Below are 65,739 nucleotides of genomic sequence, written 5' to 3' on the forward strand. Positions count from 1 at the left end.
TTCTTCACAAACGACTCAAGACTTCAAACAGGCTTTGAATACAGACTCGATAATGATTATTAATACCCAAAAACGCAGGGGTCTTTACAAACAACCGCAAATGTAAAAGAACTAAATCAAACTGAGGCTAATCATCCATGAAAACATCCATTAATCCGCACATCCACAACAATTTAATGATTAAACAGTGTAGAAATGCACACACCAAGAACGTATTTGTAATTCGTTGCAACAATGAAATTGGAGTATCAGAACCTGGCTTTAATACCAATTGAAGGATCTCTTAACGAAGAGTTTCATGAGCGCCGTCGGATCTCTCCAATTTGACCGTGACCGAAATATACCAAATACATTCGAACATACAGATATGCAAATATACAGTAATTAACGGCATGCTTTGAACACTAAAATGTAAGGGAAAGAGTTCTCATACTAGTTGAAGACGCTCTTCAAGCTATGGAACTCAACGCAGCGGAAGACCTCTACCTGATCAACAAACGCTCAGCAGATGCGTCGGCTATAGCAGCACGAACAACCGCAAACAAACGAACGCAGCAGAGACGACACCACCAGAAAAGAGCCCTAGGTATTCTCGGAATGAGAACCAAAGCGTGGTCTTTGGTGAGTTTGGTAGAGGTAGGAGGAAGAACTGATCGTGTAGACGATAAGCAAATGGGAGAGAATGAGAAGCTATCGCATAGCTAGATGCTTATCGCTTCTACCAATCGACATGGGTTAATTCCACATCAATTTCATAACACAACTTCAGCACAAGGAACTGATAAGGTAGAAGAAACTACACGATCGTGTAGGTTTTACTGAACGATCGTTTAGGAAAAGGTAGGCGACCGTTTAGCAAACACGGCACACTATACGATCATTTAGGAAATCTAATCGATCGTTTAGGAACTAGTGTGCAATCGTTTAAGCGCTAGGTAGGCGATCATTTAGGCGCGAAATATGCGATCGTTTAGGCGCTGAGCAACTATCGTATAACCTCTCGACTTTAAGCGATCGTTTACGTTTCCGCACCAACGCAAAACCTTCCGATCTTTTTCCGAACTTTTCAAAATGAAACCAAATTTCATTTTTATTCTTCGGTTACAATAACTGATGCTGTTTTCCCACTAACGCACGTCCGAGAGAGATTTTAGATTAATTATCACATAATTAACCAATTAAATTATTAATAAATATAATCATATTATATTTTTACCCTATAGTTTGATATCACATATCTACTATAGTAATTTCTCGTCTACTTGATATAAATCATATTTATATCTAATTTCCTCCAAAATAATTTATCTCATACATTTTGCCAATTATATCATATATAATTAACCAGTCCAATTATATCATATATAATCGAACTTCCTCTTGTCAATTTGAACATTTCAAATTAATCCAAACACTGATTCTCGACTTTATCCAAGCTACCCAGGGGACCTAATGGACCTGTGGCTCGAAACTTCAACGGTCCATGAATAGCTGACTAAACTCTTTAGCCACGAGATCCACTATTCGTTAACTGTCAGGCATTCCACTAAAGACCAACAATTGAACTCTTCTTACCACAGATATATTTCTGTGTCCATCGGATATAACTAATCATGAGTACGATGACCCTTCACAGATGCTCGTAAGTACAGCTAGGCCAAATTACCGTTTTGCCCTTGTAGTTACATCTCACTTCTTAAGTACCACTGATTTCTCTAATGAATAATACAACATTGTCCAACTATGTATGTACACCTCTCGGGCCAAGAGAGGGTGTATGGCGCCACATCGTTCAAGTCCTAGAATTAGTCCTTAAAGAAGCTATCTATCTACTTACCCATGCATCGGGGAAGGAGTGAATTCCATCTTATGTAGCTGAGTTTCCAACTCCTAAATCAGACGAATCCCCAAAATGGTAGGTTTGAATCGGCGACCTGGCCACTCGCACCCATACAAATCAAAGGACCACCCTCGATGGCAGGAGTTCCTAACTCATTCAGGATTGAGGTCATGTTACCTATAGTCATCCTAGTGAAGTGAAATCTCTGTCATGTACGGTGTTATATAACGAGACGTTAACACTTCGTGGTCAGGTCTTACAAACTCTTTGTATAGGACACCCCCGCTCGCATGTCCCCAACACTAATGATCAGGATCAGACCATTTGTGACAAGTCACAACATTTGTGACCAGGATAAAGTTTCCCTCCTACTACAGACCATTTTGGTTATCACTCAAGACACGATCCACTTGTATATCACCACATACATGCTTGAGTTACATACAGATAACCAGAGATTTTAAGTTTATTGGTTTATAGTAAAGCAAATAAAACATGCAACTAAGAAAAATACAAGATGTGAAGTAAAATATCATATATTATACAACACAAGCGTTCGTACAAACTACAAGACACGAGACTTTAAGGCATCAACCCCAACACTTTAGTGGAATGCCTGGCAGTTAACGGATGGTGAATCTCGTGGCTAAAGAGTTTAGTCAGCTATTCACGTACCATTGGAGCTTCGAGCCATAGGTCTATAAGGTCCCCTTGGTAGCGTGGATTCAAGTTGAGAGTCAGTTTTTGGGTCAATTTGAAATGTTCAAATTAACAAGAGGGAGTTCGATTATATATGATATAATTGAACTGGTTAATTATATATGATATGATTGACTATATGTATAAGATACATTAATTGGAGGAAATTAGATATAAATATGATTTATATCTAGTGGAGGAGAAAACACTATGGTTGATATATGATATTAAACTATAGGTTAATAAATATAATATGATTATATTTAATAATTTTTAATTGGACAATTATGAGATAATTAACCACCGTTTTCTCCTAATCGTGTGTTAATAGAAAGTTCCATTTGGTTTCATAACTGAAGAATAAAATGAAAATTGGTTTCTACTAAAAAAATTATTTTTTTCTCTTATTAATCTTAGGAAGAAATGGTTTCTTAAATAGAAGAAATACTCAATTACAAATAAAGAAAGAATAAAATAATTACAAATAAAGAAAGAATAAAATACAGCAAATATAATATAATAAGTACAATATAAAATTTCATAATAAAGAAAATAATCAACACTCCCCCTAAAACTGGTTTGAAGATATCATTCATAGCCAGCTTGTCAATCAACTTGTTGAATTGCCACTTTGGAAGACCTTTGGTTAACACATCTGCGAGTTGCTCTGCTGTCGGGAGAAAGGGAATGCATATTATTCCTACATCAATCTTTTCTTTTATGAAGTATTTATCAACTTCAATATGTTTGGTCCTATCATAAAGGACTGGATTGTGGGCAATGGAAATTGCTGACTTGTTATCACAATAGATGCGTATGGGCATTATCTGAGAGAAACTCAATTCTTTCAATAGTCTTCTTATCCATATGCCTCACAAATACCATGGGTTAATGTCCTAAATTCTGCAGCAGCACTACTTCTTGCAACCACACTTTGTTTTTTACTTCGCTAAGTAACCAGATTTCCTCCAACAAAAGAGCAATACCCTGAAGTAAATCTTCTATCAGTTGTGCTTCCTGCCCAATCAGCATCAGTGTAAACCTCAATATTTAGGTGGTCATGCTTCATGAATAATATACCTTTTCCTGAAGTACCTTTCAAATATCTCAAAATTCTATAAACTGCTTCAAAGTGAACTGACCCGGGAGCATGCACGAACTGACTTACTACACTAACTGCGAAAGCAATGTCAGGACATGTGTGAGAGAGGTATATGAGTCTCCCTACAAGCCTCTAGTACTTTTCCTTTTCTTTTACTTCTTTTTCAGTCAGAAACCTATTTCATTCAATAGGTCAAGAATATACTTCCTCTAGTTGACAAGAATGTCATTTTTAGATCTGGTAAACTCTATTCCTTGGAAATACTTTAAGGTTCCCAGGTCCTTGATTTGAAAATCATTAGCAAGGTTTTTCTTCAAGATATTCAGTCTTGTCTCATCATTACCTGTAAGAATGATATCATCAACATACACTATAAAAACGACCAACTTACCACTTCCAGTATGTTTATAGAACATAGTATGATCAGCTTGACTTTGACTGAATCCATAGCTTGTGACTGCCTTTCTAAACTGTTCAAACCATGCTCTGGGAGATTGTTTAAGCCCATATAATGATGTCTTTAACTTGCATACTTTGTTAATCCCAAGATCCACCTCAAAACCAGGTGGCAAGTCCATAAAAATCTCTTCTTCAAGATCCCCATTGAGAAAGGCATTCTTCACATCAAGTTGATAAAGAGGCCAATTAAAATTAACTGCCACAGACAACAAGATTCTAATAGAATTAATTTTAGCTACTGGAGCAAATGTTTCTTGATAATCAATGCCATAGGTCTGAGTGAACCCCTTGGTAACCAATCTGGCCTTGTACCTTTCAATACTACCATCAGCTTTACATTTTACAGTGAACACCCATTTGCATCCCACCGTCTTCTTATCTTTTGGTAGTTTGACTATGTCCCATGTGCAATTTTGTTTCAGTGCATTGAACTCTTCCATCACTGCTAATTTCCAATTCAAATCATTTAAGACTTCCTATATATTCCTTGGAACAAATAGGTTGGTTATTTTGGATGTAAAGGCTTTATGACAGTCGAACAATCTATGATAAGAAAGATAGTTTTCAATGGGATATTTGGTGTATCTACGAGTACCTTTCCTATGGGCAATTGGAATATCAAGATCAGAGACATCAGGTAAAGAATTAGAAGGAAATGAAGAACTAGGAGAAATAGAAGTAGAGTGTCTAATACCTGGATCTTTAGGATCATTTATCGGAGTATTTGATTGGTCCTGTGATACGTCAATTGTCTGATCTCGGACTCTTTGAGTCAAGTTTCTTCTAGTATAAACCTAAAGTTCAGGATTTCAACTTGTAGAGTCATTTTGTAGTATTTTTCCCCCTGAAGAAGAACTCTTCATACTTGGTATCGAAGGACTAGAGCTCATAATTGCAGGACCACAATTGTTTGGGAGAGATAAAGTATCCCAAAAATTATCTTCAAGCTTAGATATCTCCCCCTAAAGAAAATTTGGGCCAAAAAAAGATTGATTTTCCAAAAAAGACACATCCATACTCTTAAAATACTTGTAGGTCAAAGGATCAAAACATTTATAAGCTTTCTTATGAGAAACATAGCCTACAAAAATGTATTTAGTGGCTCGAGGATCAAGCTTAGTTCGAGAAAGAGGAGAAGTATGGACATAAACAGTACACCCAAACTATTTAATTGGTAAACCAGAAAACAACCAATTATTAGGAAAAAAACTCATTGAAGTGATTAAGAGGAGTTTTAAAATTTAAAACCTTAAACGGCATTCGATTGGTCAGATATGTAGTTGTAAGAATGGCATCACCCCACAAATATTTTGGAACATTCATAGAGAACATAAGGGCACGAGTAACTTCAAGTAAGTGTCTATTCTTTCGCTCAGCAATGTCATTCTTTTGAGGCGTGTCACAGCACGTAGCTTGATGAAAAATGTCATTTTCTTGCAAAAAAAAAAAAAAAAGGTTAATTGTTCATTAAAATATTCATGTCATTATCAGAGTAAAGAATTCGAATTTTAGTTTGAAACTGAGTCTCTATCATATTATAAAACCGAACAAATACCTCTTTTACTTCTGACTTTTTTGTTAACAAATAAAGCCAAGTTAAACAAGTGTGGTCATCTATAAAGGTAACAAACCAACGCTTACCACTATGAGTAGATGGACCCCAAACATCAATATGAATTAAGGAAAAAGGTGATGAAGCCTTGTACGGTTTAGACAAATAAGTGGATCGATGATATTTGGCAAAAATGTAACTTTCACATTGAAAAACTAAACAATCAAGTCCTTTAAATAAATTGGGAAACGGATACTTTAAATAAAAGAAATTTGGATGCCCTAATCTACGATGCCAAAGCATGATAGTTTCTTTAACAGAAGGAGAACAAACACTACTCAAGCCCTGAAATTTTTTATGACTAGCAGAAACTTCATCAAAGTAATAGAGACCATCAATCATTCTAGCACGTCCAATCGTCCCCCTCGATTCCTGATCCTGAAACATATAATGAGTTTCACAAAAGATAACATGAAAGTTAGCATACTTAGAGAGTTTACTAATAGACCACAAGTTACAAGCTAATTTTGGAACATGAAGGACAGAACGTAATATAAGTTTTGTAGTCAAAGGAATAGTTCCTTTTCCTACAATAGAGGTGAAGCTGCCATCGACAATGCGAATTTTTTCATTACAATATACAGGAGAATATGATTCAAATAAACAAAAGAAAGGAATTGGTCATATGATCGGAAGCTCCAGAATCTATAATCCATGGAGATGAATTACTGCATGAGAATGTCTTAGGATAATTACCTATTTGAGTCAAGGAAACACATGAATTATTAGATGACAAATTGGTAGGTAGTAATTTTAGGGTTTGATTGATGAATTTTCTCTTGCAACATGGTAGTAATTAATAATGGGAAATAGTAAATCTACCAAACCAAGTAAGCCGAACCAAACCAGAATTGTTGAACCAACAATGAATAGTGAACCGAACTAGTGAACAACCCCAAATAGTGAACCAAACCAAGTAATGAGCCGATCCAGCTAAGTCGACTAAGCTAGAAAAAAAATCAGACTAGACCGATTGAAACAAAACCAAACCAATTTACATTGATTTTATATGGCTTCTACGAACACGAAACAACAGAACTCCACGATGTAAACTCATGAAGAGGAATGTTGAACAAAGAAGAGGGGGTTAGCCGATTCCATTGAGATTAAGAGGATTCCACCGATGGTTCCATTGGAACAATCACCATTCAATTCTAAGGTACGCAAGCTCTTCCTAAGGTGGGGTTGAAGCTACAACACTTAAAAAAAAAATCCAAAAGATATCGAAAATGTGATGGCGTCGTGCAACTATGGCTTGCCTCGTCGGTTTGTACTTGTTCAAGCCAGATCAAAATCCCCAACTTGAGAAGACAACCTGCGATCGGAAGTAAGGTATGCTATTTAAGACAGCAGCTAGGGTTTTGACAATGATAGGCTAGGATTCTGGCTATAGTGGCTAGGTTTTTAGGATTTTACACATCACTATGGTTTTCCAGCTCTGATACCATGCTAAAAAAACATTATTTTTTCTCTTATTAATCTTAGGAGGAAAGGGTTTCTTAAATAGAAGAAATACCCAATTACAAATAAGGAAAGAATAAAATAATTACAAATAAAGAAAGAATAAAATACAACAAATATAATACAATAAGTACAATATAAAATTTCATAATAAAGGAAATAATCAACAGTTTCATTTTGCAAAGACACAGTTAATAGCTCACGAAGTATTTTGCATTTGATCGCTTAGTAATTGAGATCCTATACGATAGCTCATCTTTTACTAGACGATTGCTTACACTCGCGCGCGCTACTTATTAGACGATCGTCCACCTTTTCCTAAACGATCGCTTAGCGCTCGAGCTTTACTAAACGATCGTATAGACGATCGCCTAGCTTTTCCTACACAATCGTGTATTTCACCTAAATAATCAAGCACCTTGTCTATGCGATAGACACTGCCTTCTCCCACTTTCTTGATCGTTGCATACGATCTCCTTTCCTTCTCTCCTCTACCAAATCCGAATAGAGCCCACTCTTTGGGTTCTCACTCCGAGAATACTAAGGGTTCCAAGTGGTGGTGTCGTCCCCATTCTTCATCTGTTTGTGTGAAGCCGTTCGTGGAAGACGATCGGAGTGGTGTTGAACGATAGCTTATTGTTCTAGCGATAGCGCAAAGAGACCGTTCGTGGAGAGAGCGAGATTTGCTGTGAAGAGAGTCTTCAACTAGTAAGTTCTCTGGTTCTCTTGTTTATTTATCTCTAAGCATGCCAGTAATTTAGTAGTGCGATGCATATATGTATGTGTGAATATAAATGTGGTAATTCTGTCACAATGTATTTGGAAAGATCCGCTTCCACTCATGGGTACTCTTGTATCAGAGTTCCTTCAGTTGGTATCAGAGACAGGTTTCTGATATTCTAAATTCATTGCTGCAAAGAATTGCATTTACATTCTCAGTGGGTAAAAGCATATCTACTCTCTATTTTAAGCGTTAATTCATTTGTGGATGTGTGGATTAATGGAGTTTATTGGATGAAACCTCGGTTTGTTAAATTCTTTTACATTTCGTGTTAAGTGTAAAGGCCCACGCGTTTTTTGACATTATTAATTTCTATCGTGTCTATATTCAAAGTTAGTTTGAGTCTTTGAGTCATTCGTGAAGAAGCTTCGTAGCAAGGGTTGTTGTACTTCGAGGATGAAGACGATCAAGCGTTGGTCGGGTCGTGTAGACGATGGGGTAGACGATCGCTGAGTATCGGATACCCGGGTGTCGTTTAACGCATGTGCACTAGATGATCATATAGATCAACAAGCTTCATCGCTTAGTTACTGACTATACGATCGCGGAGTAAATCGCGGAGTAAATCGTTTATCTTTCGCGTGTTAAGCGATCGTCTAAACGATCGTTTAGCATCCGTGCATTATCGTCTAGTGTGCTGGCGTTTACTAAACGATGGGAGCTTCGCCCAGCAGTTCAAGACCCAGTTCGCCTGTGAATCGGTATGCTCGGGGGAAAAATGTAATAGATAGAATTTTTCATTCCGGTTATTTTGAAGTAGTTCATCCCGGTCTATTAATCTGTGTTATTATACACGAGATGTATGTTTTCTTTATATGTCATATGGTATGCCATATAGAAAAATCCCACCTTAGGTTATGCATTAGTCATGCATCTTCTCTTCATTATAAATATTATAACCTAGAGAAGCATGATTTATATGACATAAGAGCATGCTCATGCATCAGATAATATAAGAGTTATATTTATGCATGCATAAAGCATTGACATGCATCATCTTTATATTATAAATGTTATAGTATAAGGGTGTATGGAAAGCATGTATGCTTGGTTGTTACTCGTATATAAAAGTTATGTATAGTAATGACCGGACATTGCATGAAGCATGACACATATGTTAAATTTATAAGCGTTATAAATACCTAGTTATGTAGCAATGTATGTTTTAGTTGTTTCTTTTATAAGAGTTATATAAAAAAGAAATTAGAACTAAAATCAATAAGAAAAATATGTATGTTAACTTAGGTTTAATTCATGGTTTTAAAATGTTTAAAACTTGGATGAGATAAACCTAAGATCACGGTTTAATATGATTAACAACCTTAGATTTTAATCTTTTAATCAGTTTAATAGGATTAAATTGACTAATAAAAGGTTAAAGTGTAGCAAATCTATCTATAAGGGACCTTTTGTCTAAGGCGGGTTCTATCTAGGCTGGGGTATTTAAGGTGACGGAAATGTAACACCCCTACCTGGGAACCTAACTGGAAAAGTGAATTAGATAGATTTGATGCATGCATGCAAGTTAAGAACAGTCCATTAAAAAGTTTAATGTGACTACTTGAACTTTTTTTATTTCAAAGACAAAAGTTGTTTTTAAGTGGAGTTAAAAGATGACTTAGACTAAAATCAGTGGCCGGATTGTCTAGATTAATGAACCCCTAGGTAAAACATTCAGTGGGAGATACTTGGGGCATTTGATGCTTCATTTAAACCTTTCGCGTTTCTCCTTTATTGTGCACACCATGAGATCTACCCTCGGCCTCGTGGAACCCTGGGAGTGTCCCCCTAAAAGATGGTCTTTGGGTAGGTCAATATCAAGGTGGATGGAGAGAATGTTCATAATAAGTAGGAGTAGGAAGTGTGACAGCATATCCTACGGTCTCTCTCGTTGGATTGAATAAAGTTTCTACGCATCGCCTCGAGGCACTATGGGAGTGTCCACCTATAGGATGGCAGTTTTGGGCGTTTCTTTATTTGATCTCCTATAAGAGGATAAGTAACTTAGTCTTTTGTCCTAATCTGCTTCTTCCCTACGGTGGGCTCATTAGGTCGAGCCTCTGGGCTGAAAACGAAGGATAACACTTACGCGGAATTGTTAAGGGTTAACAGTTCAGGACCGAATAAATGGTGGCTGTTAGGTTCAATTCCAAGAGTTGGTTCTGCCTAATTGAGAACTGTCTCTATCCACAGTAAGGGGACATCTGATCACCCCCACCAGTGATGTTTCCTGGCCTCGCTGGAGCATCATTGCAAAATAGAAGTCTTAATCACTTAGGGTACTTGAAAACTGTTTTGCTAAAACTAATTGGTTAAAATGTGGTTTAGCAAAGTCTTATAAAAGTTTTTTTTCGTATTTTCAGCAACGGTTTTAAAAAATGGCTACAGCCACAATCGCATTTCTTAGCGCTGAAAAACTTACTGGCGAAAAATATTCGAGTTGGAAACATATGATCACGTCGATACTCATCATCGAGGATTTGATGTTTGCCCTTACAGAGGTCTGTCATCCTATTCTAGCTCCAAACGTCGCTCGAAATGTTCGTGAGGCGTACGAGCGATGAACACGGGCAAACGAGAAGGCCTGAGCCTATATCTTGACCAGTCATAGTGATGTGTTGGCCAATAAACATAAGCCCATAGTCTCAGCGCGTGAGATCATGGAGTCCCTGCGAGGGATGTTCGGACAGCCGTCTGGACAGCTCAAGCACGAGGCTTTCAAATACATCTTCAACTCCAAAATGGAGGAAGGTACCTTTGTTCGTGAACATGTGCTTAACATGCTGGTCCACTTTAACGTGGTAGAGATGAATGGGTCTAGAATCGATGAGGGCAGTGGGGTTTGCATAATCTTGTATTCATTGCTGGAGACCTTTCTTCTCTTTGTTAGCAATGCGATTCTTAATAAAGTGGAATACACCCTTACAAACTCTTCTCAACAAATTGCAGACATACAAATATTTACTGAAAAGTAAGGAAAGGAAAAGGGGTGAGGCAAATGTTTTTTCATCTTCTAGGATATTCCATCGAGGTTCGACCTCAGGAACGAAGTCTACACCTTCTACTTCTAACTCTGAAAAGGGGAAGAAGAAGAAAGGTAGTAAGGGGAAAGGAAAAGCGCCTGCTAACCCGCCACCTGTAGCCCCAAGGAGGCGTCTGCCGCCATTGAAAAAGGAAAATGTTTCCACTGCAACTAGGACAGACACTGGAAGAGGAATTGTTCTCGCTGGCTAAAAGAAAGGAAGGCAACATAGGCTAAGGCCAAGGCGAACAAAGGTAAATATGATTTACTTGTCCTAGAAACTTGCTTAGTGGAGAATGATGATTCGACTTGTATCATTGATTTGGATGCCACTAATCATGTTTGTTCTTCTTTTTAGGGGATTAGATCCTTGCGACAACTGAAGGCTGGTAAGATAACAATGCGAGTAGGCACCGGGCACGTCGTCTCAGTTGTGGCAGTGGGAGGCATCCAGTTAACTTTACAAAATAGGTTTCTTGTATTAAAAGATGTTTTTATTGTTCTTGAGTTAAAAAGGAACCTTATTTCTGTAAAGTGTCTGTTACAATGTAAATACACTCTTTCTTTTAATGTGGATAAAGTGTTTATTCATAAGGATGGTGTTGAGATTTGTACAGCTAAACTAGAAAATAACTTGTATGTGCTAAGACCGTTAGCTTTAAGTTCCCTCCATAACATAGAGATGTTTAAATCTGTCGAACTCAATCTAAACGTCAACTAATTTCTCCAAAAGAAAACGCCCAACTTTGGCACCTTCGATTAGGGCACATCAATCTCAATAGGATTGAGAGATTGGTGAAGAATGGCCTTCTAAGTGAGTTAGAAGAAAATTCTTTAACGGTGTGCGAATCTTGCCTTAAGGGTAAGATGACTAAAAAAACCTTTTACTTGAAAAGGTTATCGAGCTAAAGAGCCTCTAGAGTTAGTACATTCTGAAATCTGTGGTCCTATGAATGTACGAGCCAGGGGAGGCTATGAGTATTTTATTAGTTTTATTAATGATTACTCTAGGTATGGGTATATTTATCTGATGCAACGAAAGTCTGAATCCTTTGAAATGTTCAAAAAGTTCAAGGCTGAAGTTGAAAATGCATTGGATAGATGGATTAAAATAGTTCGATCAGATCGAGGTGGAGAGTTTTTGGATTCGAGGTTCCAGGACTATTTGATAGAACTTGGAATTGTTTTCTAACTCTCAGTGTCGGGTACACCTCAGCAGAATGGTGTAGCGAAAAGGAGAAACAGAACCTTGTTGGACATGGTTCGTTCGATGATAAGTTACATTTCCTTACCAAACTCGTTTTGGGGTTTCACAATGGCCACTGCGATATACATACTCAACTGTATTCCTTCCAAGAGTGTTGCGAGTACACCTCTAGAGTTGTGGAACGGGCGTAAATCTAGTTTACGTCACTTCCACATTTGAGGTTGCTCAAGACATGTGCTTGAGGCTAATCCCAAGAAGTTGGAACCACGGTCGAGGTTGTGCCTTTTTGTAGGCTACCCAAAGGTACACGAGGGGTTACTTTTATGATCTATCAGAAAATAGGGTGTTTGTTTCCATGAACGTTACTTTCCTGGAGGAGGATCATATAAGGGAGCACAATCCACGTAGTAAAGTCATGTTACATAAGTTTTCCAACGAAACTACTGACACTTCAACAAGAGTTGTTGAAGGGTCTGCTTCATCAGCAAGAGTTGTTGATGATAGTTCATCTAGTAGGTTGGTTCCACCTCAAGAAATGAGGGAACCTCGACGCAGTGGGAGGGTTGCGAACCCGCCCGTTCGCTATTTGAGTTTCATGAAAATTTTGGCTATGGTAGTCGATGGCAACATTGAGGATCCGTTGTCTTATCAGAAGGCAATGAAAAATGTTGACCGGGATGAATGGGTCAAAGCCATGGATCTCAAGATGGAGTCGATGTACTTTAACTCAGTATGGGATCTTGTAGATCAGTTTGATGGGGTAAGACCTATAGGTTGTAAATGGATCTACAAGCGCAAACAGGGTGCTGATGGGAAGGTGCAAACCTTCAAGGCTCGACTTGTGGCAAAGGGTTATACCCAGGTGGAGGGTGTCGACTATGAGGAGACTTTCTCGCCTGTTTCCATGTTAAAGTCGATCTGTATCCTCCTGTCCATTGTCGCTTATTATAATTATGAGATCTAGCAAATGAACGTCAAGACGGCCTTTCTGAATGGCAATCTTGAGGAGACCATTTACATGGTGCAGCCCGAGGGATTCATTGTCCAAGGTCAAGAGCAAATAGTTTGCATACTGAATTGGTCCATTTATGGGCTGAAACAGGTGTCTCGATCTTGAAACATTCGATTTGATACTGCGATTAAATCGTACACCTTTGACCAAAATATTGATGAACCTTGTCTACAAGAAGATCGTCAACGGTTCAGTAGTTTTCTTAGTATTGTATGTAGACGATGTCTTACTCATTGGAAATGATGTAGGTCTACTGACTGTAGTTAAGAACTGGCTAGCGACCCAATTCCAAATGAAATATTTGGGAGAGGCTCAATTTGTTCTGGGTATACAGATTTTTCAAGATCGTAAGAACAAAGTGCTATCATTGTCTCAGGCATCGTACATTGACAAGATATTGCTCAAGTACTCGATGAAGAACTCCAAAATTGGCCTACTGTTGTTCAGGTATGGAGTCATTCTATCTAAGGACATGTGTTCTAAGACATCTCAAGAAGTTAAGGAGATGAGACGGGTCCTATATGTATCTGTCGTTGGCAGTTTGATATATAAGATGCTCTGTACTAGGCCAGACATCTACTATGTTGTGGTAATAATCAGTAGGTATCATTGTAACCCAGGCTAGGGTCATTGGACCGCAGTTAAGAACATCCCCAAGTATCTTCGGAGAACGAGGACTACATGCTCGTGTATGGATCTAGGGATTTGATCCTTACTGAATATACGGATTCTGACTCTCAGACTGATAAAGACTCTCGCAAGTCCATTTCAGGATCAGTTTTTACTCTTAACAAAGGAGTTGTAGTGTGACAAACACTAAGTAGGGGTGCATCGCCGACTCCACTATGGAGCCCGAGTACATGGCGGCTTGTAAAGATGCTAAGAAGGTCGTCTGGCTCAGGAAGTTCCTCACAGAGCTGAAAGTTGTTCCATATATGTCTAGGCCCATCACCCTCTATTGTGACAATAGTGGTGCTGTGGCGAACTCTAAAGAGCCCAGAGGCAAGAGTCACAGGCACGGCAAACACATAGAGTAAAAGTACCATTTGATCCGCGAGATAGTGCATTGAGGCTACGTGATCATTACGAAGATCGCTTCAGAGCACAACGTTACTGACCCGTTTACGAAGGCTATAGTGTTTGAGGGTCACCTTCAGAGCATGGGTCTATGAGACTGCTCGCGGTTGGACTAGGGCAAGTGGGAGATTTTCTTGTATTAGGCCTTAGTGCCCTAGTTTATTGTTTTGTACTAGTTTTTGTATACCTCACTCACTTTAGGACAAGTGGGAAATTGTTAGGGATGATGCCCTAAAGTCTCGTTTCCTGTAGTTTATAAACAGTTTGCACAAATGCTTGTGATGTATAATATATGATACTTTCTTCACTACCTGACTTTCACATTGGATGTTTTAATTTGCTTTACCACAAACCAATAAACTAAAATCCCTAGTTGTCATTATGTAACTTAAGCATGTATGTGGTGACATACAAGTGGATCATGTCTTAAGTGATAACCAAAATGGTCTGTAGTATATGAATATAGGAGGGAAACCTTATCCTGGTAATGCTACAGATGCGGCTCACTTTGTGGAATGGTTACAAGTGTTGTGACTGGTCACCGATGGCCTTATCCTGATCATTCGTGTGGGGACATGCGAGGGGGCATCCTATAGAAAGAGTTTGTATAAGACCTAACCACGAAGTGTTAACGTCTCGTTATATAACGACGTTCATATAGAGACTTCACTTCACTAGGATGACCATAGGTAACATGACCTTAATCCTGGGTGAGTTGGGAACTCCTGCCATTGAGGGCGGTCCTTTGATTTGCATGGGTGCGAGTAGCCAGTTCGCCAACTCAAACCTACGACTTTGGGGATTCATCTGATTTGGGAGTTGGGAACTCGGCTACACAAGATGGAATTACTCCTTCCCTAAAGTAGGGTAAGTAGATAGATTACTTTCTTAAGGGCTGATCCCGGGGCTTGAATGATACGGCGCCACACACCTTCTCATGGCCCGAGAGGTGTTCGCACATAGTACGACTATGTTGTATTGTTCATTAAAGGGGTCAGTGGTACTTAAGGAGTAAGATATAACTACAGGGGCAAAATAGTAAATTGGCCCAACTGTACTTACGAGCATCTGTGAAGGGTTATCGTACTGATGATTGGTTATATTCGATGGACACAGAAATATATCTGTGGTAAGGAGAGTTCAACTGTTGGTCTTTAGTAGAATGTCTAGCAGTTAACGGATGGTGGATCTCGTGGCTAAAAAGTTTAGTCAACTATTCACGTATCGTTGGAGCTTCGAGTCATAGGTCCATAAGGTCCCCTTGGTAGCTTGGATTCAAGTTGAAAGTCAGTTTTTGAGTCAATTTGAAATGTTCAAATTGACAAGAGAGAGTTTGATTATATATGATGTAATTGAACTGATTAATTATATATGATATGATTGACTATATGTATGAGATACATTAATTTGAAGAAATTGGATATAAATATGATTTATATCTAGTGGAGGAGAAAACACTATGGTTGATATATGATATTAATCTATAGGTTAACAAATATAATATGATTATATTTAATAATTTTAATTGGACAATTATGAGATAATTGGCCGCTGTTTTCTCCGTAACCGTGCGTTAGTGGAAAATTCCATTCGGTTCTCGTAACTGAAGAATAAAATGAAAATTGGTTTCATTTTGCAAAGACACGGTTAATAGATCATGGAGTGTTTTGCATTCGATCGCTTAGTAATTGAGAGTTTATATGATAGCTCATCTTTTACTAGACGATCGCTTACACCTGCGTACTGCTTACTAAACGATCGCCCAACTTTTCCTAAACAATCGCTTAACAACCGAGTTTTACGAAACGATCGTATAGACGATCGCCTAGCTTTTCCTACACGATCATGTACTTCACCTAAATGATCAAGCACCTTGTCTATGCGATAGACACTACCTTCTCCCACCTGCTTGATCATTGTATACGATCTTCTTTCCTCCTCCCCTCTACCAAATCCGAACAGAGCCCACTTTTTAGATTCTCACTCAGAGAATACTAAAGATTCTAAGTGGTGGTTTCGTCCCCATTCTTCGTCTGTTTGTATGAAGCCGTTCATGGTAGACGACCGGAGTGGTGCTAAACGATGGCTCGCTGTTCTAGCAATAGCACAAATAGTCCATTCATGGAGAGAGCGAGATTTGCTACTAAGAGTTATCATTGAAGAAGTGAGTGGAATTAGGTGATTTTTCACCCAATTTGAGCTTAGTGGATTTTTTTTCTAAAAAATGTTGAAAAAATCTACTAACTCACGCTTGAGTTAAAAAATGAATTTCTTTTTAAATAAAACAATTTCATTTAAAAGAATTAGTTTTTGTATAATTAATCTAAATAAAACTAATTTTAATTTTAATTAAACCTTTTAATTAAATTAAAAAAACCATTAATTTAATATCTTAATATTAAATTAATAAAACATCAATTCCACCAATATGATTCGATTTCATATTATTAATATTGAAATCATAATTTAAATATTAATTGATTCTCCAATTTTGTTCAAGTTTTGGTAAAATTATATTGAATACAATTGGTTGAAACCCTAAAAATTGAATTTGAACGTTTTAAATTCACAACCCTAATTTCATCCAAATATACTCGATTTGTTAATCCAATTTATGAGCTAGTAGAGGGATCTAATAGACCTACATGTCATGAGCTCCAACAATTTGTAATTAATTTGTTAAACTCCTTAAAACCGAATTAATCACTATTCGTTAACTATCAAGGCATACCACTATTGCTCGATAGTTGCACTCTCCTTATTGTAGATATATTTCTATCCATTTTAACCATAATTGGTAAGTCGATCCTTCACAGGACGTTTGTATTTAGTTAGATCAAAATTACCGTTTTATCCTTGTAAATGCATCTAGTTTCTTAAGCTCCCACTGACCATCTATTGAACAACTGATTTATAATACCATTTATGAATAATGTCCCTCTCTACCACGAGAGGACAAGACCCCGTTGTTCAATACCAGGAATTAACACTTAAGAGAACAACCTATCTGCTAACCCTAAGACGGGTAGGAGTGAATTACATCTTACAAGGCTATGTCCCCAGCTATCTATCTAGTCTTATCCCCAAAATGGGAGGTTTATTTAGCAGTGTCGTTAGACTGCTCTCACTTATGTAGATCAAAGGATAATCCCGAATAAACAGGAGTTTATAGTTAGCTCAGGATTAAGATCAAGTTACCCTAGGTTATTTTAGTATGAAATAGTCAGTTTTAATAGTAAACGGGCGTTATAAAGAAAAATGACTATTTCGAGGTCTAGTCTTTATGCAAACTCATTGCGTAGGATGCCCCCACTCTTATGTCTCTACATGAATAATTTTTTGATCACATCATTTGTATCAGTATACAACATGGGTCGCATCCAATAATGTTACCAAGATGAGATACCCAATTTCATCCATATACTTATAGACTATTTAGGCTATATACTATAACTTGATCCTATTTATGTCACTACATAAAGTTAAAGTAATACTATAGTCATGGATTTGTTTATTGGATTTTCTAATAAAATGCAATATCAACAACTTTATTGAATAAAAAAACTCAATAATATCTTATTGATAAATAAAATGTTTAACATGAATTACGAACTATGAGTTTTTTTTCATTCTCCAATCTCAAGTTGGCTATACCAATGTGTCATTGAAACCCATATTTGTTGTAGTGATATACTATTTCAATTATTTACATATTAATAATTAATATCAAATTTATTATGAGATAATTATTTAAGAAATTTATATGCTTTAAATGGAAAATAACTGTGCCCAATTTAAAATATTTTATCAAAGTTTAACCAAAACAAAACATATACAAAAATTGAAGCAATCCAAATTTCGTTGATATTAGATAATAGACACAAAAATAAAAAGACATGGAAGGAAAATTTTAAAATTTTTTAAATTTAGTTAGAAAAATGACAAATTTTTGGAAAAGCCTGTGATGTAAGTTGTGATTTTGAATGTAAAAACTGAACTTACATAAGTGGATAAAATAATCAAAATATTAAACTTTTAGTTCTTATATTTGTGGTTGATTTCAGTTTAATATTTAGATTTTGAAATGTTATAATTTTACTTTTAAGATTTGAATTTTGTTTCAATTTAACCTATAAATTTCAAGATTTACATTATTAATTTCAAGTTTCGCTAAAGACATAATTAATGTCTATTAATTAATTTAAAAGAATAAAGAAAATCATAATTAATTAAATTTTACTATTTTTAATTAATTTTAAATTTTATTTTAAAAATATTTTAAATTATTTAATAAGCAAAAACTTAAGTGAGTGTTTAGTAAAAAAATTGAAGTTAAAAAGTGTACAAATTTAGAGACAAAATTGAAAGAAAACTTAATCAGATAAAATTATAACCTTTTGAAATCTAAAAAATAAATTGAAATCAAAATTAAAACTTTTAAAACAAAAATAAATAAATAAGGTCCTGTTTGAAAACCATTTTGTTTTTATTTTTAATTTTTAAAAATTAAGCCTACAGATACTCATTTCACTTCTAGATATCTTATTTTGTTATCTACCTACTTTTTATAATGTTTTTAAAAATCAAGTCAAAATTTGTAAATTGAAAAAAATAATATTTTTGATTTTAAATTTTGATTAAGAATTTAATTCTTATATTTAATAAATATGCAAATCATACTAAAAAAGTGAGATAATATAAACTTAGTTTAAAAAAAGAAAATAGTTATCATTCTGAAATCTATAATCAAATAAACTAGACCTACAATCAATCTTCCTTTTTTTTAAGGCCAACATTAACTATTTTTCCTTTTTAATTATTATGAGCCAACTATTTGTTGAATCTAAAAAACCCTTGAATCCACCGAAACCTATAACCTAAAATTATAGAAATTTTTTTCTTGAAATGTAGCCACGTGAATTAATAATTTTTAATTATAAATAAATAGTTGACGTTATAGTTGAGAGTTAGTAATGATTAAATTGGTGGTGGGTGGAATGAGTGAAGAAATTATTATTTTTATTTTTGTATAAGGTTGAATTTGGACTCCTTCTAATTGTGTGTGCTTGTGATTATATATATGATATTTATCATTAGAAAAATCAACGTTGTTTTATTTTTCTTTTTTTAAAAAATTAAAAAATTATCTTAAATGACAAAATTGGTTAAGAGTATCACATTTTAGTTTTGGAGTGCAAGCTTTGGAAGTCGGTTTAAGAAGTTGATGTTTGGAGTACAAGCTTAAGAAGTTTGTGAATGAAGTACAAATTTTTAAATATTTTAGTTTTATTAATTTTTTTAATTTAATTAGTGATTTAGATCTTAGATTAGTTTAAATTTGTTATTTAATTATTTTAATATTGTTAAATTTAAAGTAAACTAAAAAAAATTAGAATAATATATTTTGAAATGGAGATTTGACTTAATTTGTTGTTTTAATAATTTGATATTTAGATTTTACTATGTTTTGAAATAAAATTTTATAGACTTTTGTCACTTTAACTAAGTTGAAAACTATCCCTCTTTTTAACATATAGTTTGAACTTTAATTTTTATTTGATCGCTAAATTGTTTTCAACATTTTAATCCTTTAAATTTAAAATGATTCTATGTCCTCGAGCTAGTTAAATTGACAAAGGAAAAAGAATGAAAATGTATTAAATTAAATTTGGGATTTCTACACATATAGTCTAAATAAACATACTTAACTATACAATTGCAGTCTTATGGGCTATTATTTTACACAAAAATTTGGTCCAATTTACTTTATTAGATCTACTTATTTTTCATTTTTTATAAATATATAATAATAATCATAATAATAGCAAAAAAAACCATGTAAGAAAAGTTTATTTGATATATGCAGCATTATATAGTTGGATTTGCTAGAATTAAATCATTGTACATTTTATAAGTGCATGAACAATACAATGTGTACAATATATCATCTTAGAACAATATATTCTATGTATATTACATTTTTCAATATATTTGTAAGTGCACTAAAAAATAAACCAAATATATGGGATATATATTTGTATTTTTCACTATATTGCCAATATATTTGACTTATACTTGAGATCGCAATAGATAGGTGATCTGTTTTGAACTAGGAAAAATAGAATAAATTAAATAAAATCTAATAAAATGAAGAATATATTAATTTTCAACAAAGAAGGGAAAGAAATTTAAAAAAAATTATATAATCTAATAATAATAATTTTAAAAAAAATCCAAAAGAAAAAAAGAATTAGAAGATAGAGAAAGTGCATTTTAAAAAAAAAAATTATTGTAATTGAACTAAGGATGTATTTGAAATGACTTAGAAAGAAAATGTATTTCGAAAATTCTCTTTTTTAGAATACTTTTGATAAAAACTCCTTGAAATAAAAACACAAATGTGTTTGACAACTCTTTCTTAAAAATATTTTTATATACAAGTTTGCTTGATTTGTTACACTAAAAATATTTTTATTAATATTTTTCAAGGTTAGCCGGTAGAGATTGGGGGTTGGTTGTCGGCGATCGTCAAAATTGGTGGCTATAAGTTTTTTGATGGAGTTGTCGGAAGTGATGGTCGAAGGTTGGCCCGAGGCGATTACCAGAGGTGGTGTTTGGAAGTTGGTCGATAAACTTACTAGATTAAATTAGACAAAAAGAAAAAGAGAAAAAAAATGGATAAACCATGAATTTGAATAGTGTTTATTATTCAAATTAAGGGAAAGAACGTAGGAAGCCCGAACTTCCTAAATCTTTGCCCAAAACAAAAGTTGGACTTAGGACGTCTAATCCATCCCAAATCAACTCTGGAAACAAATACCCAAATCTCTCCACTTTTCTCAATATTTTTTTAATAGAAAAAACTCTTTAGCATTATTCAACAATATTAATGCACGGTTAAACTCTTGTATGAGTGGCTCAAATCAACCACATCTTCATTTATAATGTGATATTTTATAGCAACAACAATAACACTAACAAGTTGTACTACAAAAATAATACTAATAAATATTAAATAATATTTTTTCTACCACAAAATTGCAATTCTTGGGGTGGAGTTCAACCTTCAACCTTCAACATTCACAAGTTTTTTTTGGTGCCCTTCACGATTGAGGTATATGTACAAATGTTGTATGAATAATATTAAAAAAAAAATAAAAAATATACCGAAAAGAATATGAGTTTAACAATTTCATGTTGTCTCCTTAAGACGATTTTATTCACTATAGTGTCTGAGTTTCATGAGTAATTATTTCACGTGATAGAACAAATTAACTTTCCTATGGAAGTAATACCCCGTCCACAAGATCCAATGAACTACACTTCGTGAAAATAAACCGAAATTGCACAAATTTATAAAAAAGGGAGAGAAATTTTATGAGAGAAAAAATGCTATGAAAAAAGTTGTAAAAACAATTTGAAGAATAGTCATATTTATAAATTATTTGTGGTCATTCGAATAGTTGTATCTTTTCTTCAAGTTGGTTATTTTCAAAATGACATATTCATTTATGAAATAGTGCAACTTTATACGAAATGTCACATACAATTTATTTCAACAACAAATTGGCATAGAAGATCATTTAAACAATAGAACCAAACCTCTCGAAGAATCAACGTCTAGTCTGCCACGCTTGAAGAACCAGTATCTCTAAGATCTAATTAGAAGATCACTTTTATGGGTTGATACTATTAAAAAAAAAAAAAAAAGTGCAAATTGCAAGAATCCATTTCTAAAGTATAATGGTTGTAACAATTGCACCCCTGATCTTTCGATTGTAAAAAATTAAACATCTAAACTTTTATATTCTTGCAATATAGCTCGTGGAGTTTCACCAAAGTGCACTTGACTTGATACCACACTAGTACGAGTACTCTCATACACTTCAGTTCCAATGACGCATCCAAATCATAGAAGTGGATCGAAGAAGCTCTCAAACTCGTATGCAAGTTTCTCGACTAATATAAATAAAATACGAAAGTACATAAATTTGTCAAAAACAGATTAGATATAAATTATAAATGTAGAGACCTATTGATTCTCTATTCAACCCGTTATGGAATACTTTTTATAAAATAAATAAATAAAGAACATTTGCATATTGAAAAATAGTGTTAAAAAGAAAATAAAAATAAATGGAAGTTTCGAACTCCGGCGGCGACGGCGAGATTTAAAGCAGATTTAGAGGGCTATTCTATTTTGACCATATTCCTTGTGTTGCTTAAACGACCCGTTCTCTTCTCGCGTGTCTGACTTCCAAGTTCCATCATCAACATCATCATCATCATTATTATTATTATTATTATTATTATTAGTTTGTGTTGCAAATTTACCTAATACGTTATTTAAAGAAAAAAGAAATCTTTATTTTATTTTTTATTTTTTATCTTTTACAATTGGGGTTGTCAATTCAATCCATCTCTACTTTGATTGTTTCTCCCTCTCAGTTAATTTGTTTAATCACCTCAAAATGTTGGATGAGCTTTTGCATAAATAATGTTGACTTTTTTTTTTTTTTTATGATGATTTTTTTTCTTCCTTTGATAGCCTTATATAATGATGGGTAGATTATTCAATGAGACAACATCAAGGCTACTCGACAATAGTTGTGATATGATGATTTCTATATTTTTTGGTATAAACTTTATTTGTTTAGGAGCAAAGATATATTAATAGGTAAACGAACAACATTTTAGAGATGTGACCCATAAAATAGTCTTAAGATCAAAATTGAAGCGTGTTATCATTGTAGAGTCAAATTTGAAACGAAAAATTAAGTACATACCAAAGTTTTCAACCGTTCGTAATTTGGTGAACTTTAAAGATGACGATATATATGGAAAAATTCTACTCGGGGATAAGTGAATTTGATCTCCATTCTCATGACATAGAAAACTATGTCAAACACTCTATCCTAATTTTTTAGGAATGTGTGATTTGACAAGAGTAGAAAACATGGAATATAGTGTTAGATTAATTCAAAAACTAGGTTGTCATAAAATAAAATCATGTGAATTTATTAGAATGGTTATTGAACAAAATGAAATTAACTAGCAAAAATGAATATAAAGGCTAAGGAGGAAGATTCAATAGATTGCAAAGTAGAGGGATTGAAAAGCATCAATGTATTACTAAAATTAACGATTATATTTAATGAAAGATATACATCTTAATTAATTTACACATGCTCTCAACAAGATGTTTGAATCTCTCTTTCCATTTTTTATTAAAAAAAATATATTTAAAGAATAAGAATCTAAAAAAATAATGCTTTTAACGGTATACATAGAAATCAACATAAAAGATAATACCAAAATATCTCGAGATTATTACCATTGACAAAATATTTATAACTTCAAATTGTCAATTTGAATGATCATTACACATACTTGATATTATAAATTGTTGGTGAATGTCATTTAGCCCCATTTTTTTAAGAACAAAAGTAGAGAACAAAAAAAAAATAAGACAAATTCAAGGACAGAACAAATCAGAACAGAGAACGGAATTCCCCAAATGAGGAATCTCTTCGAGTCATGTTACCGACCGAACAACATCTTCAAGCATGGACAACAGAATTAATCTTGTGATTAACCAATAGAAATCTCATAACAGAACTTCTTTGATAAAGATCCCGAAGAAAATCAAAGGAACACATGAATCTCATTCTTGTATCTATATTTTCCAATCAAAAGATGTCAAACAATTTGTACATCATTTTCAATCCAAAAAGAGAAGATACCAGCTTCAAGATAAACATGGAAAAATAAGAATAAAAAGAAGTCTTAAAAGCGATAACATTTTGAGAATAATAATCAATAGTCCTCATAGAGAATCATCTTCAACCCGAAACTCGGTACGATAACTTATCTTTTTTTTTTTTTTTTTACATATTTAGGTTAAACTCTAAAGTATCGATATTTACATATTTCCCTTCAAAGCTAAACCATTTGATAAATGTATCGTAATTATTGTAGTGATTTACTTAAATTTACTCATCTATAGACATGGAAAAAGAATATATATTTCTTTTGCTTGCATTTACCTTAACTTAGGTCTCACGTCGGAGTCAAATTTCACCTAATCTACCACCACATACGCAACCTTGTAATGTGTAAATTGTCTTCGTCCATTAATCTTATTATTTATTAATATCTCATAAAAAATAATACATAGACAAACACCTTTCAAACACCTTTATGTAATTGGACTCACGTATATTGAATATATACCATTTATCGAATTGATTATGCTAAGAATGAATCTAAATAGTAATTCTCACTTCCGCAATTTTGACACATCAACCTTACATATGATTTGACTTAGTTTTATTCAGTCAAAAACAACGGAGCTCAATTGATTTAGAGTTTGTACTCTAAATTAAGAGATACAAATTTGAATTATTCATTTCCATGTTGAAATAAGGAAAAAAATTATCAAAATTTTAGTCATCCTTCAAATATGTACCTCGTTGTTTAAATTGTAATATTCTAAAAAAAACTTAATGTATTTGATAAATATAAAAATGTGCATGTTTTCATTATATATTTTGTTTTTTTAGTGAAAAAAGATTTCATTGATATTTTGACTCAAAATGGCTTAAAATGAGTAAAATGAGCAAAGAAATATTTTTTTAACTGCTTTAAGTTAGTTTTAATTGTTTTGAACCAGTTTCATGAGCTTTTAGAGGGTTTTTTTTCAATCGTTTCTGGAGAAATGAACAGGGATGCATTCGCATTGAAGGTCTGATGCCCCTGCATCAAAAACCTTAATTTTGGGTCCGATTGTGTCTAGTTGTTCAAATCTACTGGGTTTTTTTTTTTTTTTGTTCACAATGATTTTTAGTTTTGAAACTACTTGGGGGATGGTCAAGACATGGATTTTGGTCATTCCTCACCTACCTTGACTTATATAAAGGGATGGAAGTCTCATGATGTTCAACAATCTCCGCTCCTTAGAAGAAATCCCAAAAGTTCCATTATGAAATTCTCCAAAAACAAGATTTCCTTCGAAGAGCTATAGTTTCTAGGCTTCTTCTACCTGTGAGAATGTATAAAGTGTGGATTCAATCTTGAAAAAGGTCGTTGGATATGTCTTAAAGAGACGTAGAGAGTGAGGCTTTAACTCAAGGAGTTTGTACTACTATTTTTCCAATAATTTATCATTTATTTATTTTGTTGTTCTTTTCTTTCTTTATATTTTATTCATTGAAGTTGACATTTGTAACTCATGGCTTTTGCATCAATGAAGTTCATTCATTTTTCCTTAGTTATTAACTAATTTTCTAAGAGATTCAGTCATGTGGATACCCTAAGACAATATGGCTTGATTGGTTAATGCGAATGCATCAAATCGCATTAGGTCTCTCTATTTTCATTGTTAAGTATGTTGTTGTCTTGTTAAGTTAAACCAATCATTTAATTTAGCATGTTCAAATGAGTCTTAATACTGAGAAGATTAAGCTAAAAATGGATTTCACAAAGGAATACGAGATTAAAAACCCAGACATAGGTTGTCTTATAACCTTAGACATAAGGTCCACCATAGGACTTAGGAATTGCATGATTTGATCTAAGTTTTAGCATTCTAAAGAAGTATAGGACTCGCTACTTAGGTTCCTAGAGAAACTTGTGAACAATCCTAAATAGGAGTAATTTCTGTTCATAGTTGGGTTGATATCAACTTGATGCAACTGTATCACCTAAGGCATAAAGTCTATGGGTTGAAATTGATTGTCAATCTATGTTGTCATCTATTATTTACTTTAACATTCAACACACAACCACAATCTCAATTATTTCCACCATTTTGCATTGTGAGGATTGGTTTAGAAAGAATTGAACTATACTAATCTATTGGGACACGATAATTGGAATGCTACCAAGTTATTACCGTTGACAATATATGCTTGCACTAAACCACTTTAAATTATATTTCTTAACACCCATACACATTTGGTTCATCATTATCCAACCGCGCAACTTAATTCTTCATATATTGTACAACATGAAATGAGAAATTGTTAGTTTGATTACATTTAGGGATTTTTTATGGCCAAATTTTATTTTCTTTTTTTTGAAAAAATGAAATTCGATTGGCTTTTTTAAAACAAACCTTTCTGATATTTTGTTGGCATTATCAAACTACTTTTTTTTTTTTGAATTATCTCTTCTTTTTTCCATTTTGTATTGTTTTAGTTCTAGTTATAGCTCTTGCTCTAGTTCTTGCTCACTTTCTAACACTTGTTTTGGTTATTGTTCATTATTTGCTCTTGCTCTCTACATACGATTCATTTGGTATATAAAAGAAACTTCGTTCGTTGTCATTGATTGTTGCAAACGAAATATCTTTTGTTATTTTTTCCTTGGGATCCTTAAATAGGGTTTGTTTTGTTTCAATAATGTGTAGAGTCAAAATTTGAACATGTAATTCTTTTGGTTGATATATTATAATGTATTAATTAATCGAATTATTTTATGTTGGCAATTTTGGTTTAAAAAGCTTTGTTGTCTGATAATTGAATTTTGGGTAGAAAATGAAGTTGCTTAGTTTGACGAGTTGTTAGGTATGAGAAGCTTGTTTAGTCGTGGGTCCCATAATTTTAAGAACTAATAAGTCATGAAATTGATGTTCTTTTTTGTCATGGGATGTATAATAAATTTATGAACTCATTGAACCAAGTAATAGTTGAGTTAACTACTCCACTTCCCTTAAACTCAATATGTGGTGTGTGAAGATTGAAATCTCTAACTTTATTTATCTTTGACAAAATTTAGGCTTGAATTGTGCTTACCCCGGCCTTATAACATGTTTTTTAGAAAAATTTGAAATAGGGATTTTAAAAATCAATTAGTTGATTTTTTTCAAAGGTTAAAAGGATGTCTTATTTCATTTTTTATATTTAGGGCAGGCTAGAAAATAATTTTGAAATGATTAAAAATCACTATTACCAATTTGAAAATTATTCTAAAACATATTTTTAATCATTTGAAACCAATTGAAATGACATAAGAAATGCATTAAAAAGTGTAAGATTAAAAATTAAGTTAATTTTAATTGATTGAAGTCGTGTTCTAGAGTGATTTCGAATCTTACAAAAAGTGGTTTGACTGTTTCAAAAATCACACCCAAAAATACACAGTGTGGTTACTCTAGTCCTATGTCTACCTATCTCTCTCTCTCTTTCCCAATATTTTTCTTTCATTTAATCTCTTGGTGTCTCTCTATCTAACAAATATTTTTCATTCTTCATTCTCAGGAAAAAAAAAATACTACCATCGTTCATTATTTGACACGTCTTTAAATGATTTATTAATTTATTATTCATTTATTTCGAAAACCCCACATAATTCTTAAAGTATACTTTTGTGGCAAGTAATAAATGGAGGTAATATGAAAAATTTCTCATACTATCATAGTACTAGAAATTTTTTCCAACTTCTCCCTAGCAAACCTTATTCTTCTTAATATTAATCTCTTTTAACTTTATTTTGATTCTTTATATTTAAAATACAAAATTACAATTGTCAAACAATAATTTACTTTATTTGCACATAAACATTTGTGTATTAGACAAACGCCAATTTAGTTCTATTTTTCTTCTCAAAAAAAAGAAAAGAAAAGAATGTTATCAAGCAAATCTTAATTTCATGTTTCTTAGAAAAAAAAAAATCAAAATAAGATATGGTTTTCGTTTTTGGGAAATGTAAGTAAAAAAGTAGAAAGCCAAGAGGCTAAAAGACAGAAAATATTATCAAATTGGGGTTTTACTGATTTTATACTTCATAGTATACTAACTCATACTCATCATTATTCCACTTAGTTTTGGTACCATCGACAATAATAGAAAAAAAATTAAGGCAAATTTCAATTTATATATCTGAACTTTAATAGTTGTATTGATTCAAATTCCAAACTAATAATTGTATCAAGGTAAACTCTGAATTTAAAAAAGAAAATTGGGCAATGATTTGTGACGGCTGGTAACAAAAAGAAAATTGAATTGACATGGTGAAGTTTTAGTACCCTTAAATTCCCAACACATCTCCAATTGTTTCTGAATAATAGAATTCTCTTTTAGTTCAATCTGGTCCATCTCCTGTATTAGCACGGAATCAAGCGGCTTTCGTCACTACCCTTGTAACTAAACCTTCCTTGATCACCAATTCCAATACATTCAATGACAGCCTTAGCCTTCGAGTATGAGGTGGTCACACCTCTAAATGATTATGAATTTATCCAAAAGGCAAGTTTTGTGGAAGGAACAATTAAGTTCTAATTTGGCCTCCTCCTCAGCCCTCCTTGACATATCGATATCCATGTAAATATCGATGTCTCAATTTTATGAAAATATCGATATTAAATATTGATAATGGGAAAATTTAAAACCAACAAAAACCTAGAAAATAGAAGGGAGAAGGAGAGAATAGAACATGGTGGGAGCCACAGGTCTATTAGTTTCCCTGGGTAGCTTTGATAAAGTCAAGAATCAGTGTTTGGGTCAGTTTGAAATGTTCAAATTTGGAATCAATTCTTTTAAAGATATCAATGAGGTTCTTTTAGATGAAGTTGGAGGGGGACTAAACTTCTGGGCGGGGACATCTGATGAAAATGGAAGTTGAAGGGACTAGATCAGATCAGGCTGCAACTTCTGCCCACTAATATTCCCCTAAAATAGCATCAGAAAGTAAACACCTAACCTTTCCATTATCGTTCTATTTAACCTTTTTACGCAACTCACATGCCCCTCACCTTACTATTTAATCACATCTTTTCTTTTTCTTTTTTCTTTTTTTTTTTTTTTGAAACAAAAAAATTGTTGAGTTATACACAAAAAAAAAATAATAATAAAATACGGATCAAACTAATTTAAATATTGCACAGAAAAAATCGAAGTATGAACTTCAAATAACAAGTGAATCAAAGAGCATACTGTCGTAAGCCTCTTTGTACATGTCCACCAAGCGGGATCCAATTCCCTTTCTGTAATATTCCCAGTCTATAGGCAGATCAAGAGAATGCATTGATGAGCATTCTTAAAAAGCATGTGCGAGCAATATTCTTTTGATAGTTTTGAAGTTTTTCTCAAGCATGAATTTAGCCTTCTATATAGTGACAACTTTGAAAGCTCCCCATTCATACTATTTTCCTCAACATTGAAGCTTGAATTTTCATAATTATGTTAACTTAGACCCTAAGTTTTCATAATTGTGTCAATTTACACATTTCTTTAGGTTTAGTTTGAAAATATCAGGCAAAACATTTATTTATTTTTTCAATCAAACTTATGTAAGTTTATAGGTTTGATTGATAAAATTACAAATCTTACACTATGTTTATTCAAATGACATGTAATGAAGGGTTTAAATTGGTACATTTTCGAAAGTTTAGGGTTTAAATTGATACATAACCCTTAAAGTTTAGAGTTTAATTTGTTACAATTATTAGTTTGAAGTTTAAATTAGTACAACCCACAAAGTTTAGGGTTTAAATTGATACAATTATTAGTTTAGGGTTTAAATTGATATAACCCTCAAAGTTTAGAGATATAAATTGATATTTGCCCAAAAATTTATATTTATTATCCTATAAAGTAAAAATAATAATAATAATAGATTAATTAATTTTTATACCCTCAAACCACAAATAGCATAGGAACTAAAACTCCAAACTAATAATTATGTAAAATTTAAACCTTGTATCTTTATACATAAATTAAGTTAATATAATCACGGAGATTTATAATATTAAATGTGTATTTTGAATGGATTTAAAAAATTTTAAAATTATTTTTATCATGTTAAAAGAACCTCTCACATTTTATAGACCCTTAAACTTGTTTTACTAGTTAATTAAGATCAAGCCCTCTTAATTATGAGTTAACGATGTGTATTAACATCAATGGGAAGAGTAAGTTAAGTATAGTGAATGATGCATCTGAAATGTAAGAGAAGGAAAATTTTCTAAGTGTTATGATTATATGTATTCAAGTTGTAACTTGGTCGAAGCGTAGAGAGTTGAGAATAGCAATGGTAAGCCGAAAATGGCAAAAAAAATATGTTAAGTGTGGAATGCAATGTTCTCAAGTGAAGCAGAAACAAGTTAACACCTAGAGAGAGGAGAGGGTTCCATGCGTTGGAATTGGTAGGCACCATGTAGCCAACTTGGTTGAATGATGTGGCCAGAGGCCCAATGAAGGGGCATTATGGCTAAGTATAGCAAGTGGTATGCGAGGTTAACTTTGTATACCATTGTTGAGGGCTAAGTTGATGAAGGATGCAACAGACGATCATGCGTTGAAGGGAAAAGTCTTGGATGGTCGCAAGGCCGTTCGATCAAGCTTAAGATGAGAAATTCAGCTTAATTAACAAGTAAGTAAGCCAGGTGGCAACCTTGTAGACGTCAATAAAGGGATGAGCTTGCCAGGTAGTAATTAATTAAGCAGACACTTCATGAAAACCCAAGTATAAAAATGCTTAACCAAGAAGAAGATTGTTTTGCCAAAAAAATTCTAATGCCTAAGTGAGGGAGTGTTATTGCCATTTGAAGACTATGGAAGTTGAAGAACTCTTGACTAACTAGAGGAGAATTTGATAGATTCCCGATCGATTCTAGAGGAAATGATACTCAAATTCTAAGGTAAGAAAAAGTTAAGATATTTATGAGCATTTTCTTTAAAAGAAGTTTAGTTAAATGAATGATGGAATTAAAGTTATGAAATCTGGAAGCTTGAATTTGGAATGGTGTTGTGGATGAATAAGCAGACAACTGCATACAAAGAACAAGCAAGCAGCTGACTCGGTGATGTTATACGCTAACACCTACAACATAGCTAATCCACAATGAGGGCAATCTGAGTACATTGCATAGTGGATGTACGTTGTATAGACTGAGAAGTGTTTCAGCGCTTACCAAGCACCTTGAAAAATGATTCCCAATTATTAGTCAAGTTAAAAGGTAGGATGACTAAGGATAGTTAATGTGTTAAGGATAGTTTTGATGCATCAAACTTAGTTATGATGCAATGATTATTAGTATGCAGTAAAAATAAGTTATGCGTTAAGCTCAAAAGGAAGCTAAGTATAATGACTAAGGGACCTTTCCTTTCTAGGACAAACGCAAATAAGAAAAGCGTACAACCCCCTAGATAAGTAGCTTAAGACAGTGAATGACAAGTTTTAATAAGTGTTTTCTAATGCAAGCTTTATGAATATTTCCCAACGCATAAGCATTTCATATGAAGTATTATATCATGATTTTCTCCAATGCATGCCTTAAAATGAATGTTGATCGCATGATCCATCTTTTTTAAATGATGAAGTTATTTAAGAGTTTATCATGTGTTTTCCAGTAAGTGTATGCCATGTTTTATTCCATGATGAAATTAATTAAGTATATTCCATGTTTTACAAGGTACTATGTGTTGATATGAAACCATGAGGTATGATATTATTTCAAATATACATATTCTGTATATGTTTTTAAATGTTTGTGCCTTCTACTCTATTGTTGGTACCGAAGGTATGGTAAGGTACCCAGACTTTAATGATGTTAGGGATCCTTGACACTGAAGGTATGGTAAGGTGGTCGTGACCCAATCCAGCTTTACGCACATATGACTATGTTATTGACATTGATGAGATCTAGCAATATGGCTCTCTCTCAATTAAGGTTATTAGGGATTAAGCAAAATGGCTCTCCCACCGGTTCAAACAGTAGAGTAGTGGAGTTTATCAAAATGATGTTAATGAGCTTTATTTCAAGGTTTCACATGATATAATTCACGATTTCAGTTTCATTTTCAAAACCTTGAGTATGATTTATTAAATGTTTTATTGATAAGCATGTTTATGTTATTTATGATTTAAAGTATGTTTTATTTAAGATAGTCACTCACTAGCTTTTCAGGTCACTCGTTTAAAATGTTTTCCTCTCCAGATGGCGGTTGACGTCTCGAGGCTTAGCAATTCTGCCAATCAGTCACTTCTCAGACCCTCAAGAAGATTGCAGATTAGGTGGCTCATAATGTTATGTTATTAGTTTTATGTCCCTGTCAAACGAGGGAGAAATAGTGGAGTTTGTGTTGTATACAAGTGTGGTTTATGAATTTGTTATCTATGTTGATGTTGATATTTTCGATTAACAGTAAATTATATGTTTTAAGCTGTTGTTAAGATTATAAGGTAAGTCTTAAAGAATTATAAACTGCTAATCAAGTTTAATAGATGCTAAGGATACAATTGTTGTCTTCACATATCTTCTTGGACTAAGAGGGTAATCTGGGAAGGAGTGTTATAAGTTGGTATTAGAGCATAAGATTTTGGGGAGTAAAGTCATGCATTAGAATAGGGGCATATGAATAATGTTATGAGCCTAATGATGTATAAGTGACAGATTGACTTGGCAAATGGCTGAAAGGGATCATGAGCCTACCAGAGATCCCGTAGCTCAAAGAGATCCAGAGTTAGTCAGAGGATCGATAGTGTAAGAAGCTACATCAGAGGGAGAGTCTAGTACCCTTCAAGTCAACGATCCTCAGATGAAGGATAGAGTCTTTGATAAAATTGCTCAGAGATTAGCCGCTAGTATAAGATCTTGAGAATAAGTATGATATTGAAAGAATAAAGCTCGAAGGTATCCCTAAATTTTAGGGGATCAATTTAAACTCTTAGTTTTTTCAAGTGCATTAATTTACACCCTCCATTACTATCATTTGAAAAAAAAAAAAAAAAACCATCGTGTGAAAATTATAATTGTATCAAATAAAGAAAAATTATTTTATGATCACAGCCTATCTATGATAGACAACGATGGACTACTATCACGGTCTATTGCAAATAGACAATAAAATTTTGTTATATTTATAAATATTTTGATTCATTTTCCTATATTTGAAAACTACCCCCAAATAAACCCCTAAAATTTCTGGTGATTCAAAAGTAATTGTATGAAAGATCTAAATTGATTGGTTTATGAAAATCTAGGAGTTTAATTAACTCAAATCATAAATTTCACATGATATCGGTTGAACGAAATTTAGATGACAGTTAAATTGATACATTTACCAACGTTTAGAGTTTAAATCGATACAGTTGTTAGTTCATGGTTTTAATTGATGTAGCCCAAACGTCTGGAGTATATATTGATATTTGCCCTATTATAAATCATATTAATGATGATGAATATTGTTGAATTCTAGTGTCCAAAAAACTCAAATAACTTTTAATTATATATATTTTTAATTTGTAGTTAATCAATATTGATAAAGTATCTAAGAAAAATGATTGAACCCTTATGTGAAATTTGAGCTATTAAAATTTTAAAAACATGGATGAAAATATATCTAAATTTGGATGAAACATATTATTTATCATGAAACTAGTACATTTCTAAAAATAAAAGGCAGATAATAAATATAATCAACCACTTAATTATGTTGCCAAAATAGAGTAAACGTGGTTAGTTGAATTTAATTGCTAGATTTAATTAATGTTATATATATATATTTTGGAAGAATTTAATTAATGTTAGATTACAAAGTACAAAAATTCCCAACTTTATACATGAGACTCATAAGTTTTATAGTGTGAGATATGCGGATGAAACATGAAAAAGGAAAGAGAAAAATATGAAATAAATAAATTAAAATTATCGCATGATAAAAAGATTGTTTTCTAATATAGAAAAATGAGTCAATTTATTTATAAATATAACAAAATGTCATTATCTACTAATGATAGATAGTAACATTTTGCTATATTTAAGAAAATTTCCAATAAATTTGTCATTTAAAACAATTACTTCAATAAAAACAATACACAAGACCGTATCTATAAAGTTACAAAAACGAATGGTATGAGATAAATATATATATACTCTTATAGTTTTTAAGATAATATTATTACATTAGCCACTAAAAAGTATTTTAAGAAGTTATTGTTAGCATTTTCTCTATAAATTTTAAAACAAATTCACACGGTATATTTGATTTCATGAAAATTATTCTTATTGTATAACAAATTTGGACAAAATTCAATTTCAAACAACTAAATTTAAGATTTATTAGAAGTATATGGACCAAAATGAGACATTTGATAGAACCTAATTTAAAATTGAAAAAAATCATTCAAATCATGTGGTTTTACTTTTAATGAACTAAAAATTCTCAACTACACTATTCCTTTAAATAAGCATACAATTTGTTAATAAAATTAACTTATCATTTATACATGTCATTTGAAAGAAATTGATGGATAAGTCATTTTTTTTGTAATAAATAAGTTGAGTTGATTGTATTAAACAGTATCTAACCATGTATTCACATATTTAAAACAATACATTAACACAATAATTATTGTAATATAAATTTTTATTAAATACATTAAAACAATAATTATTGTAATATCAATTTTTTTAGTTAAAGGATGTCATTTATCTCTGACATTTTCTTAGGAATATATGTCATATGTCAATTGAGATATACATATTGACAGTATTGTATTGCTTTTTTATATTGAATAAAGTCGCTGTTAAAAAAACATTTGTTTTAGTCTCTAAATTTGTAGAAAAATGTTTATTTTAGTCCTATTATTAAAATTATGTTAACTATTGAATAGAAGTGTGAAGGAGTTTGTGTTTTTGGATGATTAGGCTCTAGATGTATTGAGAAGATGAAGGTGAAGTAAAATACCAATAATCAACGCGCCAAAATACTGAACAACCAAAATTTTAAACTAAAAATGTCTTTTAAATTCTTATGCTTTGCCACTTCAAAATTGAAATTCTATATTTGTTAATGTAGCTAACTTATATGATAACTTAGTCATCAAAAAATACAAGTCACCTCATCATTTTGTTAAAGAGTTGATAAAATCTTAATATATTAAAGACCAAAGCACTTTTAAAAATGTAGGGATCAAAATAGAACATTATTAAAAGTTGAGGTGTATATTTAGAAAAAAAAATAATTTTGGGAGAAAAATAAAAAAAAGAAAGAAAAAGGGTATGACATGAAATGATTTAAAAATTCGGACATAAGTATCGTAGATTTTAAGGTACCGTAAGGGGGTATTTATTTTGGCAAAAAGACATCAATAAAAAGAATCAATTAACTAAATTTCCCAGAAGAAAAAAAGAAAAAGAAAAAGAAAAAGAAAAATAAACGAATTATAATTTAAAAATGTTAAAAAAAAAGTTTGGATGGCTATTTCCAGAAAAGCCCCTAGAAGAGAAAGAAAGAAGCGGGGCCCAGTTAGAGAAAAGAGGCCCCCACGTCTCGAGGGTAAATCTTGGACGGCCACGTGGCGAAATCCTAGACGTGGAATCCACGTTGACGCAGTCGATCATGTTTCAGTCGAAATTGAAAATCAAAAGTGTTTTAGAAAGAAAGAGAGGAGGAAGAAGGTGAAAGAAAACGAAGGATATTAGAGCGAGAAACAAGGCGTGGAGTGGTCGTCCAAAAAAAAAAAAAAGAAAAAAAAAAATCACAGAAGAAAAAGAGAAAAAAGAGAGAGATTTTCAAGTGGTGGCTGTGGATTTGGCTGTGGCTGTGGCTGTTTCGTTTTTTTATTTTCTCCAACGGAAGTCCGCGTTCTGTTACTATCCTTGATTGATTAAGGGATATCATTTCATTTCTGGGAATCAAGATAGATTATTATCGGATTATTATTCTTTTCTTTCTTTTTCTTCTTGTTCTAAGAATCAGTGGAAATCGGAATCAATATAGGTTTCTGTTTTGTTATAGATCTTGTCGTGTCAATTTGATCGATTGTGGGAGAAGAGAGGTGACATTTTGAGGAGGTGGGTTGATTTTGATTTCGTTGAACTTGTTGATTTCGTGAGGCATTTTGAGGAATTTGGAGCTGGTGGGGTCATTTCAGGATATCCTTCTAGGTTGGCCTAGAAGGGTTCTTCCGATCTGGTGAGCGAGGAAGCACCCGGCAGCGGATGAAAACGGAGGACTCGCATGTTTTGAGGATCCTAAAGCAAAACGATGAAATGGGTTACATTGCTTAAGGACATCAAAGAGAAGGTCGGGTTAACTCCGTCTCATTCTGCTGGTTCTGCTCCCTCCTCCGCCTCTTCCTCTTCTTCTTCCATACTCGCTTCCTCTGCCCGAGATAATCACGTGCCTTACTCAGTTCGTCGCCCTGACTCAGCTTCATCTCCTGCAAGGTCCACCTCCAATCTTTATTTCTTTCTATATTTAATCTGCCCATTCGCTGTTTGAAGCTTCCCATTGGTTCCATTTTTTGATGTGGGATACTTTTTTATATTTATTCCGTGGGTTTTGGATGGGAATCATGAATTGGGTTTGTGGTTGAATTCGAAATTCACGCGTGTTGTAGACAGGAACAGTGTATAGTATCTTTGATTTAATGTTCGTTTCCATGTTCTTGGCCTTCTGTGTTGCCTGTGTCGATGGTGAATGAATTTATCATTTGATTCCTGGTGTGATTATTTGAAATTTGTTTAACGTGTGTAAAATGTACTTTTGTGCCATATCATTTCATTTTATCTGGCAGTTTGGGCATGGTTAAAGTTGCAGTCTATGAATTCTATTTCCTGTGGAAGTTTTTGGATAATGCTTGTTGCTGTTAATGGTATTCCTGTAATGCCCCAATATCTATACCATTGTTGCCTCTGATATGTTTACGTGGTTTTCATGTGAGATATAACATACCTTATGGAGTCCATGTTAGCTGAAAATTAAGGAGACGCACCTCCATTCATGTGTCAAAACCCACTCTTTTGTATATTAACTAAAATTAAAATGAAAAATGCTTTAGGACACTTCTGTCTGACTGACTCCCATTATTACCTTCTTTCGGTTGTTGTTGTTGTTGTGGATGAGGAACAAAATAATTCAGCTTCCTCGTATTTTTTTAGCATTTTATTTTGAAAAAAAAAAAAAAAGATAAAAAACATGCTAGGTGATAAACTCAAAGCTTACTACTATCCTGCTTGCTTTTATAAAAGCATTTGAACTAATCACAAATTTTAAAGCTCTCACTTATATAATGACAGTAATACAAATTTCAATCATAAGGCTAAACCGGACGGGAGGAAGTTATATGAAAACTTTGTGTATATCAAAATGGTTGAAATGGAATGTGCATCATTTGACACTGTGCATGCAAATTTTCTATAAAAGAAAATCATGCGGCAAGAATCACTGGGATTTGTCCTTTGGCTACAGTGAGATTGACAGTGTTAGTATTTGGGGTGGAAGGTTATGTTTGTTAAAACCGAAAACAAGCATCATGGATTGTTAATGCTGGGTTTGATAAAAGAAATGTTGGTCAACAGAACGTGCCTTCTTAGGAGTGACGCAAAAAGTCTGATATATTTAGGACCAGTACTATTTCTAACAACTTTGATTTCTACCAGTTAGAGCTGTGTGATCATTAGCTATGTCCTGGTTGTCTTAACCCTCCTATGACAGAATTGTGATTTTTGTTCTCCAATTATTACCCGGGTAGAGGTATTGTGAGTATACTTCTTGTTTTGAAAAAGCTTCTTGGAGCATTGCCTATCAATTGACTTTGGCTAATATTCAGATGAAGTTTGCGATTCCCTTTCTATTTTAGTTAGTATAAGAGCTTATAGATATATAGTGTTATGCCTCCAAACCATTTGGTATTGAGGTCACTTCTCGTAGATGGTGCACTTTGTTGTTTGAGATGCGTAATTGGGTGCCTAAGAAGTTGAGGTTCTTTGCCTTTTTGGTGAAAAGCAGGAGAATTGATGTAGTTTGTAGGAATTGGAAGAGCCTTTTATCACCTTCAAGTTCTACTCGTATAGTCTTTCTAGTATTTGTTTGTATTTTTTGGTGGAGGTAGTTTTAGAGGATCAGTATCATTTTTGGTTGATTGCTCCAGTTCTCATGGTTTATGTTGTGACTTTATGCTTATCATTCCCCTTCGCACCCCCCCACCCACATATATTTTGAGGTCATTTTGTGTTTAACTATGGGACTGAGGATATTTTGGGGGAGTTCATCAGTGGTTTTCACTTGCGCTTCAGATAACTAATTCAAAATCAGTTAGAAATATGGTCTATGGCTTCTCTTAATACTTTTTGTATTGTTCATGCTAATCGACAATACCTTTTATTTTTAAGCAGAAACAGACATGAACTGGAATTGGACTTCAAGCGATATTGGGAAGAATTTCGGTCATCCAGCTCTGAAAAGGTGACTGACAACTGTATTAATTAATTGGCTTTATGCCATTTGTTTTCCTTCTTTCTGCCCCCCAAATCCCACTCATATGCACCCACCCACAAGATAATGTATTGGTTGTGATAGACCACTGATATTGCTATCCTTTCTTTATCAACCATGCAGGAAAAAGAGGCGGCCTTGAATATGACTGTGGATACTTTTTGTAGATTAGTGAAGCAACATGCTAATGTAGCTCAATTAGTTACTTTGTATGGCTACCACTCTTGCCCCTAAAACCTCAGTTGATATTTCTTTTTGAGTTTGCATTTTGATTGATAAATCTTTTCCTATTGTTCCTCAGTATCCAATTCAAATACTAATCAATGAGAGTCTATATATGATAATATTTTTGTATGACATAATGAATATTTTGCTTTTATTTGTAACCTGCTATATTTGGTGATAGTGATATTGGAATTGCCCTGGCACCTCTTTACGAATAGAGAGTTTATTCCGTATTTTCTTTCATCTAAGTACCAGTCATATTTGAACTTTATGCATAAAACTAAGCCACCCCGAATGATTGTGTGCTCCAAAATGCATGGCTGGAGTCACAATTGAAAGTTATGTCAGATTGCCACCACAGGTTCATGTATGCCTTGGATATAAGAATGTAATAACAAATAGCTCATCTACCTAAACTGTCAGAACTTGGCGAAATAGGTACTACAGAGGGATTTTGATTTTGAGCTTATTTTAGTATTTAGACGGTATATGATGGAATCAACTTGTTGTCTCAATCCCAAAAGCTTAAAGTATTTAGTTAAAATTTTATCAATTTATTTATGGTGATTCTGATTATTGTTTTGCCTTAGAATTTGGATTGATTATTAGGAGATTTCACTTCGACTATATAGGGCCGACTTGTGCACTTTTGATATTGAATTGAGGAGACAATCAATTGAGGGACTTGAGTATGGTATCAGTTTTTTTTATATCTTACATTTACCTCAAATTTGGAAACTCAAGTTCTAAGATAAATGGTAATCTAATTATTTTCATAGCATGGTTTAATAACTAATGAATATTTTTTTTTCCTTAAAAAAAAAAAAGCTTTGAGGCATGTTATTGTATGTGTAACGAGCATTGGTCTTTGACTTAGACATTTCTTTAATGACATATAATCTTCTCTCTTTTGAGTTTATTGACTGATTTTGAGGGTTTTGATGCATTACAGGATAGTTGAAACACATATATTCTCTTTTGTTGTGGGAAGAGCTTTTGTTACAGATATTGAGAAGCTAAAAATCAGCAGTAAAAGAAGGTCTTTGGATGTAATAAAAGTACTAAAGTATTTTACAGAAGTTGCCGAGGTTTGCTATACAGTGATTTGCTGTCTCATCCAAATTACCTATTAAACTTATTATTCAATCAAACTTAAATCATAACTTCTTTGCAGGATGTTATTTGTCCAGGTGCAAATCTGTTAACTGCAGTTGAAGTCCTTATATCTGGGGTATATTACTTAAACTTTGGAAGATTCTGTTTAAGTTCAACATCTTTATCTTATTTTATTAATTTATTTTACATAAAAATTGATGTTATCTGTTTCTTTCTTATCATTCTTTCTACTGTCAGTATGTATTGCTCTGAATTTGTGTTTCTTTCTCATTTTGTTGATAAATTAGCAATCTTCATTGACGTAAGAAGAAGATTTATGTAATAAATGTGAAATAACAAACATGTTCAGGCAAAGATGTTTGGTGGACAATGATGCAATCGTATTTACTTATCACGAAACCATTACTTTCATGAAATGAGGAGCTGTGGAATTTGATGGGTTTTCTTTATGCTATAACACCAAGCAGTTCAGAGCTCTTCCTTAGAATCTTACTTTTTATACAATCTTTTGCAGCCTATTGACAAGCAATCCCTTCTTGATTCGGGTATATTCTGCTGTCTCATCCATATTCTCAATGCCCTCCTGGATCCCGATGAAGTCAGTCAGAGGGAAAAGACAGCTAGTTATGAAGAAAAATTAGTCTCCGGTGAAGATCTCAATGGTCATGGTGGGCAAGGACGGCGGCTCGAGGTAACTTCTAACTTTTCTCATTGAGACACAGGCTCATATACATCACCAGGCGTATTCCTTCTAAATTTTTTTTTGGGCCATGTGATTATATATGAGCAGATGAACCTGATCTAATGATGTTTCTTCTCTCTCTCTCTCTCCCTCTTCCTCTCTTCTTCTTTTCTTTTTTATTTCAGCTTAGAACAACCAATAATGTTTCCTTAATGATATATATTTGGTATTTGATGATTATTAGATTTTTAATTTGAAAGATATTGGAGTTTAAAAATTTTCAGTCTTGTATAACGTTCTCCACTTCTAACATCTTGATATTAATATTACTCATTTGGGATAAGAAACTATTTATTGGACGAGAAGTTAATACAGAAGGTGATTGGTGAAGGAAGTATGTCCTCCCATGTTAAAGGAAATGATAGCCCATGTCCTTAACCAGGTCCTCTTCTAGGTGCAAGTTATCCACTTTGAAAAATCTACTCCTGAAGTATTAAGCAAACTCATCTTCTAGGGTTCTCTTCAATTTTAAAGAACTCACCGAATAACCATCAAGGCTCTAAACTTGGAGGACCTCAAACGCCATCACAGCCTTCCACATTTTCTCTTTTTCAAGGGCTTCTCAAGCCAAGAACTATTAGTGTTAGGGGCTGGACTTCGATCAGTGCTGTAGGGTAGAAACCTTCCACCTCATTTTTAAAGAATCTGGGAAAACTAATAGCTGTAGCTCTTAGGTCCTTATGGTTCATTTCACTACATTTCTACAATCATTTGTATTTGCTGTAATCTCTTTCGTCCTAGATTGCAATATGGTGGAGAAATCTAGAGACAAAAGTTGGCTATTTAATTTGGTTCAACCTTGCATCCCTGTCTGAATCAGGACTTATCTTGAAAAATCATTTGGTTCCTTTCCTTTCAAGCCAATAATTCTACAAAAGTGCTCTAACTCATACCCTCAAAGAACCTTCATCCTTCTCTTAAGCCTCCAGCCCTCTAGTACCGAACAGGAAGGAAGGGTGTTTATTACCCATTAAAATTTATTGAGGAAGAATATAGGGTTTTGAAGAAAGGTTCGGTTTTCAAGCCCATAATAGAATTTCTCCCCTTTAATGCATGTTAGTCTTTCCAAAAAATATTCATGTGCATATTAAGCATCATTCAATAAAACCTACGGTTATTCCCAATGACTTCAAAGAATAACTAAATTCTGCTTGGTAAAGAATCAGCCTGAGGAGAGCCGTCTTTACCCCTTGCATTCACCTCCTAGTAGACTGCTTTACCTCTAGTTCAAGATTCAAGTGGAGCCATTGAAGAAGCCTGTGATCAGATTTGCAAAAATTTTCACAAATGCCCTTCTGCTGGAACAAGCAGTGTGCATTTGTTTCATTGCCAGTGATTGTTGTTACGCATGGATGATTTTTTTGCTAACTGTTGAATTCAAACAAAACCATCACCACATCTGATCCTGCTAAAAACTTAACATTCATCGGGTCAAGGCTAAGTTTAGGAAAACATTCTCAGTTCACAATTTTTTTTTAAATACAAATTTTTGTACTTTATTGCTAGCAACATCCCTAGACTTGAAACCATAAATTTACCAGAAAATTGCTCAGCTTCTAGTTTCTTTGACAGCCTTTGATATGTAAATAAATCCACTTGGATGTGGCTAGCCTTCTAGCAAGTAAATATCAAGTATTAATTAGGAAAAAACCTCCAATAATTAGCGAGGATTGTTAGACTATATTTACGAAAAGGAGGAGACAACTTACATCAAGTAATAGCTAAAAGAGAAGTAGATTCAATAAATGATACATTCATTTTAAGCCATCATAAATGAGACACTAATGGTAAGCATCACAATAAAACTACGAGATAGTTGGGGATTGTGGTCGAGTCAATAACCATGCCCTTTATGTTCCTGTGTAAGGTTTTATATTTCTTTGTTTCTTGCTTGCTTTTGTTTTATGATTTTGATAACCTTACCCATTTTCATGTTTCTCATTTAGGTCGAGGGTAGTGTTGTTCATATCATGAAGGCTCTAGCCAGCCATCCTTCAGCTGCCCAGAGTTTGATTGAGGATGATTCCCTTCAGATGCTTTTTCAGATGGTTGCAAATGGGTCCTTGACGGTCTTCTCTCAGTATAAGGAAGGTCTTGTTCCATTGCACAATATTCAACTTCATAGACATGCCATGCAGGTAAAACTAATTGAATATTGCTTGCGCTTTTTATATTGTTTATGTTAATCATCACAGGAAATTTGTTATGGATTTTTATATTTGTGGGAGCCTAGCTTCTCACATGCATCTTTCTTATTGTAAGAATATTATATTCAGATGCGCCTTTTCTTCTTTCTGATAAACTTTTCAGATTCTTAATCTTCTGTTGGTCAATGATAGTGGAAGCACCGCCAAATATATACGCAAACATCACTTGGTATGTATTCTGCATGGTATACAAACGTTTTATTTCTTGAATATTAGCACTTGAAGTTATTGAAATATGTACATCTTTCTTTGTGTCCAGAAAGAATCCTCATTTTCTTTTGCGCATGTCTGTAAGGTGTAGAATCCCAACCATTTTCTCGAGCATTATATCTGATTCTAATAATGTGCACAGGAGTCGAACTTGGAGAAAAGTGGTAAATGAAATTGATAACTGATAAGCAGCTGAAAGCTTTCCTTGGAAGTGGTAATGGGATATGAAACCCTTAGTTGAGTCAATGAGGTTTCTAAAACTTTGTCTAGTGGTCACTTGGCCCTGAAATGTATAAGAAAGGAGAAAGATGTATTTTTGGAAAATCCCCTTGGAGATTTCCTCCAAGAGAACAACGTGAATTAGGGCACGAGGAGATGGATAGCATTTATAGGCTAATAGATTTTGGTTGGTTTTTGCAGTCCACCTTTAGGTGTTTGGAGTTTTTACCCTTTTATTTCATTTTATTGACGAAATTCGTTTCTCTTAAAAAATAGATTTTGGGTTGGTTTTCTAATTCTTAAAAATCAAGTTTTCCAGGAAGCACATGGTGGAATATCTTGGAGAAAAATATGATGTTTTTCTCTAGGTTAACCTCTTTAGAAATTGGTAATAGCGAGAATATATATATATTTTTCATTTAGTATGATATTTTTGTTTGGTTGGGATGAAAACTTCTTGTTGTTTATTTATTTTTTTAAATTATTATTATTATTATTATTTACAAACAAGAAACTGACCTTAATTAAGAGGATGAGAGCAGCAAGTAGAGACCACAAGAGGGTTTCAAGAGACCCGGGAGCAATATTATTATTATTATCATCATCATCATTTACAAACAAGAAACTGACCTTAATTAAGAGGATGAGAGCAGCAAGTAGAGACCACAAGAGGGTTTCAAGAGACCCGGGAGCAATATTATTATTATTATCATCATCATCATTTACAAACAAGAAACTGACCTTAACTAAGAGGATGATAGCAGCAAGTAGATACCACAAGAGGGTTTCAAGTGACCCGGTAGAGTCTCGCTCAAATTGGTGGGGAATGCTCGTTCGAAATGCGGTAGGTCAGAGATGAGGGGGAGTTTTTCTTCTTTCTTTTAAGGACATGGATGTATCCCTTCCCCTGATCCTTGATTTTTTAAAATCATCAATTTAAGGTAGGAATAAAAGAGGAGGCTCTCTATTGGGCGTTCATAGTACAATCCTTTCCTAGGGCTACGGAGCAAAGAAGTGTACTTTCTTTGATCTTTTGATATTTTCAATTTCCACGGTAGAAATTGAAGTATGAGATCGGAAGGGTATTGGATAATACATCAATTGGAGAAAGTCTTACAAAGGAAGGATTCCACTGATTCAAGAGACCATAGATAATCTCTATAATTAGGATTTGGAACAACCAATTGAAGAAGAGGCAAAAGAGAGGCTAGCTCCGCAATTTCTTGATTGTAGCGCCCTATGAAAATGAAAGTCAAAAGAATGAGGCACTCCCTGTGTGAAAATGATGGAGACCAGAGGACTTTTGGAAAGGAGTCAAGGACCATTTCCCCTCTTGGATTCTTTGGCCCAGTTGTTATGTGGTTTGTTGGATAGGTGCTGAGGATATCTCTCGCTTAGTTTCCAATGTTCTTTAGTGCTGTTTGTGGGTTTATGTGTTACAAGTTTCTGGGATCTTGGGTTTTTAACGTCTTGGTAAATAATAAAATTCTCCTGCTTTTAAGTGGACATGGTCTCAAAGAAAGAGCCAAAGTTTTAATGGATCTATGTGAGAAATATTTTGGGGAATTTGGGTTAAAAGAAATTTGTTAACCCACAAATCAGTATCAACACTAAAAAAATATTCTTGAATGTTTTGGTAGACATGGTTTCAAAATTCAAACCAAGTTTCACATGCTATAAGGCTGGATGCTGGACGAGAAAAACTGGAGCCCAAACTAAATTTGGACATCCAGCATCTCTTCTTCTGATTTGTTTTTGTTTGTTTGTTTGTTGTTTGTTTTTTCTTTTTGTTTTTTTAATTTTTGGAGTTTATCCAGCTTAAAGATTTCTGTTCTACAATTGGTTCTTTGGGCTTTTATTTTTCTTTTATTTACCTTTCATCCATATACTTAAGTTTTCTAGTTTATCAGCTGCATGAGACTGTAGTTATGTTGATTCTATGTGCAGATAAAAATTCTTTTAATGGCAGTGAAGGATTACAATCCTAACTGTGGTGACTCTGCTTATACCATGGGAATAGTGGACTTGCTACTTGAGTGCGTGAGGCTGTCTTATAGGCCTGGTAAGTAACTTGTCTTTTGACTATTAACTCGTGCAAATTGATAACCATACTGAGAGGTGTGATGCATTTGTGGTATTAATGTCAGAAAAATTTCTCTCTTAATAAAACAACATTTTTAAATCTCTGGTAATTTTGATTACTCTGGCTTGTGCACGTTTAATACTTTTAACTGCTGCTATTGTTGCAATTTTAACTTGCAGAGGCCAATGGTATAAGTCTCAGGGAGGATATACACAATGCTCATGGTTATCACTTTCTTGTCCAGTTTGCATTGATTCTTTCTTCATTGCCAAGGAGTCAAGCTTCTCAGTCTATAAAATCAAGTCTGCCACAAGATCACATTCAAGCCACAGATGTCTCCCAAATAAATGATGAAGAAAAGCAAGATAATATAGAACAAGATGTCCCTTCGCTGCAACTTTCCCCTACATTGTCAAGGTTGCTTGATGTTCTGGTAAATCTAGCCCAAACTGGTCCACAGGAATCTGAGTGTTCATCTACTGGAAAAAGATCTAAATCTACTCATTCCAAGAGCATTGACCAAAGCAGAAGCAGAACATCCTCGTCTGATCGGGTTGCTGATGATCTTTGGGAGGAAGGCAATAATAAAGTCAAAGATCTAGAAGCTGTCCAAATGTTGCAAGATATTTTCCTGAAGGCAGATAACAGAGAATTACAGGCAGAGGTTTTAAATAGAATGTTCAAAATATTTTCAAGTCATTTGGAAAATTACAAGTTGTGCCAGCAGTTACGAACTGTTCCACTTCTCATCCTGAATATGGCTGGTTTTCCTTCATCCTTGCAAGAGATTATCTTGAAAATTCTTGAATATGCTGTCACTGTTGTGAATTGTGTACCCGAGCAGGAGTTGCTTTCACTGTGTTGTTTGTTGCAGCAGCCAATAATGTCAGAATTAAAGCACACCATACTTTCCTTTTTTGTAAAACTATTGTCATTTGACCATCATTATAAGAAAGTCCTGCGAGAAGTTGGTGTGCTGGAGGTTTTGTTGGATGATTTGAAGCAGCATAAGTTTCTTCAGGGTCCTGACCAGCATGGTGGGAACTTTCACCAGCTAGAAAGAAAATCCAGCGCCAGCAGCTTCAAGAAGCATTTGGACAATAAGGATACAATTCTTTCTTCACCCAAGTTGTTGGAATCTGGTGGCTCTGGGAAGTTCCCTATTTTTGAAATTCAGAGTACTACTACTGTTGCATGGGATTGTATCGTCTCTTTACTGAAGAAAGCTGAAGCCAGTCAAACATCATTTCGATCATCTAATGGTGTGGCCATTGTCCTTCCATTTCTAGTGTCAAATGTACATCGTCAAGGGGTTCTCAGGTTGTTGTCATGTTTGATCATAGAAGATACTGCTCAGGTACTATCTTCTTAAATTGTTGTTGCAATGAGCGGCCATTTGGAGATAAATCTCATTCCATGTTTTTTCATGTTTAAATTATTTACAATTAGTTTATATTGGCTAAATGAGTGTGTTTATACTACACAATTTGATTTTTCCCCCTCTTCCTACCAGACTCATCCCGAAGAATTAAGTGCCATTGTTGAGATTCTGAAAAGTGGAATGGTCACCAGCATTTCAGGATCTCAGTATGGACTTCATAATGAGGCAAAATGTGAAACAATGGGGACCTTGTGGCGTATTCTGGGAGTTAATAGTTCTGCACAGAGGATCTTTGGTGAAGTGACCGGGTTTTCTCTTTTGCTTACTACACTTCATAGTTTCCAAAGTGGTGGGGACTCATATCAGTGTTCAATTGAGGATCGGATCAAGGTATTTAAGTACTTAATGCGTGTTGTGACAGCTGGAGTGTGTGATAATGCCTTGAACAGGACAAGACTGCACACAGTTATTTTGTCTCAAACATTTAATGATCTTCTGTCGGAATCCGGCCTGATATGTGTGGAGTTTGAAAGGAGAGTCATACAGTTACTGTTGGAACTCTCTCTTGAGATGGTTCTACCACCATACTTGAAATTAGAAGACACGGCATCATCAGATTCTGTGGAGAACAATTCATCCAGTTTTCACTTGATAACTCCATCGGGTTCCTTTCATCCTAATAAAGAACGTGTATACAATGCTGGAGCTATTAGGGTTCTCATTCGTTTGCTATTGCTCTTTACTCCCAAGGTACAGTTGGAAGTTCTTGACATCATTGAAAAGCTTGCTCGTGCTGGCCCCTTTAATCAGGAGAATCTCACCTCAGTAGGTATGCATTAATCATACTACCCTCTTAAATTAATCAGATCTAGTTCATGTTCTTTAAGTTTGACATGTTTTTTGGAATGTTAAGGCTGTGTGGAACTTCTATTGGAGACCATTCGTCCTTTCCTATTGGGATCATCTCCACTACTTGCATATACTCTGAAGATAGTGGAAGTTCTTGGGGCATATAGGTTGAAATTTATGACACGTTACTTTTTCATATTATACTGCTAATTCGGTTTAGTTTTTGTTCACTTTTTTTTTATTTTTTTATTTTTTATTGTTAGATTAATTTCTGTATTCCTCGTGATAGGTTATCTGCATCAGAACTTCAAATGCTTATTAGATTTGCTCTTCAAATGAGATTGCTGAAGTCGGGCCATATTCTTATTGATATGATGGAAAGGTTGGTTCATATGGAAGATATGGCATCAGAGAGTCTATCTTTGGCACCATTTATAGAGATGGATATGAGTAAGATTGGGCATGCCTCTATTCAAGTATCTCTTGGAGAAAGATCATGGCCTCCGGCTGCTGGTTACTCTTTTGTTTGCTGGTTTCAATTCCACAATTTCCTTAAATCTCAAGGAAAGGAATTTGAACCCTCAAAAGTAGGCCCTTCAAAGAGGTGGACTGCAAAAAATGCCCAACCCCAGGAGCAGCAAATTCTCCGTATATTTTCTGTTGGTGCTGCAAGCAATGACAATACATTTTATGCCGAGCTTTATCTGCAGGAGGATGGTATTCTAACCCTTGCCACTAGCAACTCTTCCTCCTTATCATTTTCTGGCATTGATCTTGAGGAAGGCAGGTGGCATCATCTTGCAGTTGTTCACAGCAAACCGAATGCTCTAGCTGGACTATTCCAAGCTAGTATTGCTTATGTGTATCTTAATGGAAAGCTGAAACACACTGGGAAACTGGGCTATGCACCTTCTCCTGTCGGAAAACCTTTACAGGTCAACATTGGTACCCCTGTTGCATGTGCTAAAGTTAGTGATATGCATTGGAAGCTCCGTTCCTGCTATCTTTTCGAAGAGGTGCTTACTCCAGGCTGCATATGTTTCATGTACATACTTGGTAGAGGGTATAGAGGGATTTTTCAAGACACAGATCTTTTGCGTTTTGTGCCAAACCAGGCTTGTGGTGGTGGTAGCATGGCTATTTTAGATTCATTAGATGCTGACTTGGCTTTGACCCATAATATGCAGAAGCATGAGGGTGCAAGCAAGTTGGGGGATACAAGGGGAGATGGTAGTGGGATAGTTTGGGATATGGAGAGACTAGGGAATCTTTCCTTGCAACTCTCAGGCAAGAAACTAATATTTGCATTTGATGGAACATCTGCCGAATCCATGCGAGCATCAGGAGTTTTATCTATGCTCAATCTAGTAGATCCCATGTCAGCTGCTGCTTCTCCTATTGGGGGTAAGACAAAGTTAGACAAACTAAGTTTTGCATTGAAGTTCAATTTTTTTTTTCTATGCCTTATTCTGAAAGTAATTGGGTTTTGTATTAATGAAGAAATAACGTCATTGCAAGATTATTGTGGGTAAGAAACCAAGTTGAAGAAGATAGGTTTTACGTTTAAGTTTAAATTTAGCTGTGGCTTGTACTTAGAGCAATTGGTCTTGTATTGATGAAAATAATAACACCATTGCAGGATTGTGTTAACTTTTCCCCCTCCCCCTTCTTTGGCATGTTTTCTTCAGGTATTCCCCGTTTTGGACGCCTTCATGGAGATGTTTATGTTTGTAAGCAATGTGTAATTGGTGACACTATACGCCCGGTTGGTGGGATGACTGTTATCCTTGCCCTTGTTGAAGCTTCTGAGACTAGGGATATGCTGCATATGGCCCTAACTTTACTTGCGTGTGCACTTCATCAAAATCCACAGAACGTGCGTGACATGCAGACCTATCGAGGATATCATTTACTAGCTCTTTTTTTGCACCGTCGGATGTCACTATTTGACATGCAGTCTCTAGAAATCTTTTTCCAGATTGCAGCATGTGAAGCTTCGTTTGCGGAGCCAAAAAAGTTGGAAAGTATTCAAACTAATTTCTTGCCTATTAATACTTTTCAGGAGACCAGTTATGATGAGCTTAGTTTATCTAAATTGCGTGATGAAGTTTCCTCAATTGGATCACATGGTGACTTGGATGATTTTTCTGCTCAAAAAGATTCATTTAGCCATATTTCAGAGCTGGAAAATCCTGAAATATCAGGTGAAACTTCAAATTGTGTTGTATTGTCAAATCCAGATATGGTTGAGCATGTGTTGCTTGACTGGACATTGTGGGTAACAGCCCCAGTCGCAATTCAAATTGCCCTCCTGGGTTTCCTTGAGCATCTTGTCTCGATGCACTGGTACAGGAACCACAACCTTACAGTTCTCCGAAGAATCAACCTTGTTCAGCATTTATTAGTGACTTTGCAGCGAGGGGATGTTGAGGTTCCAGTGTTGGAGAAATTAGTTGTCTTGCTTGGAGTCATTTTAGAAGATGGGTTTTTGGTTTCCGAATTGGAACTTGTAGTCAAGTTTGTGATCATGACATTTGATCCACCTCAACTAACACCGAGGCGTCCCATTTTGCGCGAGTCCATGGGAAAGCATGTGATTGTGAGAAATATGTTGTTGGAAATGCTTATTGATTTGCAAGTGACCATAAAATCAGAAGATTTGCTAGAGCAATGGCATAAAATTGTTTCATCTAAGTTGATAACATATTTTCTTGATGAAGCTGTTCATCCTTCAAGCATGAGATGGATCATGACGCTTCTTGGGGTATGTCTTACTTCTTCACCAACATTTGCGCTTAAGTTCCGTACAAGTGGAGGTTATCAAGGTTTGGTGCGTGTCCTTCCAAGTTTCTATGATTCCCCTGATATATATTATATCCTTTTCTGCCTGATATTTGGAAAGCCAGTTTATCCTAGACTACCTGAAGTCCGGATGTTAGATTTCCATGCCCTTATGCCAAGTGACGGAAGTTTTGTGGAACTGAAATTTGTGGAACTTCTGGAACCTGTAATTGCAATGACAAAATCCACATTTGATAGGCTAAGTGTTCAGACAATGCTTGCCCACCAAACTGGTAACCTTTCTCAGGCTAGTGCTGGTCTTGTGGCTGAACTTGCAGAAGGGAATGCAGACAATGCGGGAGAGCTTCAAGGTGAAGCTCTAATGCATAAGACCTATGCTGCTCGTCTAATGGGTGGGGAGGCGTCGGCCCCTGCTGCTGCAACCTCTGTCCTTAGGTTTATGGTTGATCTGGCAAAAATGTGCCATCCTTTTTCTGCAGTTTGCAGACGGACAGATTTTCTTGAAAGCTGTGTCGACCTTTACTTTTCTTGTGTCAGGTTTGTCTTTGGATATGATTCTCAATTGTATTTACTTTGCTTCACTTTTGGTAAAAAGATTTTGGGCAGTCTCATTGAATGATGTGTTTACTTTTCTTGTGTCAGGTTTGTCTTTGTAGTATTCTCTCAACTGTATTTACTTTGCTTCACTTGTAAAAAAATTTCGGGCAGTCTCAATGAATGATGTGTTTACGGACTTATAGTTTCTTTGCTCACCATCCTACAGGGCTGCTTATGCTGTGAAGATGGCTAAGGAGCTATCAGTAAAGACTGAGGAAAAGAATTCAAATGATGGTGATGATGCTAATAGTTCACAGAACACCTTCACTAGCATGCCACAGGAACAGGATTTGTCTGTGAAAACATCCATTAGTGTTGGAAGTTTCCCTCAGGGGCAGGCAAGTACTAGCTCTGATGAGACTGCTGCACCTGAAAATGAGTCTAGTCATAAAGAGGAGAATAATACTGTTGCATCCCCGGGACTGTCAAGAAAATCAGAGCACGATTTTCAGGTTGCTGAGAGCTTAGAAGGTGAAAATATTGACCAGGAGTCTGTCACGTCCAGTACAAATGAGTTTAGCATCAGATCAAGGAAAGACACTCTGGAACCCTTGCAACCAATTGATTCTCAAAGCTCTGCTTCTCTAAATCTAATTGATTCTCCTATCCTGTCAGAGAAATCTAATTATCGGGTCCCCCTCACACCCTCATCATCTCCAGTTGTTGCTTTGACATCTTGGCTTGGGAGTTCAAGTAACAGTGAACTAAAATCATCTTCAGTTGCTCCACCATCTGTGGAATCTTTTGCATCAGCTGCAGAATTTGATCCATCAACAGATCTGAAGTCTACTTCTCAAGGACATCCAGCTGCAAATACTTTCTTTTCAGTTAGCCCTAAACAACTTCTTGAAATGGACGATTCTGGTTATGGAGGTGGTCCTTGTTCTGCTGGTGCTACTGCTGTCTTGGATTTTATGGCTGAAGTTCTTTCAGATATTTTGACTGAGCAGATTAAAGCAGCACCAGTCATAGAGAGCATCTTGGAAAATGTTCCTTTATATGTTGATACAGAATCTGTGTTAGTCTTTCAGGGTTTGTGTCTTAGCAGATTGATGAACTTCCTTGAAAGGCGCCTCCTGCGGGATGATGAAGAAGATGAAAAAAAACTGGACAAAACTCGCTGGTCTGCAAATTTAGATGCATTTTGCTGGATGATTGTTGATCGTGTATATATGGGTGCTTTTCCTCAACCGGCTGGCGTGCTAAAAACTCTTGAATTCTTGCTTTCTATGTTGCAACTGTCAAACAAGGATGGTCGAATAGAAGTATCTCCTTCTGGAAAGGGACTTTTATCTATTGGTAGAGGAAGCAAGCAACTCGATGCCTACGTACATTCAATTTTGAAGAATACCAGTCGAATGATATTGTATTGCTTCCTCCCATCGTTCTTGATCTCAATTGGAGAAGATGGTCTCCTTTCATGCTTGGGCTTGCTGATGGAACCCAAGAAAAGATCATTTACTTCATCATATCATGGTGATTCTGGAATCGATATCTGCACAGTCTTACAGTTATTAGTTGCTCATAGAAGAATTATCTTCTGTCCAAGCAATGTTGATACTGATCTAAATTGCTGTCTTTGTGTGAATTTAATTACTCTACTCCGTGACTCCAGGCAATATGTTCAAAACATGGCAGTTGATGTTGTCAGGTACCTTCTGGTGCATCGAAGGCCTGCCTTAGAGGATTTGCTCGTCTCCAAACCAAACCAAGGACAGTCTTTGGATGTCTTACACGGAGGCTTTGACAAATTACTGACTGAAAGCTTGTCAGATTTCTTTGACTGGCTTCAGCCTTCCGAACAGATAGTAAACAAAGTATTGGAACAGTGTGCTGCCATAATGTGGGTGCAGTATATTGCTGGATCTGCAAAATTTCCTGGAGTGAGGATAAAGGCAATGGAGGGTCGACGTAAGAAGGAGATGGGGAGAAGATCTCGAGATATTTCTAAGTTGGATATGAGACACTGGGAGCAAGTTAATGAGCGGAGGTATGCTCTGGATTTACTTCGCGACTCAATGTCTACCGAGTTAAGAGTACTTCGTCAGGATAAGTATGGATGGGTTCTCCATGCTGAGAGTGAATGGAAAAGTCATCTCCAGCAACTTGTTCACGAGCGCAGTATATTTCCAATATCCATATCTTCTGTGTCAGAAGAACCTGAATGGCAACTCTGTCCTATAGAGGGCCCATATAGAATGCGCAAGAAACTAGAGCGTAGTAAATTGAAGATAGATACCATTCAAAATGCTCTTGATGGAAAGTTTGAACTGAAAGAAGCAGAGCTGATAAAAGGAGGAAATGGCCTCGATACTTCTGATGGAGATTCAGAATCCTACTTTCATCTATTAAATGATAATGCCAAACAGAATGATTCAGATAGTGACCTGTTTGAGGAACCTATGTTTCATGAATCAGATGATGTCAGGGATGAAGCATCTGTGAAAAATGGATGGAATGATGATAGAGCCAGCAGTGCAAATGATGCAAGCCTTCACTCTGCACTTGAGTTTGGTGCCAAGTCTAGTGCTGTTTCTATTCCACTAGCAGAGAGCATACAAGGAAGATCTGACCTGGGATCCCCTATACAATCATCCACTGCTAAAATTGATGAGGTAAAAGTTAGCGATGATAAATATGATAAAGAATTAAACGATGATGGTGAATACCTCATCAGACCATATTTGGAACCTTTTGAAAAGATACGAATTCGCTATAACTGTGAGCGAGTCATTGGCCTTGACAAACATGATGGTATCTTTCTAATTGGTGAACTTTGTCTGTATGTGATTGAGAATTTCTACATCAATGACTCTGGATGCATTTGTGAAAAAGAATGTGAAGATGAGCTTTCAGTTATTGATCAGGCTTTGGGTGTAAAGAAGGATTGTCTGGGCAATATGGATTTTCAGTCCAAGTCAACTTCATCTTGGGGAGGTACAGTTAAGTCATGGTCTGGGGGAAGAGCATGGGCCTACAGTGGTGGTGCTTGGGGAAAGGAGAAAGTAGGCAGCAGTGGTAACCTACCCCATCCTTGGCGTATGTGGAAGCTTGACAGCATTCATGAGATTTTGAAACGAGATTATCAGCTGCGACCAGTTGCTGTTGAAATATTCAGTATGGATGGGTGCAATGACCTCCTGGTGTTCCATAAAAAGGAGAGAGAAGAAGTGTTTAAAAATCTTGTTGCCATGAATCTTCCCAGAAACAGCATGTATGGAATATACAATCAGTCATCTTGCGTATCTTCTCTATATCATTCATTGCCATAGTTTTTTTTCCTTGTCTAGTGATACTTGTAATGCACAGTTATTATTCGAAACTTTTTTAACACAAACATATCCTTCTCTCAGGTTGGACACTACGATCTCTGGATCAACTAAACAAGAGAGCAGTGAGGGCAGTCGTCTTTTTAAGATAATGGCCAAATCATTTTCAAAGAGGTGGCAAAATGGTGAAATAAGCAATTTTCAGTACCTCATGCATCTCAATACGTTGGCAGGACGAGGATACAGTGATCTTACACAGTATCCGGTGTTCCCTTGGGTTCTTGCTGATTATGAAAGTGAAAACCTGGACCTAATGGATCCAAAAACATTTCGCATGCTTGCTAAACCAATGGGTTGTCAGACACCCGAGGGAGAAGAGGAGTTTAAGAAAAGGTCAGCCCTCTTATTTGTTTCTCATTCTACTTTGAGGATAATTTTTATTCAGTGTGATCCAATATACGCCCACATGTAAGTACTGTATAATGTGGTTTTGCATCAGGTTTATGTTTTATTAACCCCTTTTTTGACTACTCCTTCAGATATGAGAGTTGGGATGATCCGGAGGTTCCAAAATTTCACTATGGTTCTCATTATTCTAGTGCTGGAATTGTCCTCTTTTATTTGCTGCGGCTCCCACCATTTAGTGCAGAGAATCAGAAGCTTCAAGGTGGGCAGTTTGACCATGCTGATCGTCTTTTCAATAGCATTAGAGATACTTGGTTAAGTGCAGCTGGAAAGGGAAACACATCAGACGTGAAGGAGCTCATTCCAGAATTCTTTTACATGCCAGAATTCCTCGAAAATAAGTTCAACCTTGACTTGGGAGAGAAACAATCTGGAGAGAAGGTTTTTACAATTTTTATTTATTATTCTTCATACCTAGTATCTTCTATGATTAATTCAGTAGCATACCCTTAAAAGTTGCTGACATATTATGAACTATCACCGGATTGGCGTTAGGCTCTGCGCCATGTGGGATGATGGGAAAAGAGTTGGACCATAAATTTGAATTCAAAATACTTCCTGGATAGAAGAGAAACACAAATGGATGAAAAATAACTGCTGTGTTAAGAAACCATTTTACAATCCTACGAATCTTCCCTTCACCACAATGTTTATCATTGGACGTGGTTTTTTTTGCCAGGTTGGTGATGTTGTCTTACCTCCATGGGCCAATGGCAGTGCTAGGGAGTTCATCAGGAAACATAGAGAAGCATTGGAATCTAACTATGTTTCGGAAAATTTGCATCATTGGATAGACCTCATCTTTGGATATAAACAGAGAGGGAAGGTGAGTTTTGAAGTTGAGAGCCTTTGTTCTTCAATTATGTCGTTTAGTTTCCTTGTAAAAAAGTTCTCAATTTATTTTCACCTGTTGCAACTGCCTAGTGGTGTATGTTATCTTCTATTGTAGGAAAACCTCTAATTGGATATTTTGGATTTGACAGGCAGCAGAGGAAGCTACCAATGTTTTCTACCATTACACATACGAGGGGAGTGTGGATATAGATTCAGTGACGGATCCTGCAATGAAAGCCTCCATTCTTGCACAGATCAATCACTTTGGCCAGACACCCAAACAACTTTTCCTCAAGCCCCATGTCAAAAGGCGGGTTGACAAAAAGTTTCCTCATCCACTCAAGCATTCTAATCTTCTTATCGCGCATGAGATTCGTAAGAGCTTGTCACCTGTAACCCAGATTGTCACTTTCAATGAGAAAATTCTTGTGGCAGGAGCTAATACGTTGCTTAAACCAAGATCATATACCAAGTATGTTGCATGGGGATTCCCAGACCGAAGTTTGAGATTTTTGAGCTATGATCAGGACAGACTCCTATCTACCCATGAAAATCTTCATGAGGGTAACCAAATTCAGTGTGCTGGTGTTAGCCATGATGGTTGCACTCTGGTAACAGGGGCTGATGATGGGCTGGTTTGGGTTTGGAGAATTACCAAACATCTTCCCCGCCTTGTTAGAAGATTGCAGTTGGAGAAGGCACTTTCCGGTCACACAGCGAAAATCACATGCCTTTATGTTAGTCAGCCTTATATGCTGATTGCGAGTGGATCGGATGATTGTACTGTAATCATATGGGATCTGAGCTCCCTGGTTTTTGTTAGGCAGCTTCCCAAGTTCCCAACTGCAGTTTCAGCAATTTATGTTAATGACTTGACTGGGGAGATTGTGACAGCAGCTGGAATTCTGCTTGCAGTTTGGAGCATCAATGGGGATTGCCTTGCAATGGTTAACACATCCCAGTTGCCCTCGGATTCCATTCTTTCAATAACGAGCAGTACACTTTCTGATTGGATGGATACAAATTGGTATGCAACAGGTCATCAGAGTGGTGCTGTCAAGGTGTGGCAAATGGTTCATTGCTCCAATCCTGCTTCTCAGGTCAAATCTACTGGTAGTAGCACGGTTGGTCTGAATCTTGACAATAAGGTAGCGGAGTACCGATTAATTCTTCACAAAGTACTGAAATTTCACAAGCATCCAGTGACTGCGCTTCACCTAACAAGTGACTTAAAGCAGTTGCTTAGTGGTGATTCCAGTGGCCATCTTGTTTCATGGACATTGGCAGGGGAGAGCTTGAAAGCAGCTTCAATGAATCTGAGGTGAAGTGAAAATCAGAATTAGCGCAAATATCTCAAACTTTCAAGTTGATATTTGATTTACTCATCATGGGCAACCGTCGATGGTCTCATAATTGTCCTTGCTGAGGAAGGGAACCAACTGCATGATCAAATCAAATGTCAGATGTAAAATGACCGCAGGGCTGGCCTGGTGGTGAAACACGATGACTTCTGAGCAAGACTGGGCTTCCCAACAGCATGAGACTAACATCTGAGACATGAAGAACGTAGCTTAAGTGCTACTGCATTATACTCAACAAATTGGTGAAGAGTATGAAGCAGGTCTGATTGGCAGCAGGCTGTAGGATTATGAATGGACACGGTTTGTTGTATTTTTCGGGCAAAATTTAGGATGTTCTCGATTTTGAGCGAGAATATTAGATTTTCCCCATAGTTTTTTTGGGTGTAAATAAATTTGATTGAGGGTATGAGTGTATATAGGAGATGTGGTATGAGAGAGAGCTGTGAAAACTGAGAATGATATGGCTGAGCATGGTGTCTATGCTGGGGAGGATATGATGGCCTCATTGTATTGATTTTTGTTAAGTTCTGTTTGCATGGTGCAAAGGAACTTTGTTTCTTATGTCAATTGTCATGAAATATATACAAAGACAAAACACTTTCCTTCTTCCTGATGTTTTATACTTTTGATCTTGTGACTGGCAATTTCATTCTAATGTCATCTTATAAGATGAGTTAGGCCATATTCTTTTTTTTTTTTATTTATATTCTTAGTTTGGATTCAAAAGTTTATCCCAACAACGAATTCAAACAAGCATTTCACTATTCACTATTAAGAAGCTACAACTTTATCAAGTTTGTTTTGTTTTGTTTTTCTTTTTTTCAACGTAAGAGAGACACTGGAAAAGGAGGGATCAATTAGAAAGATAAGGTAGTTTATTTATTTTATTTTATTTTTTAATTTTTTTAATTAGTGAAATGGGGTTAATTTTTTGTCCTTTAGACGCACTCACTTTTTTTTTTTTTTTTAAAAAAAAAAAAAAAATTATTTTGTTTGTAAACTTCCGTTGCCCTAACCCTTCTTCCTTTCCTTTTCTCTCCTTTTTTTTTTTCTTTTTTAATTTAATTTATTTCCCTTAAAGTTCAAACTAACTATTATTGAAATTGCATATTATTATTATTATTTTAAAATATACATTTTATTCATAAATTTTGGGTCTAATCTCTATTTAATCATTAGATTTTAAAATTTTATATTTTTAATCATTCAATTTTAAGTTCTAGGTCTTATAATGTTGCAATTTTATCCTTGAGACTTGAATTTTGCTTCAATTTAGTTTCTAAGTTTCAAGATTTATACTTTTAACATCGATTTTTTCTCTAAATACTCACTTTCAGTTTTTGACATAAATGTCAATAAATTAGTTTTAAATAATTATATATGAGTTGAAATTTTAAATTTAATTTCAATGGTGATGAAAAATATAACTTAAAGTTAACTAGAATTATTTTAAATGTATTAATAATTATTAGTATTAAAGATGGAAAGTGAGTGAAAATTAAAATTAAAAGTGTAGATCTTGAAATCCTAGAGACGAAATTAAAACAAAAACTCAATAGTGTTTTCCCCATAAAAAATAATCTTCAACAATGTTAATAGTGTAACAAACCCTAAACCCTAAAACACTAAATGGTATAAAGGGTGAGGTGCAAACGTGCATGTGGATAGTCCAAAATTATCTGTATAGAATGACATGGGAGCAATATTATAATTTCTATAGAATTATCAAGATTATGGATTAGATGCTCCAAGTTCAACTTTTTGGTAAACTTGTACATTTTAAAGTAAACAATTTATAATTTTTTTATATGCAAATATTTTGTTTAATTTTGTAATTAATGGTCAATACTTGATATTATTTTGTAATTATTTTTTCATTTCTTTTGTAAATTTTTGCTCATATCACATTTACACAATTATTTATAAAATACATTTAAATGTTATCTTATTTTATAGAAACGATGGTCCCTAGATTTCAAGATTTACACATTTAATTTCAATTTTTCATTTGAATTAAATATAATATAATTATTTTTAAGTTATATTTGTCATCACCATTGAAATTAATTTTAAAATTTTACTTTTATTAATTTAAATTAATTAATTAACACGTATATCAAAGACTAGTTTTTAATGAAAAAATAGAGATTAAAAATGTAAATCTTAAAACTTAGAAACCAGACTGAAGCAAAATTCAAATCTCAATGATAAAAGTGTAACATTATAAAATCTAGAATTCAAAATCGAATGACTAAAATATAAAATTTCAAAATCAGGGACCAAATAAAAATTCCACCCAAAATTTATGAATAAAAATGTATTTTAAAAAAGTAATATTATGCTATTTCAATACTAAAAAATAGTTAGTTTAAACTTTAAAGGAATGAAATTAAAATTAAAAAAAAAATGACAGACGCATTGCTGAAAAATTAACCTTTTTTTTATTATTATTTTTAACTAGTCTTTTCTTTTATTTTTTTATTTTTTTAAAAAACTGCCGTATCTTTCCAATTAACTCGAAAAGGAGCGATCATTTATGAAACTTCAATCTAATAACTCTAAAGCTTTATTTGATAAGTATTAGTTTTTTTAAAAATTTAGTCTAGCAGTACTTTCAATTCTTGGTTTGTTTATTTTGAAGGTCTACATTTTGAGAAAAAATAATTTTTAAAAAATTTATTTTTTTGTTTTAGACTTTCGCAAGAAAATCAAATCATATAAAAACCATGGTAAAAAATTTACCATAAAAAAAAATAAAAAAGCAAGAATACCTTAAGCAACCACACAACCAACAATTCCCTAACTCCTCATCTAAAATGAGGGAGAGAATATAGAAAAAAGAGAAAAAAACATAATTCCAGATCAAGGAACAATTTTGAGAAGATGTCAAAACTATAACAACATAGCATATTTGTTTTCCTCTCAAGGAATGTGACAAAAGTGCAAAATATTAATAATGTTCCTATAAAAAAGAATATCCTCGATAAGGATCCCAATCTCAAGAGGAGAATTACTCCCCATTACGAAGTTTAGTAACCTCCAACGTGTCAAAATCAATCCCAAGCGATGGATTGTTTGTAAACCACTCCGACTCAATTGCTTTCCATCCCTCCACCAAAGCTTCAGTTTCAAGCCAACTAACACTATAGCTCTTCAAGTCTTTGACTTATACTTCCAACCACTCCGACCATTTTTTTCCTGTGCTGTAGGAATAGATGAGGGAGCAAGAAGATTGATTTATGTCTATTAAAGTATTCTTATTTTTTAAAAAAGATTTAACGGAACATTTTAGACACCAAAATTGAACACTCATGGACTTATTAAATAGTTCAGAAATTTCAAGGACCAAATAAATACAAATTTTAAAATTGAAAAATTAAACTTGTACTTGTAGTTTGACCCCAAAAAAAATTATGTTTCCCCTAAATGTTAATGGAATATTTTATAAAATGAAACTATTAATTCAAGGGCTGGCAAGATAAATAATAAATTTTAAAGTAAATAACAAAAAAAGTTTCAAAATTATAAAAATAACAAAACAAATTTATATAATAAAAAATACTAATTAGTAAATGACAAAACTACCCTAAAACAACAAATTAAGTATAAATGAAAATGCAAAGATATACTGCTTCAAAAACAATACGAATACCATAAATACACTCTACCTAGACATTCTAGAACCACAAATACATAGTATCTAAACATTCCAGAAGCAAAATTAAAAATCACACAATATGGTCCTTTATGCAAGGGAAGATGACGAGCAGTGGACGTGGGTCATTAGAAACTTATGGATGTATACAAAAATGGACTTCCTCTAAGGTGAGAGAGCAAAGCTGATTTTACCAATAAAGTTGTTGTTGGCAAGTGAATATGTGAAGGAACTACAATTTCATGGCAGTGTGACAAGTGGAAGCATTGGAGGTATGATTGCGTTTGACACCAAACCAGTTGTAGGGAGTCTCATCATCTTCATTCAATATGATCATTTTGTTCATTGGATCTTAAAAGTCAACTTTAAACCCTATCAATCCCAGAATGTCATTGTTGAAAATGATGTTCAAAGTAGAAACAAAAGCAAAAAACATGTGTGTAAGCGAAAAAAGGTCGGCAGCCTGGTGAGGGTGGTTGTTAAAAGCTAGCCAAGATGATGAAATTCAAGAAAGAGTTGTTGAACCAACGATCGAAGACATGAGATTGCAAAGGAGAAAAATGAGATTTTGGGGGCGGCTAAGTGAAGAAGATGAGATTTACGATTTTTTATTATCTTCTTTTAATAAATAATAATAATTATGATAATAATAATAAGAAGAATAAGAATACTAATAATAATATTGTTATTAATATTAATATTGATAATAAACTGAAAAAATATATATACACACCCACATGTTTCAAATATTTAAAATTTAATTCTCATTTATATATTCCTTTTTAGGTTCGACTAGGGGTGGAAACAGTTCGATTCGATTAGGTTTGGTGGTCAAACCGAACCGATTTATGCGGTCGGTTCGATTTCAAATTCGGTTTTAGCATTTTTAAAAAATTCATGTTATATTTTTTTAATTAAAAACGGTTCGGTTCGGTCCGGTTTTAAATTCGATTTTGTTCTTTAAATTAAAAACGGTTCGGTTTTAAATTCGGTTTTACTCTTTTTTTAAATATATAAATATATATATATATATTAGTTAAAAACAGTTCGGTTTGGTTTCAAATTCGATTTTCGAAATAGAAACCGAACTGAACCGAATCAATTCAGTTTCAAATTTTCTTCAAACCGAATCGAACCGCATTTTTCGGTTTCACTAAGTTTTCGGTTCGATTTTTAGAAACGGTTCGGTTTTTGCGGTTTGAATGACCACCCCTAGGTTCAACAAGCTATTTTTATATGATTGTATATGAAAAATTGAAAACATCGAAAATATGATCAAATTAATTTGATAACAATATGTATAGAATAATAATAAAATATTTAGATACAATTGAATTTATAACAAACATATAAACAAATCAAAAGTTAGTTGGATAAAATCAAATTTGATAATAAAAAAATAAATTCAAAAATAAATTAGAGAGAAAAAATTGTAAGTTTTTATTTATTCTGATTAAAAAAATCGATAAGTAATAGATAAAATCTAATTTGATAATAAAATATAAATTCAAATATAATTCGGGGAGAAAAATAAGAAAGGGAGTTCGTTTATTTATAATTACACTGTATTCATAATTCCATTTTCGTAAGCTTCCACAATTACACTGTATTTATAACTTTATTAATCACAAAAACCTATGAAAGAAGTATAACTCGTTGTAAAGGCATAGCAAAAACAGCAAGATGGCAAAAGTGAATACTTATTTATTTGTAAAAAGAAAAATTAATGATATAATAATATAATAAGATGATAATGAATAAAAGGTAATTAAAAAAATACAAAAATGATCAAATTTAAATGAAATATATAATTTATTAAATGATAATATGTATAAAATATTTCGTAAAATCCTAAATAAAATTAAAAAAATTTAATTTGAATTTAGAATAATAAAAAATGAATAAAATAATATAAAATCTAAAGATGTATTATAAATTAAAATCTAAATGGTGATAAACAAATTAAATATTGATTAGTTCTGAATATTTTCAAATAGTGGTTAAATCAAATCAAAACAAGTAGCTGATTTGAATCAATTAGGGGAGAATAATAAGGAAGAGATATCAATTCATGACATAGTTATCGAGGAAGAGATTAGTTTATTTTAAATAAAATCCTAATTGTAAAGGCATAACAAAAACAGTAGAAAGAAACCACAAGAAAACCTAAATCGATGAAACGTTTGTGTAAGTAACAAAAGTTATGACAATGTATGGAGTAACAATCTAATTAATTCTTGCACAATGAACGCATGACCATTTGTTAGGAAGTGATATTTTTTTTCTCAAAATGTTAAAATAATATAAAAAATAGCATATACAACTAATTTATTAAGAATGTGAGAAATATACAACTAATTTATTAAAAATGTATGTATACAATTATGAAAAACAATATAGAGATTTGAATAAAATACATGGATAAAAGAAGTTTTAATAATATATAGATATTTCAAATATAAATTTGATAGAAAAATTTGGATATTTTATTAAAGTGAGAAAAATTCAAAAAGTGGTTAAACAGAATCGTAAAATATAGAGATCATGTCAACACTGTATATATACTCGACCCTGTTTTCTATTTTGGAATTAGCTGGTATTTGTAGTTTCATCAATAACATCTACGAACAAGGTAAGGGTAAATTAGGGACTTAGAAATGTGTAGTCACGTGCATGTCATATGAGTTGCCATAATTCGTATTCCTGAACGGTTTTACCATTTTTCAGAATGAAACCTAAAATTCTGCCATACACTCTAATTCCCCTTAATTCAAATTTCTCTAAATTTCACATAGTTTATAACTTTAAGGCCCAAGTTCTATGGTTATATCTCTTAGATCTAGAGTCATGGGCCTTCATCTCAAAACATAACCCAATTGAATTACCAAAATTTTCAAATTTGAACTACCAAAAATTATGAAGGCTATGTTCTTTTTATGTTTGAGACAAGTCGCCATTTTAAGTAAATACTCCAAAGATAATATAAAATTTAATTATGCTGAAAAATGTCAAACTTTAAACTTTCAAATTTTAGAGATTTATATACCTCCAAATTTACGAATGGAAGGGCTATGCGAATCTTGCCCAAGAATTAGTGAGTTATTCGAATCTTGCCCAAGAATTAGTGAGTTATTCGACTTAAATTAAATATTTTATTCTAATATGTTTATGCTAATTAAATATGTATGTTCATGTAGAACCTATCGAATGACCCTTCTTATCGGGCGACTTTATGGAAAGAAGCAAGAAAAGGAAAGAATAATGAATACTTTGATGAAGTTACTCGAGAATGTGTCAATCGGATTGTAAGTATATATTATGCAAAATTTAAGATGACATATATATAAGTTTAAGATGATATAGATATTGTGTGAAAATTGTAATATGTTTTTATAGGATAAATTGGCTGAAGTTCATGAAGGTGAAGATGTTTCTCACCGAGGCATTGGGTACGGAAAGAACATTGGGGACGTGTTAGAGGAATGGGTGATTTTGTTTCCATTCTCAATATTTCAAATTAGTGAAACTAACATCCTCTATGAGCCAAGATATTGAAGGAGGCTCTAGTAAAAAAAAATGTTCGACATGGTAAAATGTCAAGAGAAAGAACTCACAGCAAAACAATTTCATTAGTTTAAATCATTTGTTAGAAGTGTTGCACTAAGTGCATCTGAAGAAGATACTGAGAAGATGTCTAAAGAAGAAGATACTGAGAAGATGTCTAAAGAAGATTTGGAGGTAATTTATTTATTGTGACTTTTAAATTTTAATCATATTGTACGTGCTTAACCATGCATGACATAAGTTCTTTTAAATTTGTTAAGGGGACACCATGCCACTTGACTATAGGAACTGTAGATAATATTGTTGCAGTAGCCACGACATTTGATGATGATGTGTCATGCTTAACTGTTAAAGTTCTGACTGACATTGTCATTAGAGAAGATTTGCCTATACCAATTCTTGTGAAGGGTAAAATAGAATTCTTAAAGCAAGCAATGCGCAACTTCGTAAAATTGCCTCGTGAACTTGTAGTTATGGTTGACGAGAAAAAAGTATGTTTCCTTTTCAGTTTATGAGTTTGGTTATTTATTATTTTTCCTACTTTGAATTTTTGTAACTTTGGTTATGGTAGGATCATTCACCAATTAAGAGCTTCAGTCAGTCCTCCAAATATACTAACGCTAATGGTACTATCAAATTATTGAATGGACATGCCATGCATAACATGAACGATGTAGACATGATCCGTATCTCTTTGGACGAGTAATATTTTGGTAAAGACAAATTTATTTATTTAGGCCGCGATGATCTGCTCCAATATTGCAATATAGTTGAAATAGGCTATATGTGTATTTTGACATACATTGCGTAAGTATTACTCATATAGATTCACTCATGTATACTTTGTTTCATGTTGATAAATAATAACTTTTACTTTGTTTAGGTATCTTTGGGATGAATGTGGTCGTGATATTACGAAGAAGTTTTTCATAATTGATCAAGCAAGAATATTGCCACACGTGAAGTCTCAAGATATCCGATCCAGAAAATTTAGTCAATCAACTAGAATTGGCTAATTTAGACCAATTAGTCCTCATTCCATATAGACCAATTAGTCCTCATTCCATATAACACAGGGTAAGTAGATACAAGTTCTTAAGTTATTTTTAATTTGCATTATACACGTACTAATATTTCAAAATTGTTGCTTACTATAGTTATCATTGATATTGATTGTAATCGATCTACAAGAAAATTGTGTTTATGTTTGGATTCTCTTCAAAGCAAGGTTCATTTTTATCCTTATACTTTCAATAAATATTTAATTTTTAATTGAAATTAGTTAAATAAAACATTATATGAATATGTTTTCATAATTTACTGTAACAAGGTTGATAAACAATTTTTTTAAAGTCAACAATAAACTAGTAATAAGGACCCGAGAGTACAAAGGACTAAAATAAAATATTCTAAATAGTACATAAATTTAAATTAGGGTGAGCAAAATAATATTTTTAACATTTATATTTTAATTAAAAGTGAATGGGTGTGTGTCTACGCACATATAAAGTGATTTTTTTATTTTTTTTTTATCATTTCTTCCTTTGAAAGCTAGGAACTTAAATTTAGATTTTTTTTTTTTTTTTTTTTTTTTTTTGTGTAAAATTGAGGGATAAGTCATTATTTGAAAAGATTAAAAAAAAAAAAGTTAAATTTATACAAAT

At 33.9% G+C, this 65,739-nt stretch overlaps 2 protein-coding genes across 6 annotated transcripts; both read left to right on the forward strand.

The window, feature by feature from the left end:
* Window positions 1-35,658: 35,658 nt before the first annotated feature.
* Window positions 35,659-57,511, forward strand: LOC120085799 (protein SPIRRIG). Of its 2 annotated transcripts, XM_039041993.1 has the most exons (20): window positions 35,659-36,071; window positions 36,152-36,446; window positions 38,397-38,466; window positions 38,620-38,705; window positions 39,674-39,809; window positions 39,896-39,952; window positions 40,352-40,528; window positions 42,526-42,717; window positions 42,890-42,955; window positions 45,163-45,277; window positions 45,478-46,655; window positions 46,812-47,508; window positions 47,593-47,695; window positions 47,818-48,932; window positions 49,217-50,867; window positions 51,094-54,141; window positions 54,281-54,589; window positions 54,736-55,042; window positions 55,341-55,487; window positions 55,645-57,511. In XM_039041993.1, exons 2-20 carry the CDS (start codon window positions 36,265-36,267, stop codon window positions 56,818-56,820), a joined length of 10,812 nt encoding a protein of 3,603 aa, XP_038897921.1. In that variant the 5' UTR covers window positions 35,659-36,071; window positions 36,152-36,264; the 3' UTR covers window positions 56,821-57,511. The 2 variants fall into 2 exon arrangements, with proteins under 2 accessions (XP_038897921.1, XP_038897920.1); XM_039041992.1 differs by having other exon boundaries at window positions 35,659-36,446.
* Window positions 57,512-63,572: 6,061 nt separating this feature from the next.
* On the forward strand, window positions 63,573-65,227 carry LOC120086988. Of its 4 annotated transcripts, XM_039043828.1 has the most exons (5): window positions 63,573-63,605; window positions 63,709-63,816; window positions 63,908-64,249; window positions 64,336-64,566; window positions 64,647-64,937. In XM_039043828.1, the coding sequence occupies exons 3-5, from the start codon at window positions 64,202-64,204 to the stop codon at window positions 64,779-64,781; spliced, it is 414 nt and encodes a 137-aa protein (XP_038899756.1). In that variant the 5' UTR covers window positions 63,573-63,605; window positions 63,709-63,816; window positions 63,908-64,201; the 3' UTR covers window positions 64,782-64,937. The 4 variants fall into 4 exon arrangements, 2 of the variants coding, with proteins under 2 accessions (XP_038899756.1, XP_038899757.1); XR_005484392.1 differs by lacking the exons at window positions 64,336-64,566; window positions 64,647-64,937 and adding an exon at window positions 64,959-65,227; XR_005484393.1 differs by lacking the exon at window positions 64,336-64,566.
* The last annotated feature ends 512 nt before the right edge of the window (window positions 65,228-65,739 follow it).

The sequence above is a fragment of the Benincasa hispida genome, chromosome 9 (genome assembly GCF_009727055.1).
Source record: "Benincasa hispida cultivar B227 chromosome 9, ASM972705v1, whole genome shotgun sequence".
Taxonomy (NCBI): domain Eukaryota; kingdom Viridiplantae; phylum Streptophyta; class Magnoliopsida; order Cucurbitales; family Cucurbitaceae; genus Benincasa; species Benincasa hispida.

Coding starts and splice junctions, on each gene's coding strand:
- LOC120086988 (XM_039043828.1), top strand. CDS start 64,202: ATGTCTAAAGAAGAAGATACTGAGAAGATGTCTAAAGAAGATTTGGAG. Junction 64,250..64,335: donor TGTCTAAAGAAGATTTGGAG/GTAATTTATTTA, acceptor AAATTTGTTAAG/GGGACACCATGCCACTTGAC. Junction 64,567..64,646: donor TTATGGTTGACGAGAAAAAA/GTATGTTTCCTT, acceptor TGGTTATGGTAG/GATCATTCACCAATTAAGAG.
- LOC120085799 (XM_039041992.1), top strand. CDS start 36,265: ATGAAATGGGTTACATTGCTTAAGGACATCAAAGAGAAGGTCGGGTTA. Junction 42,718..42,889: donor TTCATAGACATGCCATGCAG/GTAAAACTAATT, acceptor TAAACTTTTCAG/ATTCTTAATCTTCTGTTGGT. Junction 42,956..45,162: donor ATATACGCAAACATCACTTG/GTATGTATTCTG, acceptor TTCTATGTGCAG/ATAAAAATTCTTTTAATGGC.